Source organism: Pristiophorus japonicus, chromosome 16 (genome assembly GCF_044704955.1).
Source record: "Pristiophorus japonicus isolate sPriJap1 chromosome 16, sPriJap1.hap1, whole genome shotgun sequence".
Lineage (NCBI taxonomy): Eukaryota > Metazoa > Chordata > Chondrichthyes > Pristiophoridae > Pristiophorus > Pristiophorus japonicus.
In genome coordinates this window covers 73537266-73598213 of record NC_091992.1, presented here as the reverse complement: position 1 = coordinate 73598213, position 60948 = coordinate 73537266, and the positions used below count along the sequence as shown (strand labels likewise).

The 60948-nt window shown below is 49.7% G+C and overlaps 2 protein-coding genes across 2 annotated transcripts in view; both read left to right on the top strand.

Moving 5' to 3' along the window:
- Nucleotides 1–1754: 1754 nt before the first annotated feature.
- Nucleotides 1755–37610, top strand: otop2 (otopetrin 2). The gene is made up of 6 exons (XM_070856825.1): nt 1755–1860; nt 12264–12400; nt 14876–14934; nt 26229–26356; nt 28255–29183; nt 36678–37610. The coding sequence occupies exons 1-6, from the start codon at nt 1755–1757 to the stop codon at nt 36846–36848; spliced, it is 1530 nt and encodes a 509-aa protein (XP_070712926.1). The 3' UTR covers nt 36849–37610.
- Nucleotides 37611–60312: 22702 nt separating this feature from the next.
- The window catches only part of LOC139226193 (proton channel OTOP3-like), a 29476-nt gene continuing 28840 nt past the window's right edge, over nt 60313–60948 (top strand). Inside the window, exons 1-2 of the mRNA XM_070856824.1 lie at nt 60313–60423; nt 60852–60948. The exon at nt 60852–60948 is cut by the window's right edge and continues 297 nt beyond it. Of these exons, the coding sequence (XP_070712925.1) occupies nt 60313–60423; nt 60852–60948 (208 nt within the window). The remainder of the gene's footprint in view (nt 60424–60851) is intronic.

The window sequence follows — 60948 nt, the reverse complement described above, 5'->3', positions numbered from 1 at the left end:
GAGGGGGAGAGAGGATAGGGGAATGGGGATTGGGGAGAGGGGCAAGGGGGAGAGGGTATTGGGGAGAGGGGAAGAGGGGATTGGGGAGAGGGGATTGGGGGAGAGGGATTGAGGGGGAGGGGGATTGAGGATAGGGGAAGAGGGTATTGGGGAGAGGAGAAGAGGGGATTGGGGAGAGGGGATTGGGGGAGAGGGATTGAGGGGGAGGGGGATTGAGGATAGGGGAGGAGGGAGAGGGGGGAGTGTGAGAGGGGGAGAGGAGGAGAGGGAGAGGGGATTGGGGGAGAGGGGATTGGGGAGAGGAGGGGATTGGGGAGAGGGGATTGGGGAGAGGAGAGGATTGGGGAGAGGAGAGGATTGGGGGGATTGGGGAGAGGAGAGGATTGGGGAGAGGGGATTGGGGAGAGGAGGGGATTGGGGAGAGGGGAGAGGGGATTGGGGAGAGGGGAGAGGGGAGAGGAGGGGATTGGGGAGAGGGGATTGGGGGAGAGGGATTGAGGGGGAGGGGGATTGAGGATAGGGGAGGAGGGAGAGGGGGGAGTATGAGAGCGGGAGAGGAGGAGAGGGAGAGGGGATTGGGGGAGAGGGGAGAGGGGAAAGGAGGGGATTGGGGAGAGGGGGGATTGGGGAGAGGAGATTGGGGAGAGGGGATTGGGGAGAGGAGAGGATTGGGGAGAGGAGGGGATTGGGGAGAGGGGATTGGGGAGGGGAGAGAGGGGATTGGGGAGAGGAGAGGATTGGGGAGAGGGGATTGCGGAGAGGAGAGGATTGGGGAGAGGAGGGGATTGGGGAGAGGAGGGGATTGGAGAGAGGAGATTTGGGAGAGGGGAGAGGGGATTGGGGAGAGGGGAGAGGGGATTAGGGAGAGAGGATTGGGGAGAGGAGGGGATTGGGGAAAGGAGGGGATTGGGGAGAGGAGATTGGGGAGAGGGGATTGGGGAGAGGGGAGAGGAGGGGATTGGGGAGAGGGGAGAGGGGATTGGGGAGAGGGGAGAGGGGAGAGGAGGGGATTGGGGAGAGGGGAGAGGGGATTGGGGAGAGGGGATTGGGGAGTGGGGAGAGGGGAGAGGGGATTGGGGAGAGGGGAGTGGGGAGAGGGGAGAGGGGAGAGTGGAGAGGGGATTGGGGAGAGGGGAGAGGGGATTGGGGAGAGGAGGGGATTGGGGAGAGGGGATTGGGGAGAGGAGGGGATTGGGGAGAGGAGATTGGGGAGAGGGGAGAGGGGAGAGGGGAGAGGGGATTGGGAAGAGGGGAGAGGGGATTGGGGAGAGGGGATTGGGGAGAGGGGAGAGGGGATTGGGGAGAGGGATTGAGGATAGGGTTTATAAAGAATAGGTTCAGTATTTGTTACCTTCAGCATGCAGAGTTGAGTATCCCTTGTGTTGAGGAGTTGGTGTTGGTCTGTGAGAAAGGGTTGGGTTTGTTGGGCCTTCTCCAGGTGCTGAAAGCTTTTTATGTTCATCCACAGGTTTCCTAGAATGGCCGAAGAAATGATCAGAAGCACCGACGTCACGAGTGAGGCAGCACCATCACAACAGGAAGAGTTGGAGAATGAGCGGAGAGTTTGCAATGACCATACCTTGCCAACTTTACCACAAACCCAGCCCAGCAAGCCCCAAACCCAGGGAGGCAGGGTCCTGTCGGGGCTGCTCGCCATCAACATCTTCTTCCTGGGTGGAGCTCTGATCTGTGGGGGGGCTTTCAGTGAGGTGGCAGTGGGTGAAGAGGAGGTGCTGATATCGCTCACTGTCGTGATGGTCTTAACGCTCAGCTGGATGATATTCTATATTTTCTGCACGGCCCGGCAGAAGCATGCTATTCTTTACAAGGATACCCACGCAGGACCTGTGTGGCTGAGAGGTATGGAACTGTAGGATCTGCACTCTACAGTAAATAGCAGCGTATGAAGGATTTATTATAAAGAGTCTAACATATTTCATCCCACTGATACAATTGTCATCAGACACATTTCTCCCACAGCCCATGTACATTTTACCCTATCACGGACAGTACCCCACAAATTGAATCTCCTCCCACAGCCCATGTACTCTCTTCCCCTATCATGGACTCGACCCGCCCTTTCAATCCCCTCCCACAGCCCATGTACATGAACTCTGGCAATGAAATGTTGCTTGTAAGTCTGCCACTGCTCCCGCCTCCACCCCCCCACCCCCTCCACGTTCTGCCCTGAGTAAAGCAAATTATGCAGGAGAAGGAAGGGTGTTAAGGATATTGTTTTACGTCGCCCAAAAATCGGAAAATCAAAACATGAAGCCAATCACACATTCACTCTGCCCCAGGGGAGCAGGCTGCCAGATATTCCCGCCACATGTAATTACATCAGTGTGGCAGGGGTAGCTGCCTGATTTCTCTCCCCACTTACCCTTGCCAACCCCAGGGATGGCCAGCAGTGTACAGGATGGAGGGAGGCTCCCGGGAAAGTGATGGCCACTGCGCTCAGGATAATGCTGGCTGTAGGGTCCAGTAGTAGGCTCCTTTCCCTCTCTTAAAGCCCCGCCGCATCTTTCTCATCATCGGCAGTCCCTCGGAATCGAGGAAGACTTGCTTCCACTCTAAAAATGAGTCCTTAGGTGGCTGAACAGTCCAATCCGAGAACCACAGTCTCTGTCACAGGTGGGACAGACAGTGGTTGAAGGAAAGGGTGGGTGGGACAGGTTTGCCGCACACTCCTTCCGCTGCCTGCGCTTGGTTTCTGCATACTCTCGGCGACGATACTCGAGGTGCTCAGCACCCTCCCGGATGCACTTCCTCTGCTTAGAGCGATCTTTGGCCAGGGACTCCCAGGTGTCGGTGGGGATGTTGCACTTTATCAGGGAGGCTTTGAGGGTGTCCTTGTAACATTTCCGCTGCCCACCTTTGGCTCATTTGCCGCGAAGGTGTTCCGAGTAGAGCGTTTGCTTTAGGAGTCGAAAGGCCACTTAGCTCATGGAGAACCTTGTCAAATTTAAGAGCTCTTCTGCCCCTTTAACAGTCTTTCCTTCTCTGACTCACCTCTCGTTGGCAACGAAGGACACACCGTCTGGTGCTGGAGATCATGTCTGGAGCCCACCCTGGTCACAGTCTGCTCTTCCATCAGTGACAGACCTGGCGTGGAGGACATTCCAACCCAAAGTAAGTTTTCGATTTGGTGCCTCGCCTGCCGCACTGAACCTCATTGTTCCAGACGCAAAATGTCAGTGTTGGCCCCTTCAGCCGGGCTCTTTCAGCTCCCTGTCACAGCCCTGGACGGGCACTGCACTAACTCAGTGCCACACTCTCCTTTTCCCTCACCCACTCTCAGCTTGTCTTTGTGACATGTGCAGTTGGGCATTTCCGATTTCTAGCTTGTTATAAGAACATAAGAAATAGGAACAGGAGTAGGCCATACGGCCCCTCGAGCCTGCTCCACCATTTAATATTGTGATATCTTCAGGGATACACACAACACACAACCTGTAAGATGGCTGCCGGTCCGGAATCTTCTGACCTGCTGGTCAGGTGACTTGCTCTTTATTAAACAGCACTAGCTGCAGTAATACAGGTGTCCACAGTGTGGAGATACAGACATTACACTTCTCCCTCCTTAATGAAGAAGTTATTATAACAAACAATCATCAAACATAACTTGCATGGTTATACATAACAAGGATATGGACTTATTTTACTATATTTACAAATCAAGATTAACCACTTGTTTTCTGTTTTGAAGAGGATACCTTCGCTCTCGAACAGAAATTTCCAAACATGGTGTCGAATTTAAACTCATTCGAGGCTGATCCCGAGGAAAGTTTTCCTCCAAGGGATGCGCTTGATTTCCATTTGAACTCTCTCTAACTTCAGACTGTTTTTCTGCCTGACTCTGACTCAGACTTAAATTCTGATTTTCTCTTGGATTTGTTTCCAGTACATTGGATTTAGGATTTGCTACTGGTGTATCAAAACTATCTGATGAGTCAGAAATAATTGAATCACTCCCACCGTCAACGACTTCCATGTCTGTGGGTAAAATATGATCAATGTGAACAAACCCAACCTGTCCATTATCAAACATCTTGACCAAATATGTGCGAGGACCACATATCTTCACCACTCTTCCTGGTAACCACTTTAACCATTTATGGTGATGGTTCTTCACTCTCACCTTCTGGTTTAATTTTACACTACTCTCTTTTATTCTTCCTCTATCATGATTCTCTTTCTGTCTTAATTGTGTCTCTTCTACAGACTGTACCAAGTTTGGTTTTAACAATGAGAATCTGGTTCGTGGCTGTCGTTTGAGAAACAACTCTGCTGGTGTTCCACCAGTAGTTGTGTGAGGAGTATTACGTTACGTTATTAGAAAATTAGCCAATTTGTGGTCCAATGACAACTGTCGTTTTTTTGGATTTGGATCCAACATTTGTTTGATGAGAGCACGTTTTCCAATTTGTACAGTGCGCTCTGCTGCACCATCTGAAGCATGGTGGTATGGTGGAACCTTGGTATGTTTCACACCATTTTTGCTCGTGAACTATGCAAATTCTTCTGAACGAAATTGTGGTCCATTATCCGAAACAATTTCTTCTGGGTGGCCAAATGAAGAAAATAATCTTCGCAAAATGTCTAATGTTTTACTTGTTGTTATTTCCCACATTGGAAACACCTCGACCCACTTCGAATGGCTATCAATCACAATGAACAATTGTTGTCCTTCTAGCTCAGCAAAATCAATATGTAGTCTTTGCCACACCCTGGGAAGCCATTTCCATGGCTGTAATGGTACTGATGTTGGTTGGTTGCTTACCAATTGACATGTCGTACACTGACTTACGATGTACTCTGTATCTTTATCAAGACCTGGCCACCATAAGTAACTGCGTGCAAAACTCTTGGTCAAGCACTTCCCCAGGTGCTGGTCATGGAGGTCTCCTAATAATTTGGACCTGAATTTATTTGGTATAACCACTCTTGCACACCACATGATACAATCTTTATCGACTGATAATTCATTCCTACGAATGAAGAATGGATGAATATCTTTGTCTGTTACCTGGTTTGGCCAACCGTTTGCAATACACCTTTGACATAACTGGGTCACATTTGGTTGCTCTACCAATCTCTTCAGCTGTGACTGGCAGTTCATCAATGTATGAAAAATATAACACCTCTTCCCTATCGGGTGTAACTTGTGATGGGGAAGGCAATCTAGACACAGCATCAGTGTTACTGTGATCAGCTGATCGTCTGAATTCAATATCATATGTATATGCTGACAAAATCAAAGCCCATCTCTGCTTTCGGGCTGCAGCTAATGTTGGAACTGGGGACTTTGGATGGAGGATTACTGTCAGGGGCTTATGGTCCATAATGAAAGTAAACTTACGACCATACAAGTACTTGTGGAACTTCTTAACCCCAAAAATTAATGTCAAAGCTTCCCTTTCGATTTGCGCACAATTACGCTCACTGATACTGAGAGTGCGTGAAGCAAAAGCAATTGGTCTCTCCTCCTCTTTACGTAATACATGAGAGATGACTGCCCCAACTCCATATGGAGAGGCATCACATGCTAGCTTAATCTCCTTAGATATGTCATAGTGAACTAACATGGTGCTCTCTACCAAGTTGCTTTTACACTCCTGGAATGCTGTATCGTATTCTTTTGACCACTTCCAATGGACCTGTTTTTTCAATAGTTCATTCAGTGGATGTAATATTGTAGCCAAATTTGGTAGGAACTTCCCATAATAGTTCAAAAGACCCAAAAATAATCGAAGTTCAGTGACATTTTTGGGAGTGGGTGCATTTCTGATTACATTCAGTTTTTCCTTGGTAAACTATCTTTGTCTACTCTGTACCCTAAGTACTCCACTGAGTTTTTAAATAACTCACACTTATGAGCAGACACTAGTACTCTGTGCTTCTCTAGCCGTTTGAGGACTTCATTCAATATGTTATTATGAATTTGCCTATTTGGTGCTGAAATTAGTATGTAATCTAAATAAAATATTACCCCTTCAATACCTTACAAAATCTGGTTCATCACCCCTTGGAATATGGCAGGGGCAGAAGACATTCCAAATGGTAGCCTATTAAATTGATATAGGCCTATTTGGGCATTTATAGTCAAGCATGACTTGGACTCCTCATCTAGTTCAAGCTGTAAGTAGGCATTTGTAAGATCTAACTTTGAGAAACTCTGACCCCCTATCAGTGTTGTGAACAAATCTTCTACATCTGGCAATGTATTGGGGCATTACCCTCGAGAACCTGGTTTACAGTTACTTTATAATCACCATACAATCTTACCTTACCATCGGACTTAGGTACAACAACAATAAGTGTAGCCCAATTACATCGATCTATCTTACAAAGAATGTTCTAGTGGTCTTTTGAGTTCTTGCTCAACTTTCTCCTTGAGTGCATATGGTTGGGGATATGGCTTGCAGTAAACCAATCTAGCGTCCTTCTGTACCTTCTGTACACTCGCCTTGAAGCCTTGGATCGGACTGTCCGTTCCGCAGAACACCTTTGGATAATTCTTGATGACATCATCCTTTGACGCAAATCTTGTTTCAACACGGAAAATCTCACTCCAATCCAGCTTCAGTGATCCCAACCAATTTCTTCCTAGTAAGACAGGCTTGTCTCCTGCCACTACTAATAGAGGCAAGCTCTGAATTTGATCCTTGTATTTCACCAGTACGGTGATACAACCTACCACAGGAATGTTCTCTCCCGAGCAGCCTCGCAGCTCTACCTTGGATTTCTCCAAAGGGAAATCACGCAATTTGTCGCGGTACAGTGACTCCGGTACTACACTCACCGATGCACCAGTGTCGATTTCCATGGGTATCTTGGTTCCTGCAACATCTAGGTGGATGATGATTCTTTTTGAATCGCTGTCCATTAACCTCATGCTCCTGATGACGTTTAACTCTAACATCTCCTCGTTCTGTTGTTGTTCTTCCATGCTATGTAGTCTCTGGCGGTTTCTACTCATAGCTTTGAAAGCTGGTTTACCCTTCAGTTGGCATGCCTTCGCAAGATGTCCAGTTTTTCTGCAGATGAAACACTCTGCCTTCACATATGGACAACTTTGAGCATTGTGTTGTCCCAGGCATCGATAGCAGTACGTCAACGCTCCGTTCCCATTTCCAGTTTCTGAGACTTTGGGGCCCCACCGCCTTTTACTTTGAACCTATAGGCAATTCACCTCGGTTGTCTGATGACTGAAATTAGTGTGAAATTATTGGGAATATTGGTCGGCCATGCTCATCGACCTAGCTGTCTGACAAGCTAAATCAAAAGTCAAGTCAGGCGTTGTCAATAACTTCCTTCTGATCGCATTATTTTTCATCCCACAAACAAAACGGTCTTGCAATGCTCGGTTCTGAAAGTCTCCGAAATTACAGTGAATAGATAGCTTTTTTAATGCTACAATGTACTCACTGATATTTTCTTCGGCCTTCTGATTTCGTATTCCGAAACGATAACTTTCAGCAATTTCTAACAGAACGGGGCTGTAATGTTGTTCTAGCTTAGTTAGAATCTGTTTCAGCGATGTAACCTTTGGCTTGTCAGGCACAAGCAAATTTATCAGCACAACTAGGGCCCGGCCTCAGTTAAGAATATAGCTCTTTTTCGTTCCAACACTGCCCGGTTATTATCTTCATTATCGGGAATTTCGATTATATTATTTGCAGTGAAAAACATTTCTAGCCGATCCACATACGCTCTGTAGCTTTCACGGTCACGTTGAAATGCCCCCAAATGCCCTATAACTCCCATAGGGGCAGCCATTTTGACTCTGGCAGTTTAACCAAGTGTGCTTGTAATTTACCTCAGATTTGTAGCTGTTTCCAAAAACAGAGAAGCTCTCAAAGTCTCTTGTCGGCTGGCTGAATCCTTCACAACAAAAATTTTAACTTTGTATTATCCAATTACATCCCATTCCCGTCGCCAAATGTGATATCTTCAGGGAAGCACACAACACACAATCTGTAAGATGGCTGCCAGTCTGGAATCTTCTGACCTGCTGGTCAGGTGACCTGCTCTTTATTAAACAGCACTAGCTGCAGTAGCACAGGCGTCCACAGTGTGGAGCTACAGACATTACAAATATGATCATGGCTGATCCGATCATGGACTCAGGTCCACTTACCTACCTGCTCCCCATAACCCTTAATTCCCTTATTGGTTAAAAATCTATCTATCTGTGATTTGAATACATTCAATGAGCTAGCCTCAACTGCTTCCTTGGACAGAGAATTCCACAGATTCACAACCCTCTGGGAGAAGAAATTCCTTCTCAACTCGGTTTTAAATTGGCTCCTCCGTATTTTGAGGCTGTGCCCCCTAGTTCTAGTCTCCCCGACCAGTGGAAACAACCTCTCTGCCTCTATCTTGTCTATCCCTTTCATTATTTTAAATGTTTCTATAAGATCACCCCTCATCCTTCTGAACTCCAACAAGTAAAGACCCAGTCTACTCAATCTATCATCATAAGGTAATCCCCTCATCTCCGGAATCAGCCTAGTGAATCGTCTCTGTACTCCCTCCAAGGCTAGTATATCCTTCCTTAAGTAAGGTGACCAAAACTGCACGCAGTACTCCAGGTGCGGCCTCACCAATACCCTGTACAGTTGCAGCAAGACCTCCCTGCTTTTGTACTCCATCCCTCTCACAATGAAGGCCAACATTCCATTCGCCTTCCTGATTACCTGCTGCACCTGCAAACTAACGTTTTGGGATTCATGCACAAGGACCCCCAGGTCCCTCTGCACCTCAGCATGTTGCAATTTCTCCCCATTCAAATAATATTCCCTTTTACTGTTTTTTTTTCCCAGGTGGATGACCTCACATTTTCCAACATTGTATTCCATCTGCCAAACCTTAGCCCATTCGCTTAACCTACCTAAATCTCTTTGCAGCTTCTCTGTGTCCTCTACACAACCCGCTTTCCCACTAATCTTTGTGTCATCTGCAAATTTTGTTACATTACACTCTGTCCACTCTTCCAGGTCATCTATGTATATTGTAAACAGTTGTGGTCCCAGCACCGATCCCTGTGGCACACCAATAACCACCGATTTCCAACCCGAAAAGGACCCATTTATCCCGACTCTCTGCTTTCTGTTAGCCAGCCAATTTTCGATCCATGCTAATACATTTCCTCTGACTCCGCGTACCTTTATCTTCTGCAGTAACCTTTTGTGTGGCACCTTATTGAATGCCTTTTGGAAATCTAAATACACCACATCCATCGGTACACCTCTATCCACCATGCTCGTTATATCCTCAAAGAATTCCAGTAAATTAGTTAAGCATGATTTCCCCTTCATGAATCCATGTTGCGTCTGCTTGATTGCACTATTCCTATCTAGATGTCCCGCTATTTCTTCCTTAATGATAGCTTCAAGCATTTTCCCCACTACAGATGTTAAACTAACCGGCCTATAGTTACCTGCCTTTTGTCTGCCCCCTTTTTTAAACAGAGGCGTTACATTAGCTGCTTTCCAATCCGCTGGTACCTCCCCAGAGTCCAGAGAATTTTGGTAGATTATAACGAATGCATCTGCTATAACTTCCGCCATCCCTTTTAATACCCTGGGATACATTTCATCAGGACCAGGGGACTTGTCTACTTTCAGTCCCATTAGCCTGTCCAGTACTACCCCCCTAGTGATAGTGATTGTCTCAAGGTCCTCCCTTCCCTTCCCACATTCCCGTGACCAGCAATTTTCGTCATAAGTCAACCTCCTCATCCCCAGAATCAACCGAGTGAACCTTCTCTGAATTGCCTCCAAAGCAAATATATCCTTTCGTAAATATGGAAACCAAAACTGCACGCAGTATTCCAGGTGTGGCCTCACCAATACCCTGTTTTGCTGTAGCAAGACTTCCCTGTTTTTATACTCCATCCCCTTTGCAATAAAGACCAAGATTCCATTGGCATTCCCGATCACTTGCTGTACCTGCATATTATCCTTTTGTGTTTCATGCCTGGAGCCCCCCCAGGTTATTGGCCGGCTCCATCAGATAGTGCCGTCCAGCGGATGACCCTGGGGCGGAGATGCTGTCCAGTATTTGAGTCTTCCGCCTGTGGTCCGAGCATCAGATATATCAGCTCACCCTTTGCAATGGGTTCTGCAGAAAGACTTGCATTTCTACAGCGCACTTCACAGCCTCGAGACTTCCCAAAGTGCGACACAGCCAGCGAAGTACTTTTGAAATGTAGCCACTCGTGTAATGTAGGGCAGCCGATTTGCACATAGCAGGACCCCACAATCTGCATTTTAAAAATTCGTTCCGGGATGTGGGCATCACTGGCAAGACCAGCATTTATTGCCCATCCCTAATTGCCCCTTGAGAAGGTGGTGAGCCGCCGCCTTGAACTGCTGCAGTCCGTGTGGTGAAGGTGCTCCCACAGTGCTGTTCGGGAGGGAGTTCCAGGATTCTGACCCGGCGACGATGAAAGACCAGCCGATATATTTCCAAGTCAGGATGGTGTGTGACTCGGAGGGGAACGTGGAGGTGATGGTGTTCCCATGCTACTGCTGCCCTTGTCCCACTAGGTGGTAGAGGTCACGGGTTTGGGAGGTGCTGCCGAAGAAGCCTTGGTGAGTTGCTGCAGTGCATCTTGTAGATGGTGCACACTGCAGCCACGGTGCGCCGGTGAATGTTGAGTGAAGCAGCGGGGGGGGGGGGGGGGGGAGCGGCTCTGATCCAATGGACTGCGTTGTCCTGGATGGTGTTGAGTAGGTGGAATACCAGGGTGGTGCTGATGTTACAAATGATTATGGAATCATTCTTGAATAGCTAAAGGGATATATTGTTCTCCGGGGATTTACATGGGTGAATCAACACTGCCAAATATACTTCAGAAGAAGTTTCCGAGTGTAGATTGAAATCTCTGGCGTTACTTTGCCTTGGAGCACAGGTCTTCAGCACTGCAGCTGGATGCTGTCGGGACCAGTAGTCTTTGCTGTGTCCAGTGCACTCAGCCGTTTCTTACTATCATGGAATGAATCAAATTGGCTGAAGACTGGAATCTGTGATAGGGGGGGGGGGCATCAGGAGGAGGCTGAGATGGATCATCCACTCGGCATTTCTGGCTGAAGATGGTTGCCTCGTATTTTGCACTGATTTAATTTCCTGCAGTAAATTTCCGCGACACCTTTTGCTGATCCCTAAAGACAATTCCGAATATCTCTCTGTCTCCACATTGCTATTGAACTGTGTGCAGCAGTCTCCACAGCGAGGAACCCCACTGTTCCAGTGGAGCAGGTCGCCCCGTGGAGTGTCAGCTTGCCTCCAATTAAAAGAGGAATGGGGGCTAGCAGTGATGAAGGGAACTCAGTAAATCGGAACTTTTTCACTGGAACAGAGAGGGTTTGGGCCCCGCCTTCCCCCAATCATTCATATTCACTGACGGCCCGGGAGCTTTCCTGCCGGTCCCCAACTGCGGCCTCCTGCTGCCAAATTCCCGCTCCGGCCCACTGGGCTGTGGATGAGACTGGGTGGCAGGCGCAATTCCAGGGGCATTTCTATTGATGAGGCCAGTCGTTCAGATGGGGAATCACTGGACTCGCCGGTTCGTCTCCCCCTCAGGGGCTGCGCGTACTGTACACACCTCCCTGTGGAGGTCAACCGTGGCTTAGTGGGCAGCGCACTCGCCTCTGAATCAGACGGTTGTGGGTTCAAGTCCCACTCCAGGGACTTGAGCCCATAATCCAGGCTGGTACTCCCAGCGCAGTGTTGGAGGTGCTGTCTTTCGGATGAGACGTTAAACCAAGGCCCCGCCTGCTCTCTCAGGTGGATGTAAAAGATCCTACGGCACTATTTTGAAGAAGAGCAGGGGAGTTAGCCCCGGTGTCCTGGCCAATACTTATCCCTCAATCATTATAACAAAGATTATCAGGTCATTATCACACTGCTGTTTGTGGGAGCTTGCTGTGCGCAAATTGGCTGCTGCGTTGTCTACAATACGGTAGTGACTTCATTGGCTGTAAAGTGCTTTGAGACGTCCGGTGGTCGTGAAAGGTGCTATATAAATGCAAGTCTTTCTTTTCTTTCTTTTACCCCCACGAGCCCGCATTCTCTGGACTCGGTTGAGGCTCAGTCAGTGACCCCGGGCTGTGTTGTGATTGGCAGTCAGTGACCCCGGGCTGTGTTGTGATTGGCAGTCAGTGACCCCGGGCTGTGTTGTGATTGGCAGTCAGTGACCCTGGGCTGTGTTGTGATTGGCAGTCAGTGATCCCGGGCTGTGTTGTGATTGGCAGGAGGGCTCCTGCTGTTTGGAACATGCAGTTTACTGCTCGACATCCTCAAGATTGTCCCTGCCGCCGGATTCGCAGGTTGCGAGCACCCGATTAAGTTCCTGTTCCCCAGCATTCAGATCGTATTTATTTTCACGCAGGTAAGTGAGGTGCGGACATGTGGATTGAGAACTGGTTGTCAGACAGGAAGCAGAGAGTGGGGGTGGGCGGGTGCTTTTCGGAATGGCAGGCAGTGACTAGTGGGGTGCCGCAGGGTTCTGTGCTGGGGCCCCAGCTGTTTACATTGTACATCAATGATTTGGACGAGGGGATTAAATGCGGTATCTCCAAATTTGCGGATGACACTAAGTTGGGTGGCAGTGTGAGCTGCAGGGAGGATGCTATTGGGCTGCAGAGTGACTTGGATAGGTTGGGTGAGTGGGCAGATGCGTGGCAGATGGAGTATAATGTGGATAGATGTGAGATTATCCACTTTGGTGGTAAAAACAGAGAGACAGACTGAATGGTGACAGATTAGGAAAAGGGAAGGTGCAACGAGACCTGGGTGTCATGGTACATCGGTCGTTGAAGGTTGGCATGCAGGTACAGCAGGCGGTTAAGAAAGCAAATGGCATGTTGGCCTTCATAGTGAGGGGATTTGAGTACAGGGGCAGGGAGGTGTTGCTACAGTTGTACAGGGCCTTGGTGAGGCCACACCTGGAGTATTGTGTACAGTTTTGGTCTCCTAACTTGAGGAAGGACATTCTTGCTATTGAGGGAGTGCAGCGAAGATTCACCAGACTGATTCCCGGGATGGTGGGATTGACCTATCAAGAAAGACTGGATCAACTGGGCTTGTATTCACTGGAGTTCAGAAGAATGAGAGGGGACCTCATGGAAACGTTTAAAATTCTGACGGGTTTAGACAGGTTAGATGCAGGAAGAATGTTCCCAATGTTGGGGAAGTCCAGAACCAGGGGTCACAGTCTGAGGATAAGGGGTAAGCCATTTAGGACCGAGATGAGGAGAAACTTCTTCACCCAGAGAGTGGTGAACCTGTGGAATTCTCTACCACAGAAAGTAGTTGAGGCCAATTCACTAAATATATTCAAAAGGGAGTTAGATGAAGTCCTTCCTACTCGGGGGATCAAGGGTTATGGCGAGAAAGCAGGAAGTGGGTACTGAAGTTTCATGTTCAGCCATGAACTCATTGAATGGTGGTGCAGGCTAGAAGGGCTGAATGGCCTGCTCCTGCACCTATTTTCTATGTTTCTATGTTTCTATGTGAACGGGCCATGATTTACTGTGCGGTGAGTTCATCGCCATGTGCCTCTGGGAGGGAGGGAGTCACACTGGGAGACAGAGCGGGCTGTTGGCGGGGGAATGTGGTAGCCCCATCCCCCGATCGGCACTCCCTTCAAAAGGGCTCCCCAGGAGAGCATGATCGGTGAATTTATCCTCTGCATCTGCCCTGTAGATCATGGGATTGAGGGTAATCTAGTAGCATGGATAGAGGATTGGTCGACGGACACAAAACAGAGGGTTGGGATAAACGGATCTTTTTCCGGTTGGCAAACTGTAACTAGTGGGGTGCTGGGATCAGTGCTGGGGCCTCAGCTATTTACAATCTATATTAACAAGCTAAATGAAGGGACTGTGTGTAATGTATCCAAGTTTGCTGATGATACAAAGCTCGGTGGGACAGTAAGCTGTGAGGAGAACACAAAGCGTCTGCAAAGGGATATAGATAGACTGAGTGAGCGGGCAGTAAGATGGCAGATGGAGTATAATGTGGGGAAATGCGAGGTTATTTACTCTGGTAGGAAGAATAGAAAAACAGAATATCTTTTATATGGTGAGAGACTTTTAAATGTTGGTGTTCGGAGAGATTTGGGTGTCCTTGTGCAAGAAACACAGAAAGTTAGCATGCAGGTACAGCAAGCAATAAGGAAGGCAAATGGGATGTTGTCCTTTATTGCAAGGGGGTTGGTGTACAAGAGTAAGGAAGTCCTGCTACAATTGTACAGGGCCTTGGTGAGACCACACCTGGAGTACTGCGCACAGTTTTGGTCTCCTTATCTGAGGAAGGATATACATGTCTTGGAGGTGGTACAACGGAGGTTCACTAGATTGATTCCTGGGATGAGAGATTGTGTAGAATGGGCCGATACTCTCTGAAGTTTAGATGAATGAGAGGTGATCTCATTGAAACATAGAAGATTCTGAGGAGGATTGACAGGGTAGATGCTGGGAGGATGTTTCCCCCGGGCTGGAGAGTCTAGAACCAGGGGTCACAGTCTCAGGATAAGGGGTCGGCCATTTAAGACAGAGATGAGGAGGAATTTCTTCACTCAGTGGATTGTGAATCTTTGGAATTCTCTGCCCCAGAGGGCTGTGGATGCTGAGTCTCTGAATATATTCAAGGCTGAGATCGATAGATTTTTGGAGTCGAGGGGAATCAAGGGATATGGAGATCGGGCGGGAAAGTGGAGTTGAGGTCGAAGATCGGCCATGATCTTATTGAATGACGGAGCAGGCTCGGGGGGCCATAGGGCCTCCTGCTCCTAATTCTTATGTTCTTATGTTTATCGGGACAGTATTATCAATGACTCTCTGTGCTTTGTTCCCTAATCCAGTCGTACTTTCTATGGTTTCATTCCAAAGACTGTGTTCAGGTACATCAGGACGTCACAAGGTGAGCTTGCTTGTCTTCTTTAACTTTGGTTCCTCCCCCAGCTTGTGAGGAAGGCGATGCTGGTCAGGGAAAGGGCATCCGGTGGTTGGTGCTTTGGGTACAATGGAGCCAGCTTTACCAGGCCCTTGGTGTTGACCTGCATCTCTCAAATGCTTGCCTCTCAGATTTTGGAATCTCTTGCCTTCATGAGCATGGAGAGTCACCAAACGAATTCCTCTGGTGGGGGAATCCAGAACAAGGGGCCATCAGCCTAAAATTCGAGCCAGGCCGTTCAGGAGCGAAGTCAGGAAGCAGTTTTCACACAAAGGGCAGTGGGAATCTGGAACTCTCTCCCCAAAAAGGCTGTGGATGCTGGGGGTCAATTGGAGCTTTCAAGACTGAGATCGACAGATTTTTGGTGTGTCAGGGTATCAAGAGTTATGGAGCAAAGGCGGGTAAATGGAGCTGTAGTACGGATTAGCCATGATCTAATTGAATGTGGGAACACGTTTGAGGGGCCGAATGGCCTCCTCTTCCCAAGTAACACAAAAACAGGGGTAGTAGAGAAGGAAAGTTGTATTATATTAAGCTGGTACCATGAGTGGCTTATGGGATTAATAAGTCAAGTCCCATAATTGGCCTGGGTCATCTGGGTAACTAGGGGGACAAAATTGGGTTCTTGTACGTCTGTTGTTAACGCTTCCGGGGTGCGAATAGATTTTCGCCAGGGCGCGGCAACATCAGGCCCCCTGCGAATTTGGGCGGGGGTTTTGCGGAGGCGCTAAGCGGTAGCGCACTGCTCGGCTGTGCCTGGTGATGGTGACGACAGCTTCAGCTGTCAAGCTGCAGTCGAGAGTCGGCTGGAGGGATGCTATTTAAAGGAGCTATTTAAAGGAGCTATTTATGGCAAGCGAGCCCCAGGTGGGCAGAGGAAACGTTACAAGGACACCCTCAAAGTCTCCCTGATAAAGTGCAACATCCCCACCAGCACCTCGAAGTCCTTGGCCAAAGACCGCCCTAAGTGGAGGAAGAGCATCCGGGAGAGCGCTGAGCACCTCGAGTCTCATCACCGAGAGCATGCAGAAATCAAGCGCAGGCAGCGGAAGGAGCGTGCGGCAAACCAGTCCCACCCACCCCTTCCCTCAACCATTGTCTGTCCCACCTGTGACAGAAACTGTGGCTCTTGTATTGGACTGTTCAGCCACTTAAGGGCTAATGTTAAGATTGGAAGCAAGTCTTCCTCGATTCCGAGGGACTGCCTATGATGATGATGATTGAAAGCGCTATTTAAACGTCTACCACAGTGATGGCCGACATCTCCTCGGCCACATCTTGTCACATGGCCCTGAATACCTGTGGCAATGGCCTCCTTCCAGATGCAGGGAGCAGTGATTTCCTCCTTCTCTCCATTGCCCCCACCATTGGCCCAGAAATTGTGGTCGGAGGCTTCTTTCGGACGAACGCCTCCGATCGGAGAATTGTTACAGAGTACCTGGTGGTCCGGGAAGAGCGTGGGATTCTGGTGGGGAGGCCTTCTCTTCCCACGCTGCGAAGCGCGCTCCCATCCTTCAGGAGACGGTGCAGTCACGTGTGACTGCTCAGCCAATCAGGTACAGTATTCCACAGCTTTCCCATTAATACCAAAGGGAACTCCGTATCTACCAGTTCCCATTGCTATTAATGAGAAAAAATCCAAACACACTAAACACCGTAATAAAAAATAAAAAACACAGCTTACATAATTAAAATTAATTCAAATTAAAATTAATAACTATCTTAGAAAAAAAAATTACTTTTTTAAAAAAAGTTTTTTAAATTATGGTTTAAAATAAACTTACCACAGTGGGCAGAGTTTTTAACAATAACGTGTTTTTCTAATGTTATTTTATTATATTCTTGTGTGTTTTAAAACTCTTATGCCTGTAAAAGTAAGCTATGCGCCTGCTTTTATCAGGCACAAATGTTTTGAGGACATTTGCCGGGCAAGATATGAATAAATCCCGCAATCTTGCCCATGCAAATGTCCTTGCTCCCGAGATGCGGAGGATCTGTCAAACTCCAGCTTGACAGATTGGAAAAGCCGGTTTTCAGCGCCTGCACATTGTGCGTTGAAAACCGGCTTTTGCAATGCCTTCCCCAGTCCATACACACTCCGTACAGACCCCGGGGAGGCTGGGATTTCTGGGCCAGTGCTTCCAACGCCACAGTATTAAACCCCATGGCCCTCTCCCTTGCAGCACGATTCGCACCAGAAATCGCACAAAGGTGCTTCAGTTGCTGAGAGGTCTGACTCCAGTGCAGCAATGCTGGAAATGAGCAGCAGCAGTTCGAAATTACCTCCACTTTAAGAGCTAGATTGAGCTGGTGGCGAGGATTGAAGGCTGGTTGCTGAATGCAACTCCGCTGAAATTGGGCAACTCTCTGTCAATAACATCCCCACAGCGCCCCACTGAGGCCATTAACGCCTCATTTACCACCCCCCCCCCCCCACCCCTCCCCCTTCACTCCTGGGGCAAAAACGCCCAATTTCCCACAATGTTGCAAACTATTTCACCAGGAGCTAACTTTTCAAAAAGTTCAAAGTTAGCGCCCAAACGAATTTTGCCCATTTGGGGCGCTAACTTCGAAAAGTTTGAAAAGTTAGCACCAGGCACTAATGGTTTCAAACTTTTAAAAGATTCGGCGGTTGCACTCGAAGAAGGGAGTGGAGCGCAAATCAGGCACTCCATTTCCTTCCTGGAGCACGATCAGCAGCAGGAGGGGCAGTGGGTTCAGAGCACTGCTGTGTCGGAAGGCTCCTCCCTCCCTTAAAGAGGCGGGCCATTGCTGCCGACTCTGCAAAGGCAGACAGAGTGCCGGGCTGATCGATGGTGGGCAAGAACCCGAGAAAAAACCAGCAGGAAAGAAGGTATCTTTCCTTTTACTTACCTCGCCCACCTCGCCTTCAAGCATCGATCGATCCACGCCTCCTGCAGCTGTTGGTATTCTCACCCGCCGATGCTGCATGGGGGCGGAACGCAATTTCTGGTCCGGGGCGCTACCGGGGTGATTAGGTCACAATCATCGCCCGGAGATTGGGGAGCAACGGCGTACCACTGCCGCAAAACTCGCTGATCTCGCCACACCCGGTCACAAAAACCATTCGCGCCTCATTATCGCCCCCTCCCCGGAGCTGCCAGCGGGAGGCGCAAAGGAGCATAATTTCACCCCCTTGGACTTTATGGCGAGTTAAGAGTTGTCGAGGAGAAAAAAATGGTCGGCACGAAAGTGGAAACCGAGCTTCTTTGGGAAAGAATTGGCAGCGCATACCACGCAGGAATTCCATCTGAGGTCAGAGGTGATAGTGAGATCAGTAACTGAAGGAATTTGAATGGGATAACTGGCAAAACGTTATATGGGTAAGGTCTAGTGGAGGAGGTCATTGGCATCGAGAAAGATCAGAGTGGGTGAGTGATATCCTGGAGAACCCCTGATTTGGAAAGGAGTCAGAGGATAAGCCATCAAATGCAGCACAAGATGGGCAAGAACAGAGACTGATGGATGACTATGTGATGACAACCAGTTTGCCCAGAAGAGCAATGTCCGACTGTGGAGATATTCACGACAATGACCAAATAAATCATCCACATGTTCAAGGGTAGAGCGCCAGAGGTGTGTAATAAACACAGGAATATCACCAGTGAATGGCCATGCCAAAAGATGAGGTTTGAGGTACTGAGGCTGAGTGAGGTCAATACAGACATCAGATCAATGACCAAGTATGGATCACAGGGAGATTAGCCTAACAAATACAATGAGGACACTGGAGCTGGTTCTGGAGGGCAGGTTTGGTTGGTAAATGGCAGGTTGGTCACTGTAATGTATGCACCTGTGAGTATGCTCACAGGTTTGTAGAGCTGTTGAAACCAAATTTTAATTTGATTTAAGTTTACTGTCAAAAGTTTAATTTGTTTAATGTGTCGGTTTTAGTGCCCCCCTTTAATCAGGGGGCACTTGATTTATGGTTTCAACTTAAAATAAAATAGTTGTAGAGCTGTTGAGTTGGGAGTGGCTTAGCCAATCATGTGATGTTCACAAGACTCAATAAAACCCCAGCTAGTTGGGTTCGGGGGATCCACGATGAGGCAGGTGGTTGTGAGCCTGGTGAATGAACTGGTAATGTGTCGTGTGATTGTTAAACCTTTTGCTCATAAACCAACTAGTGCTTAATAGCAATGTGTTGCTATGAATTCTGAAGCAAAGAACCCATGAAGCAAATACATTCCAGGCGGGTTTGTTTAGCAGTGAGTGTGAGGTGATTCGAAGTCAGTAGCAAGGTTGAATTTGGGTAGGCTTGATTCTCCTCTGCATGGGGCGGGCCATTGAACACATTTTACAGATCAACCTTTAAACCTAGCACACAGATTTGTGTCCACACGAACCTGATGCCTCACAGTGCATTCTTTTACTTTTGCCAATGCCTCCCTCTCTTTCTCTTCCTCTTCTTCCGACGATGTTAAGACTTGCAGGGATACAATTCGCAGAGCTCAGCCTTCCCCTCTGTCAATCAAGCAGCCATCCTTCTTGTGGAAGCCGAGAACGTGAGTGGCAGTATTGTCGAGAAATCTTCTTTTCTCCCGAGCGGACCGACTGAAATAGAGGATGACAGATTCCAGAGATAGGTTCGAAACGATCTTTATTCAAGCATATGCAGGGGAAGAATCCTTCTCGATCACTCCCGAAAGGGATTTCATCGATCCACAAATCAACAACGTTTATATATAGTATTATTTGGTAATCTTACAATATTTCATATGCAGCTGTCTATGTTGCCAGACAGCTTGCTCCCTACTGTCCATGGAGGTTTTATTAGTAGGTGCTGTCAACTCCCTTGAGTTCTGCCCTTCGTTCCCTTATCAGCCAAAACTGTCCCTTTCCCATGAGCTCAGCTGTTGCTACAATTTAGCTGTTTATTATTTTTAACCCTTACAGTCAGCAAGGCATTTGTCCGGGCATTTCCCAGCTGGTTCTGCCCTCACCCACCATCCTCACACGCACTTTCCTGCAGGAAGGCCAGGACCTGCTGGTCTGCAGACACCAGGCAGGACCCTTACTCACTGGGCCGGTGGGGAGCGGCACTTTACTCTCAGCAGATGCATAGTGTCTTTCATTCTGTTGATTAATAGCAGATCAGTCACTCACCGCGGAAGATCCTGAATTCTCCAATCGGATCCATCCGATTTACCAGCATTAATCAGGTGGAAAGCTGGACGGAGTTCAAGCCAAGCCGTTGTCTGCTGAGCGGGAGGCCATGGTGGCGGGTGGTGACCATGCTCCTTGCTGGTGCAGACAGCTCTTGGGTTGAGAAAGAGCCCAAAGGATTCCTCAACGCTCATCAATATCTAATGTGAGTCAAGGACATCTTTATACATATTGAGGTGGTATTCAGAAACCATGAAGTGAGAATCAGTAATTTAACCCATCCAGCTGGTTCCTCCCACAATCTGGACTAAATGGCCCTCCTTATCTATGGAGCCGAAATTCATCGCTCACCCCCCTCTGCCACCCAGATTGGCGGCGTACATCGTCCATTTGCCGCCCGCCGACCTTCGAGGGACCTCGGCGATGAATATCCCACCCAAAGTGCCGTCCGGTACCTCGGCGGCCATCGGCGGCACTTTGGGCGGGCGGGGGCCTTGATGAAAATCGGCCCCCATATCATTCTACTCATTTTATCGTCTCTGCACCGCTCCATCTCATCTTCAGTCCCATTCCCACCAGGCAATTCACTCCGCCCTTTTCAAATGTTCGAAATGCCATCCGGCATGCCCTCTCTGCAGCCTATAACATTGCTGAGCACACCTGGCTCCTCCATCGCCTCCCCTGCATTCAAAAGCAAGGTACCGCGGATGCTGGAAACCCGAAATTAAAACAGAAAATGCTGGAATTACTCAGCGGGTCAGGCAGCATCTGTAGACAGAGAAACAGAGTTAACGTTTCAGCCTCTCCTGCGTTGGCTGTCTCAGTGGAATGGTCCCCACCTAGTTCCAGTCGTAGCCATCCGACTGTAGCCAGAGGATCTGTATCAATGATTTCTCTTCGCACCCCCACATCATCACCTCTAGAGCCCCCCAGGATCTGTCATTGGTCCCTTCTCTTCCTCTTCCACACGCTGTGCCTTGGCAACATCATTCGTCAACATGGGGTCAGCTTCCACACGTACCGTGATGGTTCGAAGATCAGGCCCTCAAATCTGGCACGGAGCGGGTGCAGGACATTCTAAAAAGGGAGGGAGAACAGCCAGTTGTCGTGGTGCACGTTGGTACCAATGACATAGGTAAAAAAAGGGATGAGTTCCTACGAAATGAAATTAAGGAGCTAGGAGCTAAATTAAAAAGTAGGACCTCAAAAGTAGTAATCTCGGGATTGCTACCAGTGCCACGTGCTAGTCAGAGTAGGAATCGCAGGATAGCTCAGATGAATACGTGGCTTGAGCAATGGTGCAGCAGGGAGGGATTCAAATTCCTGGGGCATTGGAACCGGTTCTGGGGGAGGTGTAACCAGTACAATCCGGACGGTCTGCACCTGGGCAGAATCGGAACCAATGTCCTCGGGGGAGTGTTTGCTAGTGCTGTTGGGGAGGAGTTAAACTAATATGGCAGGGGGATGGGAACCAATGCAGGGAGATAGAGGGAAACAAAAAGGAGGCAAAAACAAAAGACAGAAAGGAGATGAGGAAAAGTGGAGGGCAGAGAAACCCAAGGCAAAGAACAAAAAGGGCCATTGTACAGCAAAATTCTAAAAGGACAGAGGGTGTTAAAAAAACAAGCCTAAAGGCTTTGTGTCTTAATGCAAGGAGTATCCGCAATAAGGTGGATGAATTAACTGTGCAAATAGATGTTAACAAATATGATGTGATTGGGATTACGGAGACGTGGCTCCAGGATGATCAGGGCTGGGAACTCAACATCCAGGGGTATTCAACATTCAGGAAGGATAGAATAAAAGCAAAAGGAGGTGGGGTAGCATTGCTGGTTAAGGAGGAGATTAAGGCAATAGTTAGGAAGGACATTAGCTTGGATGATGTGGAATCTATATGGGTAGAGCTGCAGAACACCAAAGGGCAAAAAACGTTAGTGGGAGTTGTGTACAGACCTCCAAACAGTAGTAGTGATGTTGGGGAGGGCATCAAACATGAAATTAGGGGTGCGTGCAATAAAGGTGCAGCAGTTATAATGGGTGACTTTAATATGCACATAGATTGGGCTAACCAAACTGGAAGCAATACGGTGGAGGAGGATTTTCTGGAGTGCATAAGGGATGGTTTTCTAGACCAATATGTCGAGGAACCAACTAGGGGGGAGGCCATCTTAGACTGGGTGTTATGTAATGAGAGAGGATTAATTAGCAATCTCGTTGTGCGAGGCCCCTTGGGGAAGAGTGACCATAATATGGTGGAATTCTGCATTGGGATGGAGAATGAAACAGTTAATTCAGAGACCATGGTCCAGAACTTAAAGAAGGCTAACTTTGAAGGTATGAGGCGTGAATTGGCTGGGATGGATTGGCGAATGATACTTAAGGGGTTGACTGTGGATGGGCAATGGCAGACATTTAGAGACCGCATGGATGAACTACAACAATTGTACATTCCTGTCTGGCATAAAAATAAAAAAGGGAAGGTGGCTCAACCGTGGCTATCAAGGGAAATCAGGGATAGTATTAAAGCCAAGGAAGTGGCATACAAATTGGCCAGAAATAGCAGCGAACCTGGGGACTGGGAGAAATTTAGAACTCAGCAGAGGAGGACAAAGGGTTTGATTAGGGCAGGGAAAATGGAGTATGAGAAGAAGCTTGCAGGGAACATTAAGACGGATTGCAAAAGTTTCTATAGATATGTAAAGAGAAAAAGGTTAGTAAAGACAAACGTAGGTCCCCTGCAGTCAGAATCAGGGGAAGTCATAACGGGGAACAAAGAAATGGCGGACCAATTGAACAAGTACTTTGGTTCGGTATTCACGAAGGAGGACATGAACAACCTTCCGGTTATAAAAGGGGTCGGGGGGTCTAGTAAGGAGGAGGAACTGAGGGAAATCCTTATTAGCCGGGAAATTGTGTTGGGGAAATTGATGGGATTGAAGGCCGATAAATCCCCAGGGCCTGATGGACTGCATCTCAGAGTACTTAAGGAGGTGTCCTTGGAAATAGTGGATGCGTTGACAGTCATTTTCCAACATTCCATTGACTCTGGATCAGTTCCTATGGAGTGGAGGGTAGCCAATGTAACCCCACTTTTTAAAAAAGGAGGGAGAGAGAAAACAGGGAATTATAGACCGGTCAGCCTGACATCGGTAGTGGGTAAAATGATGGAATCAATTATTAAGGATGTCATAGCAGTGCATTTGGAAAGAGGTGACATGATAGGTCCAAGTCAGCATGGATTTGTGAAAGGGAAATCATGCTTGAGAAATCTTCTGGAATTTTTTGAGGATGTTTCCAGTAGAGTGGATAAGGGAGAACCAGTTGATGTGGTATATTTGGACTTTCAGAAGGCGTTCGACAAGGTCCCACACAAGAGATTGATGTGCAAAGTTAGAGCACATGGGATTGGGGGTAGTGTACTGACATGGATTGAGAACTGGTTGTCAGACAGGAAGCAAAGAGTAGGAGTAAATGGATACTTTTCAGAATGGCAGGCAGTGACTAGTGGGGTACCGCAAGGTTCTGTGCTGGGGCCCCAGCTGTTTACACTGTACATTAATGATTTAGATGAGGGGATTAAATGTAGTATCTCCAAATTTGCGGATGACACTAAGTTAGGTGGCAGTGTGAGCTGCGAGGAGATGCTGTGAGGCTGCAGAGCGACTTGGATAGGTTAGGTGAGTGGGCAAATGCATGGCAGATGAAGTATAATGTGGATAAATGTGAGGTTATCCACTTTGGTGGTAAAAACAGAGAGACAGACTATTATCTGAATGGTGACAGATTAGGAAAAGGGGAGGTGCAAAGAGACCTGGGTGTCATGGTACATCAGTCATTGAAGGTTGGCATGCAGGTGCAGCAGGCGGTTAAGAAAGCAAATGGCATGTTGGCCTTCATAGCAAGGGGATTTGAGTACAGGGGCAGGGAGGTGTTGCTACAGTTGTACAGGGCATTGGTGAGGCCACACCTGGAGTATTGTGTACAGTTTTGGTTTCCTAACCTGAGGAAGGACATTCTTGCTATTGAGGGAGTGCAGCGAAGGTTCACCAGACTGATTCCCGGGATGGCGGGACTGACCTATCAAGAAAGACTGGATCAACTGGGCTTGTATTCACTGGAGTTCAGAAGAATGAGAGGGGACCTCATAGAAACATTTAAAATTCTGACGGGGTTAGACAGGTTAGATGCAGGAAGAATGTTCCCAATGTTGGGGAAGTCCAGAACCAGAGGTCACAGTCTAAGGATAAGGGGTAAGCCATTTAGGACCGAGATGCGGAGGAACTTCTTCACCCAGAGAGTGGTGAACCTTTGGAATTCTCTACCACAGAAAGTTGTTGAGGCCAATTCACTAAATATATTCAAAAAGGAGTTAGATGTAGTCCTTACTACTAGGGGGATCAAGGGGTATGGCGAGAAAGCAGGAATGGGGTACTGAAGTTGAATGTTCAGCCATGAACTCATTGAATGGCGGTGCAGGCTAGAAGGGCCGAATGGCCTACTCCTGCACCTGTTTTCTATGTTTCTATGTTTCTATGTCTCAGGCTGTATATATGGCTCAGAGACATGGACCATATACAGCAGACACCACAAATCACTGAGGAAATACCACCAACGATGCATCCGCAAGATCCTGCAAATCCCCTAGGAGGACAGATGCACCAATGTCAGTGTTCTCGATCAGGCCAACATCCCCAGCATCGAAGCACTGACCACACTCGACCAATTTCGCTGGGCGGGCCACATTGTCTGCATGCCCGACACAAGACTCCCAAAGCAAGCGGTCTACTTGGAACTCCTACACGGCAAGTGATCTCCAAATGGGTAGAGGAAACGCTTCAAGGACAACCTCAAAGCCTCCCTGATAAAATGCAACATCCCCACTGACACCTGGGAATCCTGGGCAAAGACCGCCCTAATTGGAGGAAGAGCATCCGGGAGGACGCTGAGCACCTTGAGTCCCATCGCCGAGAGCATGCAGAAATCAAGCGCAGGCAGCGGAAGGAGCGTGCGGCAAACCAGATTCCCCACCCACCCTTTCCCTCAACCACTGTCTGTCCCACCTGTGATAGAGACTGTAATTCCTATATTGGACTGTACAGCCACCTGAGAACTCAGTTTTAGAGTGGAAGCAAGTCTTCCTCGATTCTGAGGGACTGCCTATGATGATGCTATACCTCTCGATCACCTCCCTCGACTCTGCTTTTCTAACATGCAGCACATCCGAGATTGTAATTTTATCCAGCTAACAATTGGGAAGACCGAAGCCATGGTCTTCAATCCCCGCCATATATTCTTCACTCTCCTCACCAGCCCCCTCTTTGTTCACTCTCTCAGGCTCAACCAGACTCTTCGTAAACTTGCTGTCCCACTTGACACAAGCTGAGGTTCCAACCGCATAACCTCACCATCACTAAGACCGCCTACTTCCACCTCTGTAACATCGCCCGTCGCCTCCCCTGCCTCAGCTCATCTGCTGCTGAAACCGTCATCCATGGCTTTGTCACCTCTAGACTTGACTAGCCTCCCTCATTAAGCTTCAGCTCCTCCAAAACTCCGCTGCCCGTATCCTATTCCACACTTCCCATCTATCACTCCTGCCTTTGCTGACCTACGCTGAATCCTGGTCTTGCAAGACCTCAAATTTAAAAAATTCTCATCCTTGGTGTTTATATCCTTTCATGGCCGTGAATCACCCAGTAAACTCCTCCAGCCCAACAACCTTCCCCTGAACTCTTCGCTCCTCTGACTCTGACTTCTTGTTCATCCCCACTCCCTTCACCCCACCATCGTGGTGATATCTTCAGATGCCGAGAACTCACAGTATGGAATTCCCTCCTCAAACCCCTCCACCTCTCCACTTTCTCTGCCCTTTTAAGATCCTCTTTAAAACTTAAAATATTGATCAAGGTTTCCTTTAGTGATCTTCATATATCCTTCGTTGCTGAAGTGCCCATTATTTTCTTCCTGCACTGTGAAGCCCCATGGGATCTTTCTCTGCGTTAAAGGCGTGGTGTAAATGTTACTGTTAATTTATTCAGACCATTTGTCGAGCATCCCGGCGAAAGTGTACGGTTTAATCCTGGCCCAGCTTGTTGTGTTCCACAGACTGATTCCTTGCGCGGTGTTGTTTACAGGTGTGGGTTGGCCATTTCCTTGGTCACTAACTTGATGCTGTGGATGTCGGCTGTGGCAGATGAGTCCATCCATCAGACTGGGGGAGAAGGGGGAAAACTCCCAGACAACCAAAGCCAAATCCCCGCAGGTAAAGTCCCGTACTCCGTGCACACCTGTCTCATCTCTTCATGTCCCCTGATAATGTTTACTGTTCATCCAGAGGAATGAAGCACATTCCAACTCAGGCACCCAATCACACCAGACACAAAGTAACCCTCCCCCTCCACTGTCCCATCAAACACTCCCAGGGCAGGTACAGCACGGGGTTAGATACAGAGTAAAGCTCCCCCTCCACTGTCCCATCAAACACTCCCAGAGCAGGTACGGCACGGGGTTAGATACAGAGTAAAGCTCCCTCTACACTGTCCCGTCAAACACTCCCAGGGCAGGTACAGCACGGGTTAGATACAGAGTAAAGCTCCCTCTGCACTGTCCCATCAAACACTCCCAGAGCAGGTACAGCACGGGTTAGATAGAGTCATGTGGGACACGGCAGTGATGCACCCTACAGTACATAAACCTATCAACTCATTATGGTTATACAAGAAGAATAGACAGTTGGTGACAGACCTGTACCCACCAGTACTATACCCCAGTGTTATACAGTGACAGACCTGTCCCCACCAGTACTATACCCCAGTGTTATACAGTGACAGACCAGTACCCACCAGTACTGTATCCCAGTGTTATATAGTGACAGATCTGTACCCACCAGTACTGTACCCCAGTGTTATACAGTGACAGACCAGTACCCACCAGTACTGTACCCCGGTGTTATACAGTGACAGACCTGTACTCACCCGTACTGTACCCCAGTGTTATACAGTGACAGATCTGTACCCACCAGTACTGTATCCCTGTGTTATAAAGTGACTGACCTGTAGCCACCAGTAATGTACCCAGTCTTATACAGTGACATACCTGTACCCACCAGTACTGTACCCCAGTGTTATACAGTGACAGACCTGTACCCACCAGTACTGTACCCCAGTGTTATACAGTGACAGACCGTACCCACCAGTACTGTACCCCAGTGTTATACAGTGACAGACCTGTACCCACCAGTACTGTATCCCAGTGTTATACAGTGACAGACCTGTACCCACCAGTACTGTACCCCGGTGTTATACAGTGACAGACCTGTACCCACCAGTACTGTACCCCAGTGTTATAAAGTGACTGACCTGTACCCACCAGTACTGTACCCCAGTGTTATACAGTGACAGACCTGTACCCACCAGTACTGTACCCCAGTGTTATAAAGTGACTGACCTGTACCCACCAGTACTGTATCCCAGTGTTATAAAGTGACTGACCTGTACCCACCAGTACTGTACTCCAGTGTTATAAAGTGACAGACCTGTACCCACCAGTACTGTACCACAGTGTTATACAGTGACAGACCTGTACCCACCAGTACTGTATCCCAGTGTTATAAAGTGACTGACCTGTACCCACCAGTACTGTACCCCAGTGTTATACAGTGACAGACCTGTACCCACCAGTACTGTACCCCAGTGTTATAAAGTGACTGACCTGTATCCACCAGTACTGTATCCCAGTGTTATAAAGTGACTGACCTGTATCCACCAGTACTGTACTCCAGTGTTATAAAGTGACAGACCTGTACCCACCAGTACTGTATCCCAGTGTTATAAAGTGACTGACCTGTATCCACCAGTACTGTATCCCAGTGTTATAAAGTGACTGACCTGTACCCACCAGTACTGTACTCCAGTGTTATAAAGTGACAGACCTGTACCCACCAGTACTGTACCACAGTGTTATACAGTGACAGACCTGTACCCACCAGTACTGTACCTCAGTGTTATTGGCACTGCACGAAGCCCTGAGTGAATATTGAAGTTGAGTGAGGTCCGGTTGAGTAGGATCGATGCCATTGCAATTTCCTGCAGCTCAGACGTGGGCCTCCCGCAGGAACCGAGTAACTCCGTGCTCAAACTGCTTTCTTGTTTTGCTCTTTAGCTGGTGAGCATGGCGGATGTAGGTGCTCCTCGAATGTCTGCCACATCTTCCAGACTGGTTATTACTACCTGTACCCGTTCAACATCGAATACAGTCTGTTTGCTGCCGCAATGTGTTACGTGATGTGGAAGAACGTAGGCAGAATGATAGATGACCACGGACAACATGGCAAGCTCAAATTCTGCTTCCGTGGCACCATCGTGGGCCCTATGCTGGGGGTTGCGGTGCTGCTGATAGGACTGGGGGTCTTCATTATCTATGAGGTTGAAGTGGCCGAGGAAGGGACAAAGACACGTGCTTTGACTGCCTACTACATCTTTAACATTGTGGCTCTCACCCTGATGTCCCTCAGTTCCCTGGTTGGCTCGATCGTCTACAGGTTTGATAAAAGGAGCGAGTCCAGTCACAAAAACCCAACCAGACGTCTAGACGTGTGCCTACTGTTAGGGGCAGCTTTGGGTCAGTTTCTCATCTCGTACTTCAGTGTTGTAGCTACCGTGGCTGACCAACCCCACGAGCTGCTGAATGTCCTGAACCTTCTCTTCTCCCTACTGACCCTCGCTCAGCACATCCTGCAAAATGTCTTCATCGCTGAAGGTTTGTTCAGGCAGCCGTTTGTCGAGGAGAGCCACCCGGGGGCTAGGAATTCCCATTCGAGAGTCAGGGATTCCACCAGCGAGGTGTACGTCAATGTGAACATCTCCCACCGATCCCCGGAGGATGCCATGGAACGACCTTTCCAGAGGAACCCTTCCCAAACTAGCTCCAACTCAACCAGCATTGCCAATGGTCAAGGGACCGTTCCAAGCGGTGTGGAGGCTGCACACAATACCCGTGAAGATCCACTCTCTCCCCCATCCAACAGGCTCGGCTGGAAGCGGAGGATTCTGAAGGAGAGCTCCTTATTTCTTCTCTTGTGCAATGTGATTGTAAGTTTGAGAATGTGAGCCCTCCACATGCACAGTCCGCTCAATGAATTACTTCTCGAAGTACGATCGCTTTATATAAGAACATAAGAAATAGGAACAGGAGTAGGCCTTTTGACCCCTCGAACCTGTTCCGCCATTCAATAAGATCATGGTTGATCTGATCCTGGCCTCAACTCCACTTCCCTGCCCGCTCCCCATAACCCTTGACTCCCTTGACTCCCTTATCTTCAAAAATCTGTCTATCTCCACCTTAAATACAGTCAATGGTATATATTCAATATAAGCGACTGTGGTCACCAATTTGTGCCCAGCAAGGTCCAGCAAACAGCAAATGAGATAAAAGACCAGTTCATCAGTTTTAGGTAATGGCAAAGCACATTAGCCTGAGCAAACCTATTCAGCCTATTTCAGTTCTTCGTCCCTCGTCCCACCGTGGATTTATAGGAACAGGAGGAGGCCACTCAGCCCCTCGGACCTGCTCCACCATTTAATTAGATCATGGCTGATCTGTACCTCAACTCCATTTGCCTGCCTGTGCTCCATATCCCTTAATACCCTTACTCAACAAATATCTATTGATTTTGGTTTTGAAGTTTTCAATTGACCCTCAGCATCCACAGCTATTCGGGAAGGAGAGTTCCAGATTTATTTCAGAAGCCTACCCTTTGTGTGAACAGGTGCTCCCTGATTTCACTCCTGAACAGCCGAGCTCTAATTTCCAGGTTATGTCCCCTTGTTCTAGATTCTCTCAACAGATATCGCTATCTGTATAGGTCACCTATCAAATCTCTTCATCATTTTAAACACTTCAATTTGCCGTTAATGCGCTGACTGTATTAAATCGGAGATTACCTGTTCCGGAATGTGTGGAGCAACCAATCAGAGGAGGTTTGCGCCATTGGTACTGGATCACCCAATCATCACCATCATCGGCAGTCCCTCGGAATCGAGGAAGACTTGCTTCCACTCTAAGAGTGAGTTCTCAGGTGGCTGAACAGTCCAATATGGGAATTACAGTCTCTGTCACAGGTGGGACAGATAGTGGTTGAGGGAAGGGGTGGGTGGGACTGGTTTGCCGCACACTCCTTCCGCTGCCTGCGCTTGGTTTCTGCATGCTCTTGGCGATAAGACTCGAGGTGCTCAGCGCCCTCCCGGATGCACTTCCTCCACTTAGGATGGTCTTTGGCCAGGGACTCCCAGGTGTCAGTGGGGATGTTGCACTTTATCAAGGAGGCTTTGAGGGTGTCCTTGAAACGTTTCCTCTGCTCACCTGAGGTTCATTTGCCGTGTAGGAGTTCCGAGTGGAGCATTTGCTTTGGAGTCTCGTGTCCGGCATGCGGACAATGTGGCCCGCCCAGCGGAGCTGATCGAGTGTGGTCAGTGCTTCGATGCTGGGGATGTTGGCCTGATCGAGAACACTGACGTTGGTGCGTCCGTCCTCCCAGGGGATTTGCAGGATCTTGCGGAGACATCGTTGGTGGTACTTCTCTAACCATTTAATGGACACATCCGCGTTATAATCACTGTTCAGTGCAGCAATCCAACTGTGGAGAGGGCACATTGGAGATATGGTCAGGGGAGTGACGGGTAGAATGATCCACTGATCTGATCACACCTCCGGGTTATCCAGCAAGAGTGAGGAGACGGAGAAAGGTTCTCTACAGCTGAAAGGGCATCTGACCCACTCAGAAGAGGGCAGAGTTGGAATGAGTGGGAATCAGAAGGAGAGGCAATGCAGCCTCCACATCACCCTGTACACGGAGGATGTGAGCAATAGAGTGCTCACTTCAAGGGAATCACTGCCAATGACGTGACACTAATCTAGGGGCATTGACTGTGGTGTGACACTATTCTATGTGACATTGACTGTGGTGTGACACTATTCTATGTGACAACGATTGTAGTGTGACACTGTGGTGGAGGCCTATAAAGGCCCATCAGTCATCAGAGAGGCGGGAGTTCGGAGCAGCGCGAGTCCGGGGAGTTCGGGAGGCCTATAAAGGCCCATCAGTCGTCAGAGAGGCGGGAGTTCGGAGCAGCGCGAGTCCGGGGAGTTCAGGAGGCCCACCGGTGCAGCTGCAGCAGGGAGCGAAGACAAAAAAGAAGTAGAAAGAAATCCAAAGGTGACATCACAGCCAAGGGGGTAAGTGATTGGCTGGTGATTGGTGAGTAGTTTTTCTTTTTCTTTTCTTTATCAGTAAGTAACCTTTAGCATTATTGTTGCCAAATTAAGTTAATCTAGGGGTTAAGTCATGGCAGGAGAGCTCAGACACGTGTTATGCTCCTCCTGTACTATGTGGGAAGTCAGGGACACTTCCAGTGTCTCTGATGACTACATATGCGGGAAGTGTATCCGGCTGCAGCTCCTGACAGACCGCATTAGAGCACTGGAGCTGTGGGTGGATTCACTCTGGAGCATCCACGATGGAGAGAATGGTGCGAATAGCACGTTTAGTGAGTTGGTCTTACCGCAGGTAAAGGATACATAGCCAGATAGGGGACGAGTGACCAACAGGAAGAGCAGTGCAAGGAAGGTAGTGCAGGGGTCCCCTGCGGTCATCCCCCTGCAAAACAGATACACCGCTTTGGGTACTGTTGAGGGGGATGACTCATCAGGGGAGGGCAGCAGCCAAGTTCATGGCACCATGGGTGGCTCTGCTGCACAGGAGGGCAGGAAAAATAGTGGGAGAGCTATAGTGATAGGGATTCTATTGTAAGGGGAATAGATAGATGTTTCTGCGGCCGCTACCTAAACTCCAGGATGGTATGTTGCCTCCCTGGTGCAAGGGTCAAGGATGTCTCGGAGCGGGTGCAGGGCATTTTGAAGGGGGAGGGTAAACAGCTATTTGTCGTGGTGCATATAGGTACCAACGATATAGTAAAAAAAACGGGATGAGGTCCTACAAGACGAATTTAGGGAGCTAGGAGCTAAATTACAAAGCAGGACCTCAAAAGTAGTAATCTCAGGATTGCTACCAGTGCCACGTGCTAGTCAGAGTATGAATTGCAGGATAGCTTAGATGAATGCGTGGCTTGAGGAGTGGTGCAGAAGGGAGGGATTCAAGTTCCTGGGACATTGGAACCAGTTCTGGGGGAGGTGGGACCAGTACAAACCGGACGGTCTGCACCTGGGCAGGACCGGAACCAATGTACTAGAGGGAGTGTTTGCTAGTGCTGTTGGGGAGGGGTTAAACTAATATGGGAGGGGGTTGGGAACCTATGCAGGGAGACAGAGGGAAGTAGAATGGGGGCAGAAGCAAAAGATAGAAAAAAGAAAAGTAAAGGTGGAAAGCAGAGAAACCCAAGGCAAAAACCAAAAGGGCCACATTGCAGCAAAATTCTAAAGAGGCAAAGTGTGTTAAAAAGACAAGCCTGAAGGCTCTGTACCTCAATGCGAGGAGTATTCGGAATAAGGTGGACGAATTAACTGCGCAGATAGCAGTTAACAGATATGATGTAATTGGCATCACGGAGATATGGCTCCAGGGTGACCAAGGCTGGGCACTCAACATCCAGGGGTATTCAACATTTAGGAAGGATAGACAGAAAGGAAAAGGAGGTGGGGTGGCGTTGCTGGTTAAAGAGGAAATTAATGCAATAGTAAGGAGGGACATTAGCTTGGATGATGTGGAATCAGTATGGGTGGAGCTGCGGAATACCAAAGGGCAGAAAACGCTAGTGGGAGTTGTGTACAGACCACCAAACAGTAATCGTGAAGTTGGGGACAGCATCAAACAAGAAATTAGGGATGCGTGCAATAAAGGTGCAGCAGTTATCATGGACGACTTTAATCTACATATTGATTGGGCTAACCAAACTTGTAGCAATACGGTGGAGGAGGATTTCCTGGAGTGTAATAGGGATGGTTTTCTAGACCAATATGTTGAAGAATCAACGAGAGGGCTGGCCATCGTAGACTGGGTGATGTATAATGAGAAAGGACTAATTAGCAATCTTGTTGTGCGAGGCCCCTTGGGGAAGAGTGGCCATAATATGGTAGAATTCTTTATTAAGATAGAGAGTGACACAGTTAATTCAGAGATTAAGGTCCTGAACTTAAGGAAAGGTAACTTCGATGGTCTACGACATGAATTGGCTTGAGTAGACTGGCGAGTGATACTTAAAGGGTTGATGGTGGATAGGCAATGGCAAACATTTAAAGATCACATGGATGAACTTCAACAATTGTACATCCCTGTCCAGAGTAAAAATAAAACGGGGAAGTTGGCTCAACCGTGGCTAACAAGGGAAATTAAGGATAGTGTTAGTTCCAAGGAAGAGGCGTATAAATTGGCCAGAAAAAGCAGCAAACCTGAGGACTGGGAGAATTTTATAATACAGCAGAAGAGGACAAAGGGTTTAATTAGGAGGGAGATAATAGAGTATGAGAGGAAGCTTGCTGGGAACATAAAAACTGACTGCAAAAGCTTCTGTAGATATGTGAAGAGAAAAAGATTAGTGAAGACAAATATAGGTCCCTTGCAGTCAGAATCAGATGAATTTATAATGGGGAACAAAGAAATGGTGGACCAGTCAAATAAATACTTTGGTTCTGTCTTCACGAAGGAAGACACAAATAACCTTCCGGAAATGCTAAGGGACCGAGGGTCTAGTGAGAAGGAGGAACTGAAGGAAATCCTTATTAGGCGGGAAATTGTGTTAGGGAAATTGATGGGATTGAAGGCTGATAAATCCCCGTGGCCTGATAGTCTGCATCCCAGAGTACTTAAGGAAGTAGCCCTAGAAATAGTGGATGCATTGGTGATCATTTTCCAACAGTCTATTGGCTCTGGATTGGTTCCTATGGACTGGAGGGTAGCTAATGTAACACCACTTTTTAAGAAGGAAGGGAGAGAGAAGGCAGGTAATTATAGACCGGTTAGCCTGACATCAGGGGAAAATGTTGGAATCAATTATTAAAGATGAAATAGCAGCACATTTGGAAAGTAGTGACGGGATCGGTCCAAGTCAGCATGGATTTATGAAAGGGAAATCTTGCTTGACAAATCTTCTAGAATTTTTTGAGGATGTAACTGGTAGAGTGGACAAGGGAGAACCAGTGGATGTGGTGTATTTGGACTTCCAAAAGGCTTTTGACAAGGTCCTACACAAGAGACTGGTGTGCAAAATTAAAGCACATGGTATTGGGGGTAACGTGCTGACATGGATAGAGAACTGGTTGGCAGACAGAAAGCAGAGAGTCGGGATAAATGGGTCCTTTTCAGAATGGCAGGCAGTGACTAGTGGGGTGCTGCAGGGCTCAGTGCTGGGACCCCAGCTATTTACAATATACATTAATGATTTTGATGAGGGAATTGAGTGTAATATCTTCAAGTTTGCAGATGACACTAAGCTGGGTGGCGGTGTGAGCTGTGAGGAGGATGCTAAAAGGCCGCAGGCTGACTTGGACAGGTTAGGTGAGTGGGCAAATGAGTGGCAGATGCAGTATAATGTGGATAAATGTGAGGTTACCCACTTCGGTGGCAAAAATACGAAGGCAGAATATTATCTGAATGGCGGCAGTTTAGGAAAAGGGGAGGTGCAATGAGACCTGGGTGTCATGGTACATCAGTCATTGAAAGTTGGCATGCAAGTACAGCAGGCGGTGAAGAAGGCAAATGGTATGTAGGCCTTCATAGCTAGGGGATTTGAGTATAGGAGCAGGGAGGTCTTACTGCAGTTGTACAGGGCCTTAGTGAGACCTCACCTGGAATATTGTGTTCAGTTTTGGTCTCCTAATCTGAGGAAGGACGTTCTTGCTATTGCGGGAGTGCAGCGAAGGTTCACCAGACTGATTCCTGGGATGGGAGGACTGACATATGAGGAGAGACTGGATCGACTGGGCCTGTATTCACTGGAATTTAGAAGGATGAGAGGGGATCTCATAGAAACATATAAAATTCTGATGGGACTGGACAGGTTAGATGCAGGTAGAATATTCCCGATGTTGGGGAAGTCCAGAACCGGGGCACATAGTCTAAGGATAAGAGGTAAGCCATTTAGGACTGAGATGAGGAGAAACTTCTTCACTCAGAGAGTTGTTAACCTGTGGGATTCTCTCCCGCAGGGAGTTGTTGATGCCAGTTCATTGGATATATTCAAGAGGGAGTTGGATATTGCTCTTACGGCTAAAGAGATCAAACGGTATGGAGAGAAAGCAGGAAAGGGGTACTGAGGGAATGATCAGCCATGGTCTTATTGAATGGCGGTGCAGGCTCGAAAGACCGAATGGCCTACTCCTGCATCTATTTTCTATGTTTCTAAGTTTCTATTCTATGTGACATTGACTGTGGTGTGACACTATCCTTTGTGACACTGACTGTGGTGTGACACTATTCTCCGTGACATTGACTGTGGTGTGACACTATTCTATGTGACACTGACTGTGGTGTGACACTATTCTCTGTGACATTGACTGTGGTGTGACGCTATTCTACGTGACACTGACTGTGGTGTGACACTGACTGTGATGTGACACTATTCTATGTGACACTGACTGTGGTGTGACACTATTCTAGGGGCATTGACTGTGGTGTGACACTATTCTATGTGACACTGACTGTGATGTGACACTATTCTATGTGACACTGACTGTGGTGTGACACTATTCTAGGGGCATTGACTGTGGTGTGACACTATTCTATGTGACACTGACTGTGGTGTGACACTATTCTATGTGACACTGACTGTGATGTGACACTATTCTATGTGACACTGACTGTGGTGTGACACTATTCTATGTGACACTGACTGTGGTGTGACACTATTCTATGTGACACTGACTGTGGTGTGACACTATTCTATGTGACACTGACTGTGGTGTGACACTATTCTAGGGGCATTGACTGTGGTATGAGGACCAATTATCTCATACTGAAATGTCTATCCAAGGAGGCTGCAAGTGTGCCTTTACCTAAGTAGTTTCACAGAAGAGTATTCTTAACCCAGTTGTATCCAGTAACGTGCTACAAACAATGCACACGTAAGAAGTAAGAAGTATATTTCAGGAATATAAAAGTCCAGAAACACTCAGCGGGTGAATCAGCTTTGGGAAGACTGAAGCCATCGTCTATATTCTCTGCCACAAACTCCGTTCCCTAGTCACTGACTCCACGAGGCAATGTGTTGTACTCAAACTGTAATAACCTTGGTCCTTTATTCGTAACTCCAGAGTGAGGCTACCCTTTTATACTACCCCTGCCACCAGGGCAAGAAACCCCGGTCTCCACCAGTTACACCCTCTAGTGGTGCCAACATAGTATATACACAGTGTAAACCTTATTGATAGTACATCAGGTAACAAGTCTCCATCTTATGCAACTATACAGTGACTACACAGAGAGTATATCTATAGTCTGCATATATAACAATTTGAGTGTGGGCCGTGGTGGTACCAGTGCGTTGGAAAGTAGCATAACAGTGGTCTTAGCTTTTAACTGAATTGATTTCCCATGAAGTTAACAGAAGTTTGAGATGTTGACTTTCTTCCCATAGTTTTGGATTATGCCTGCCTTTGGAGCTCGGCCCCATTTTGCTAACGGTCTGGAGGAACGGTTTTATGGGTTCCAAATGTGGGAGGCCATCGTCAACGTTGGCCTCCCGATGGGAATATTCTACAGGATGCACTCAGCCGCATGCCTCCTGGAAATTTACCTCACATCCTGAAACTGAAACGACAGACTCAGCAAAGATCAGCTTTAGCTCGCAGTCAAACCTATTGGTCAATAAGACATTTTGCCCACCAACGGATTGTCAAAACCTTGTCAACAGCATGTTTCTTGTAGGCAGAACTCCATCAGCCAGCTCCCCGAGACAGCGCTCCCCATACTCCACGCGGACTGCATCAACTGGAGCAAGAGTCAGTTGCTAGGCCATGGTGGAGGCAGTGTAACCGGCCTCAGCTTGTGTGGGCATGGGAGGGAGTGAATCGCCCTGGTGTCCTGCTCGGCAATCCTCGCTGGTCACCCTCGCTGCGGGTGTGAATGTCAGGGGAAGACAGGATGGGGCTTGGCACCAATTCCCCCCATGGTTTAATAGCGCGTCAATACTCACTGTCCAGAGTCACAGATGCAGAATGGTCACCTGGACTGGATAGCAGAGGGCATCCAACAGCAGTGCGGCCAAACCTGGACAAGGGTTCGTGAGAACCGGGGAGCAAACTGCTGAGAGGAATTACAACGGTTTCCAGTTTCTCGCGCTGTTTATCCGGTTAGAGCAGATCCTCTGCGTTGCCCCCCCTCACCCCTTCCCTGCGTATCACCCACCCCCCCATCCACCTGCCCCCCCGCTCCCCACCCACACCCACCTGTCCCCACCCATCCTCACCCACCTGTCCCCACCCCCATCCTCACCCTCACCCTCACCCACCTGTCCCACCCACCCATCCCACCTGTCCCCCACCCCCAGCCTCACCCTCACCCACCTGTCCCCCCCTCACCTCATGCCTGCACATCACCCCACCCACCTGTCCCTCCCCGAACACAGAGTGAACAGTTGCACAGTCCCACCCCACGATTTCCCCGGCGACTAACTCTCCCCTCCAGTGCCAATTTAAGGCAGAGACTGTGTGGGGGGGGGGGGGGGGTAGTATTTCACACTGAAAGTGCTGCGTGCTAAGTCTATGTCTCCTTGGTTATTGATGTCCCGATAGCAGGGCAGAGGGTTAAATGGTGCAGCGTACACTCTGCCAACTGTCTCGTTACAAACTGCAATACAAAATCGAGTGTAAACGTTGGATGGCAAATTCTAATGAGATCACCTTCAGTGCTTTAATCAGAATATGCAAAGTAATGCAAAGGGCTTTTAATTGTGACAAGATTTGTTTTGTGGAATAAAACCTTTGTTGAAAATGCTCTGTTACAATGACTCTGTGATGTTGGACGTTGGTCAGGAACAAGACAGGCTCTGGTTTATGAACACTGTTATCGATGGTGAGGGTCACCGGCCAATCACATGCAGAGGGAGATGCTGAGCTCCCAGTGCGTGCGGTGAGCATTAAAAATCCCCACTCTGTGCTGGACATTTTCTCCTGTTCAGCGTCGATCCTGTAAATGGACCCTGCACTCCTGATAATCAAGAGTTTATCATTACTGCCCAATATCTGGTCACGTGACTAAGGATCGCAGCAATGACACCCCACATTGGCTGACTGATGAACACTCTAGTGAGACGAGGCCAATTATAAACCAACAAAAGAAAGACTTGCATTTATATAGCACCCTTCACAACCTCAGCACGTTCCAAAGTGCTTTACAGCCAATGAAATACTTTTGAAGTGTAGTCGCTGTTGTAATATAAGAAATGCGGCAGCCAATTTGCTCCCACAAACAGCAATGTGATAATGTCCAGATAATCCTTTTTAGTGATGTTGGTTGAGGGATAAATATTAGCCCAGGGGAGAACTCCCCTGCTCTAGTGCCACGGGATCTTTTACGTTCACCTGAGAGGGCAGACGGAGCCTCGATTTAACGTCTCATCTGAAAGACGTCACCTCCGACAGTGCGGCACTCCCTCAGCGCTGCACTGGGAGTGTCAGCCTGGCTTATGTGCTCAAATCTCGAGAGTGTGAATGGAATCCACAACTTCCTGACTCAGAGACGAGAGGGAAACGCACTTTTTCTTCTGAGGCAGTCCCCCGGAGTCGGGGATGACTTGCTTCCACACTAAACTAAATTTCAAGGTGACTGATGAGACCAATGCGGGCCAGGTCCTGAACTTCATTTTATAGGGTGGAAGATGTCTGTGCGTGAATTCTTTTAACGTAGGGTGGGCATTGCACACTAGCCACCACACGAACTTGACAGAGCTAGGTCTTGGTCCAATGGTAAGGGGGTCCAAGGCGACTGGAGACCAGGCTGCACGGGCCACAGCAGACACTGAACGTCGGGAGCTTTCGAAACGTGAACCAAAATAAATGCTAAACAAACATTAAGCTTATCAGTACAGAGGAATAAATGCTGCTAAAACTTCATGCAAGGGGCATGTCGCTGATATTTTATACAAACTACTCACACCGACTACAGAAACGTTAATGGTTAGGGTCAAAGGTTAGTTGCATGGTTTTAGACCCTAGCTCGCGCTGTGTAAAATGAGCTGCAGAAGTATGTTTGATATCGATCCATGTGCTGTGTTGAAGTCCGTAGATAATTTAAATGATTTTATGGCCCCTCCTTTCAAATGGACTCAGATATTAAAAATTAATTTGTAAACAAAGAACTCCAACTAATTGTTCTCAAACTGCTCCCATCAGCCCCAAGGCCACACATTACACTCGGGGTTTTCTCATTAACGCTTCACCTCTGCTTTGCATTTTCTTTTTAAACTTATCTCACACGTGTGTTGGGTTGCTGTGAATGCAGCCTGAAACGGGTAGTAAACTCCATCGAAACTCAAATACTGGCACCAGGCCGATAGCCAACCGGCACCGCAAGGGAAAGTGGGGAAAACTTTTCAGAGAGAGTTCAAGAGGGCGTGAATCATACAGCTTCACTGGGACCGAAAGGTGCTCTGCTCCGGGAGTGTTTGATGGGGGCAGTGTAGAGAGAGCTTTACTCTGTATCTAACCCCCTGTACCTGCCCTGGGAGTGTTTGATGGGGCAGTGTAGAGGGAGCTTTACTCTGTATCTAACCCCGTGCTGTACCTGCCCTGGGAGTGTTTGATGGGACAGTGTAGAGGGAGCTTTACTCTGTATCTAACCCGTGCTGTACCTGCCCTGGGAGTGTTTGATGGGGCAGTGTAGAGGGAGCTTTACTCTGTATCTAACCCCCTGTACCTGCCCTGGGAGTGTTTGATGGGACAGTGTAGAGGGAGCTTTACTCTGTATCTAACCTGTCATGTATTTCACCATCTTGCAATGACTATAAGTATGTAACTGTAACTCATGCATACTGTACCTGTACCCTTGTAATGCACACCCTGACCACAGGGAGTGAGCTCCTCACCTGGGCTTCCAGGTATAAAAGGGGAGGTCTCACCCAGGATCAGCACTCTTTAGTCCTGGGTATAAAGTGAAGGTCACAGAGTGACCGAGTCTGATATATCCATGCCTTGTGTGAGTTTGTAACAAGGTGCAGAGATACAACATCTGGCGACGAGAAACGGGAATCACCAATCCACGAGGATGGCCACCGGCAGCACAGAGGAACACTACTGTTTGGGTGAGCACTGGGACAACTTTGTGGAAAAACTCCAGCAGAGCTTTGTCACAAAGGACTGGCTGGAAGAGGCAGCGGCTGACAAGCGGAGGGCGCATCTACTGACCAGCTGTGGTCCACAGATGTATGCGCTAATGAAAGACTTGTTCGCACCCCAAAAGCCAGCGGACAAGTCCTTTGAAGAGTTCAGCCAGCTGATCAGCGAGCATCTCAAGCCGACAAGTAGCGTACACATGGCCCGGCACCGGTTCTACTCTCATCGGCGTCGGGAGAGTCAAAACATCTCGGACTTTGTGGCGGAGCTGCGGCGTTTGGCCAGTCACTAAGTTCTCCGATGCCTGCAGGGGGGAGATGTTAAGGAACTTTTTCATCGAGGGCATTAATCATGCCGGCATTTTCAGGAAGCTCATAAAGACTAAGGATTTGACTTTAGAAGGGGCGCCGTTGATAGCAGGGGAAGAGGAGACCAAGCTAATCTACGCACACACCCCTGATTTTAAAGTTGCGTTGAACCAGGGAATCAATGTTATAAAAATGACACAGAACCCCACAGGCAGGCAAGGGCAATTCGACACCGTCCAGGCAGGCAGGCAAGGGCAATTCGACACCACCCAGGTAGCAACAAGCTTCTGGCAACAGGGACAATGGAAAGGGGATCAGCAATTCACGCCATCACGAGGAACAATACATCCTGTGATGGGACAATTAACATCCCCCATCAGAGTGCTTAGAAACAGCCAAAAGGGCCATCAGAGAGGAATGCCTGGGAATCGTCCTTTAATTAACAGCAATCTCAGCTCATGTTGGAGATGTGGGGGCAGACACACTGCAAAAATCTGCAGGTTCCAACTTTACACCTGTAGGATTTGTAATGCCAAGGGACACCTGGCCAGGATGTGCAAAAAAGCAGTAGCGAGGCTAGTCTGCGAGACAGACGAACCAGTCGAGGGGTCTGAAATGCAGGATGAGGCCTGGGGAACAACCATGGATGCTGAAGTTCAGAGAGTTATGTGGCTGACGTCCACAGCTCATACACCAAAACGCCACCCATGATGATGAAAGTCTTACTGAATGACATCCCGGTGCACATGGAGCTGGATACGGGAGCTAGCCAATCACTCATGAGCGCCCAACAATTTGAGAGACTATGGCCACACAGCTAGTAGGCCCAAATTGGAATGCATTGAGTCGCAGCTACGTACGTACACCAAAGAGATCATCCCAGTGCTAGGCAGTGCAAACTTGGTGGTAACACATAATGGATCACAGAACCGGCTGCCACTCTGGACCGTCCCGGGAAATGGCCCTGCGCTCTTGGGGAGGAGTTGGCTAGCTGAGATGAATTGGAAATGGGGGGATTTGCACGCCATTTCATCTGTGGAGCAAAGTTCATGCTCGCAGTTATTGCAAAAATTCGAGTCACTCTTTCAACCCGGTGAAAATTGAAAGTGAATTGGACAGGCTGCTCAGAGATGGCATAATTTCGGCCGTTGAATTCAGCAACTGGACAAGTCCCATTGTTCCTGTCCTTAAAGCAGATGGCTCGGTTAGAATTTGTGGCGACTACAAAGCCACCATCAACCGAGTGTCGCTGCAAGATCAATACCCGCTCCCGAGAACAGAGGACCTTTTTGCCACGCTGGCAGGTGGTAAGCTGTTCACGAAGCTGGACCTCACCTCGGCCTACATGACTCAGGAACTGGCTGAAGAATCCAAGTTTCTGACCACCATCACGACACATAAAGGATTAGTTGTTTACAATAGGTGCCCGTTTGGCATTCGTTCAGCAGCGGCTATCTTTCAGCGAAACATGGAAAGCTTGCTCAAGTCCATCCCTGGAACTCTCGTGTTCCAAGATGACATCCTTATAATGGGTCGAGACACTGAGGAACACCTCCGCAACCTGGAGGAGGTGCTACGCCAATTGGAACGGGTAGGCCAGCGGCTGAAAAAGGCCAAGTGCGTGTTTTTGGCCCCCAGGAGGGTTGCTGCAGATGGGATCCGGCCCACTGAATCAAAAACTGAGGCGATTCACCGGGCGCCCAGGCCCGGCAACACGTCGGAGTTGCGATCATTCCTGGGACTCTTGAACTATTTTGGGAACTTCCTGCTGAACTTCAGCACATTGTTGGAGCCGTTACACATGCTTCTCCGTAAAGATTGTGAATGGTCTTGGGGGGATTGTCAAGAACAGGCTTTCAATAAGGCGAGGAACCTGCGTGTTCCAACAAACTGTTGACTTTGTATGACCCCTGTAAAAAACTGGTTTTAACATGCGATGCGTCATCCTTCGGGGTTGGGTGTGTGTTGCAGCAGGGTAACAATGACGGCCGACTCCAACCAGTGGCTTACGCCTCCAGGTCACTCTCCCAGGCAGAGCGTGGATACGGCATGGTCGAGAAGGAGGCACTCGCGTCTATATACGGTGTGAAAAAGATGCACCAGTACCTTTTCGGTAGGCGGTTCGAGCTAGAGACGGACCACAAGCCATTAACATCCCTGTTGTCCGACAGCAAGGCTGCCAACACTAATGTGTCAGTTCGCATACAGCAATGGGCCCTCACACTGGCTGCGTATGATTACACCATACGGCACCGGCCAGGCACCGAAAATTGCGCTGATGCGCGAAGCAGGCTCCGACTGGCCACCACCGAGGGGGCGTCGGAGCAGAGCACCGAGATGGTCATAGCCGTTGAGGCTTTTGACACCACAGGCTCCCCCATCACAGCCCGCCAGATCAAACTCTGGACCAACAGAGACCCCCTCCTATCCATGATAAAAAAATGTGTCCTGACTGGGGACTGGGCGCCCGCTCACAGGGCATGTCTCGAGGAAGTCAGACCGTTTCAGAGACGGATGGATGAGCTCTCCATCCAAGCCGACTGCCTGCTATGGGGCAGCCGAGTGGTCATGCCCCAGAAAGGAAGGGAAGCGTTCATCAGGGAACTCCACAGCGAGCACCCTGGCATCGTGTTAATGAAGGCCATTGCCCGGTCACACGTGTGGTGGCCGGGGATTGACTCAGACCTGGAACACTGGGTTCGCAGGTGCACGACGTGTGCCCAGCTGGGCAATGCCCAGGGAGGCCCCACTCAGTCCGTGGCCCTGGCCCACCAGGCCATGGTCACGTATTTACGTAGAATATGCGGGCCCGTTCATGGGGAAAATGTTCCTGATCGTTGTCGATGCATACTTGAAGTGGATCGAGTGCATCATATTAAACTCGTGCACGACATCCATCACCGTGGAGAGTCTGCGTACGGTTTTTGCGACCCATGGCTTGCCAGACATCCTGGTCAGCGACAATGGCCCGTGTTTTACCAGCCATGAATTCCAGGAGTTTATGTCGGGCAATGGGATCAAGCAAGTCCGGACAGCGCCATTCAAGCCGGCCTCCAATGGCCAGGCGGAATGGGCGGTCCAAGTCATAAAGCAGGGCATGCTACGCATCAAAGGACCCTCCCTTCTGTACCCCTATCGCGCCTCCTGCTGGCCTACAGGTCCCGGCCGCACTCGCTCACAGGAGTCCCACCAGCGGAACTCCTCATGAAACGCACGCTCAAGACGCGGCTGTTCCTCATTCACCCAGCCCTGACAGACATTGTTGAGGGCAAGCGCCAGTCCCAAACCGAGCTCCATGATCAAGGCTCAATGGGGAGGTGTATAGAAATAGACGACCCGGTATTTGTTCTTAACCATGCTTTGGGACCCAAATGGCTTGAGGGCACTGTAATTGGCAAAGAAGGAAACAGGATCATGGTGGTCAGACTAAACAATGGGCAGATATGCCGCAAACACTTGGACCAAGTAAAGACAAGGTTCAATGCAGACACGGAGGAACCGGAAGAAGAGCATGAGATGTCACCCACACCACTGCCAGCACACGAGCAACAAAGACTGCCCTCAGCAAGCACAGTCCCTGCGGCCAGCCCGGACAGGCCGGAATCACCTCAAGTGACAGAGACGCGTGCTGAGGCTCAGCCACCAGAGCCACAACTGCGGCGCTCCATGAGAGAGCGCTGACCACCCGATAGACTTAACCTCTGAAACTAAAAGACCTAAGGGGGGAGGTGATGTCATGTATTTCACCATCTTGCAATGGCTATCAGTATGTAACTGTAACTCATGCATACTGTACCTGTACCCTTGTAATGCACACCCTGACCACAGGGAGTGAGCTCCTCACCTGGGCTTCCAGGTATAAAAGGGGAAGTCCCACCCAGGATCAGCACTCTTTAGTCCTGGGAATAAAGTGAAGGTCACAGAGTGACCGTGTCTGATATATCCATGCCTCGTGTGAGTTTGTAACAAGGTGCAGAGATACAACATAACCCGTGCTGTACATGTTTGATGAGACAGTGTAGAGGGAGCTTTACTATGTATCTAACCCCCTGTACCTGCCCTGGGAGTGTTTGATGGGACAGTGTAGAGGGAGGTTTACTCTGTATCTAACCCGTGCTGTACCTGCCCTGGGAGTGTTTGATGGGACAGTGTAGAGGGAGCTTTACTCTGTATCTAATCCGTGCTGTACCTGCCCTGGGAGTGTTTGATGGGACAGTGTAGAGGGAGCTTTACTCTGTATCTAATCCGTGCTGTACCTGCCCTGGGAGTGTTTGATGGGACAGTGTAGAGGGAGTTTTAATCTGTATCTAACATGTGTTGTACCTGCCCTGGGAGTATTTGATGGGACAGTGTAGAGGGAACTTTACTCTGTATTAATTAACCTCAATCAGATCTCCCGTAAGTCGTCGCTGATCTAACGTATAGAGTCCCAAGTCTTTTAGCCTATCTTGATAACTAAGATGCTTTAGACTTGGAATTAGTCTAGTGTGCCTCCTCTGCACTCTTTTCAAAGTCTCAATATCACCCATTGTCATGTATGTAGACCATGTATACTGACTGTATAGTCACATAAGGTGTGCCACCAGAGGGCACTGCGGTGGGAGACCTGAGGGTCACCTGCATAGATGTGCAGGGCCCAGTATAAAAGGCTGCCCACCATGCTTGTGCCTCACTCTGGAGTTACAATAAATGGGACTAAGGTCACAACAGCTCAAGTACAATACCAGACCTCGTGGCGTCATTCATAAGAGTATTAAAGACATAACAACTGGCGATGAGATTACGAACTTTCACGCAAAAGTGACTAAAGTTCTCAGAGGGTGAAGATTGGGAAGCCTTTATTGAGCGGCTCAACCAATAATTCATAGCAAACGACCTGGCAGGTGATGATCCGGCCACGCTGGCAGACAAGCACAGAGCTATCCTGTTGACCAGTTGTGGGCCCGCGGTCTACGGTCTCATCAGGGACTTGCTTGCACCAGAGAAAACAACGACCAAGTGATACGAGGAGCTGAAAGTGCTAATTCTGGACTAACTCAAACCGAAGGAGAGCATCCTCACGGCCAGGCATCGATTTTATACACACCACCGCCCCGAGGACCAGGAAATCGCGAAGTACACTGCCGATCTCAGGAGGCTGGCAGGACCGTGTGAATTCGGCGCATCCCTCGCCGATGCTTGGCAGGACATCTTCGTAATTGGCATCGGTCATGAGGCCCTTCTTTCTAGGTTACTGTCTGCCGAAACAACCGTCACCCTGCAGAAGGCCATCAGCATCAGCCAGGCGTTCATGACCTCAAGTTACAGCTCCAAGCAGATGATGACTCACTCTCAGGACTCAAACCCGGCAAGTACTGTAAATAGTATAGCGTCTTTCACAGGCAGAACTATTGAACATGAATCTGCCCAGGGCAGAGCGTACAGGCCCCTGAGTCCTTTAACTCAGAGCCTGCCGCGGGGTGCAAACGTAAGTCGAGTAGCACCATGCTGGCGTTGCGGAGGTAATCACAGGGCTCATCAGTGTTGGTTCAGAGACTGTGTGTGCAAAGGCTGCAGCACAAAGGGCCACCTCCAGCGAATGTGCAAAAGAGCTGTGACTCACCACGTGGAAGAGGAGTCAGCAGATGGCTGTAAATCCAGCGCAGATTACGAGGAGATGGCTAGAGAGGCAGCTCAGTCCCAGGACGAAGTGTATGGAGTATATACCTGCACTACAGATTGTCCTCCAGTGATAATGGAAGTCGAGATAAATGGTGTTCCAGTCTTCAGGGAAGTGGACACGGGGGCGAGTCAGTCAGTAATGAGCCAGGAAGCCTTTGAGAGGCTATGGGACGATCAAGCTGAACGACCCAAGCTGGTCCCGGTTCAGGCAAAGCTGCGCACCTACACCAAGGAACTGATATCAGTTGTTGGTAGTGCGGATGTAAATATATCCCATGATGGCGCTGTGCACAATTTACCACTGTGGATTGTTTCAGGTGATGCACCAACGCTACTTGGAAGAAGATGGATGGGGAAGATTCATTGAAACTGGGAAGACTTCATCCCTCCAACGATCGACGTCCCCCATGCTCAGAGGCAGAGCAAGCCCCCACCTTCGGTTGGACCAGGCACCGGAGAGCAGATCCGCGCAGCCCCCGAGGCACAGACCGCTCATCACGACTGCGTGGCGATGGTCCGGCCGAGACGACCTGAACGCAACTTCCCGGTTTCAGTGACAGGGCACCTGGGGAGGAAGATTGGCTCCGAGGGCGCCTTCCCAGCTTCAGTGGCAGAATCCCTGGGAAAGAAGATTACGGCAGTCGACATCATGGACAGAGAAAAGATAGTGTCCAAACCACGAGGTGCAGCGCTAATGGAACAACAACACATGATTCCACACAAGGAAGACGATTGGGGTAAAAGTAGTAAGGCCATTTTAAAGGAGGCCAGCAACCCGCCATTTTTGAATGAACTGCTTGAAATTGGTAACCAATGTAAAAGTCCAGCTGTAATGAGCAAAATGTTGCTGAGCGATGTCGGGTGCAAATTGCAATCAGCCAATGTAGCGGGCAAACGCCTAATGGTCGTATACAGGTCCAGCGGACTACCCAATGCTATAGCCTGCGTCCCCGGGACCAGAACTATGTATCATAAAGTGTCCCCACAGCTGACAGAAGTAGACAAGCCGCAGAGTAAACAATCCCCGGAGAGCAGAGGCACCGGTAGCAATACCCTGCCTCAGATCGGTTTCACATTGCAGGCACCTGATGGCATGAACCGCCACAGGCGAGGAACAGTAAACTGCGGCCTATGCTCGCAGTCGGCTACCGTCGCCCACCATCCGGGTGGAAAAGGCGCAGCCCACAAACCCACTCACCACCACGGCAATGTCACCCGCAAAGGCTCCTCTGAATGGGACCTGGACCAGCCAGGATCCCAATCCAGAGAGTGCCTACAACGGTGTCCTCAAGGAAAGCGAGTCAGCAGTCCCCTGCGAACTGCTAGACAAGACGAGGCAGCCCCACCGTCGCTTAGACAAAACGCTCACTCGCTCAGACCGCTTCCCAGGGAGCAGCAGCGACACTGTGCAAACAAAAAGGACAGGGAGGTCACAGACACATCAGCTGTCTTTGGGCCTGCCCGACACTAGGAGTAACGGCAAGAGCCCTGAGCTCCGGCAACTCAGCAAAATGAGCTCACCTCGCCCACAGACCCACTAGCATGGGGCACTGCGCCACCACCAGACGACCCGGATCTCATCCGGCCGTGCTGGAACTAGACTGTCCTTGTGTACCTATACTGATAGACCTGTACTGATCATGTAAATGTACCACACAAAAAGAAACGCAACTGTAATCCACCCAACAAATGTACCAAGATGTAAATGTAAAACCCATGTGATGAACTTGAATACAACTTGCGTGTAACGGGCCATTAGCCTGATCTCAGTCTTGGGGGGGAGAATGGAGTAGTAATGGACTCACAACCAGAAACCACTGGGACCTCCACTGGCAACAAATCTCACTACCAACCCACCCAAGCTAGAAGCAACCCTCCAATGGTCAACCAGGAAGAGCAAAGCCCAGGTCACCGTCAATGTACGAGTCAATTTGCATTAAAGACTTGGGGGGAAATGATGTCATGTATGTAGACCATGTATACTAACTGTATAGTCACATTAGGTGTGCCACCAGAGGGCACTGTGGTGGGAGACCTGAAGGTCACCTGCATAGGTGTGCAGGGCCCAGTATAAAATGCTTGTGCCTCATTCTGGAGTTACAATAAATGGGGCGAAGGTCACAACAGCTCAAATACAATACTAGACCTCGTGGAGCCATTCATAAGAGTATTAAAGACATATCACCCACCCTGTGAGGAGACCAAAACTGGACACAGTATTCCAAGTGCGGCCTGACTAAGGTCCTGTACAAGGACAAAACAGTACGCCTCGTCTTGTACTCAGTTGTCCTATGGATACACCCCAACACCCTATTTGCTCTAGTTATCGCTGCTCGACATTGCCTGTGTACCTTTAAGTATGCATGCACTACAAAGCCCAAATCTCTTTCTATCTTCACCATCTTTAATGTCTTTCCCTGGAGAGTGTATGAATGTTGAGCATTTGCCCTACCCACATGCATAACACTGCACTTATCCAAGTTATACACCATTTTCCAATCATGAGCCCAATCTCCCAACATATTAAGATCTGCCTGAATCAGATGAGCCTCTTCCACAGTTCTAGCACTCGCACAGATCTTGGTGTCATCTGCACATTTTCAAAATTTACCCCCAACCCCACAATCTGGATCCTTAATCCAGGTCCCAGCACTGATCCAAATCCATCTATAACTGCTCTTTGCCTGCATCCTGCCAGCCAGTTCTGAATCCACGCAATATATTTCCACTAATACCAGAAGCTCCGATCTTATAGAGAAGTCTCTTATGTGGTACATTGACAAAAGTTTTTGGGGAAATCTAAGCAGACAATGTTTACTGGGCTTCCCTCATCCTCCAACTTTGTAATTTCTTCAAAAAATGCAATTAGATTTGTGAGACATGACCTCTTTTTATGAAGCCATGTTGGGTGTCCATAAATATGTCCCTCAATATCCAAGTATTCATATATTGCATCCCTTATGATGCCTTCAAGCATCTTCCCTATTACTGATGTTAAACTGATGGTGCCTATAGTTACCCAGTTCTGCCTTGTCACCTTTTTAAAAAATGGGGACTACATTAGCCTCCTTCCATTCCAGTGAGCTGTTAAACATACAGGCCAGGGGCTCGCACAGCACATATCCCATCTCCCGGAGGGGCTCACTCAGCACATGTCTAATCTCCCAGAGGACCCTCACACAGCACATGTCCCATCTCCCGGAGGGGCTCACACAGCACATGTTCCATCTCCCGGAGGACCCTCACACAGCACATGTCCCATCTCCCGGAGGAGCTCACACAGCACATGTCCCATCTCCCGGAGAACCCTCACACAGCACATGTCCCATCTCCCGGAGGGGCTCACACAGCACATGTCCCATCTCCCGGAGGGGCTCACACAGTACATGTCCCATCTCCCGGAGGGGCTCACACAGCACATGTCCCATCTCCCGGAGGGGCTCACTCAGCACATGTCTAATCTCCCAGAGGACCCTCACACAGCACATGTCCCATCTCCCGGAGGGGCTCACACAGCACATGTTCCATCTCCCGGAGGACCCTCACACAGCACATGTCCCATCTCCCGGAGGAGCTCACACAGCACATGTCCCATCTCCCGGAGAACCCTCACACAGCACATGTCCCATCTCCCGGAGGGGCTCACACAGCACATGTCCCATCTCAAAGAGGACCCTCACTCAGCACATGTCCCATCTCCCGGAGGACCCTCACACAGCACATGTCCCATCTCCCAGAGGGGCTCGCTCAGCACATGTCCCATCTCCCGGAGGGGCTCACACAGCACATGTCCCATCTCCCAGAGGGGCTCACACAGCACATGTCCCATCTCCCGGAGGACCCTCACACAGCACATGTCCCATCTCCCGGAGCGGCTCACACAGCACATGTCCCATCTCAAAGAGGACCCTCACTCAGCACATGTCCCATCTCCCGGAGGACCCTCACACAGCACATGTCCCATCTCCCAGAGGGGCTCGCTCAGCACATGTCCCATCTCCCGGAGGGGCTCACACAGCACATGTCCCATCTCCCAGAGGGGCTCACACAGCACATGTCCCATCTCCCGGAGGACCTTCACACAGCACATGTCCCATCTCTCGGAGGGGCTCACACAGCACATGTCCCATCTCCCGGAGGGGCTCACACAGCACATGTCCCATCTCCCGGAGGACCTTCACACAGCACATGTCCCATCTCTCGGAGGGGCTCACACAGCACATGTCCCATCTCCCGGAGGGGCTCACACAGCACATGTCCCATCTCCCAGAGGACCCTCACACAGCACATGTCCCATCTCCCGGAGGGGCTCACACAGCACATGTCCCATCTCCCGGAGGACCCTCTCACAGCACATGTCCCATCTCCCGGAGGGGCTCACACAGTACATGTCCCATCTCCCGGAGGGGCTCACACAGCACATGTCCCATCTCCCGGAGGACCCTCACACAGTACATGTCCCATCTCCCGGAGGGGCTCACACAGCACATGTCCCATCTCCCGGAGGGGCTCACTCAGCACATGTCTAATCTCCCAGAGGACCCTCACACAGCACATGTCCCATCTCCTGGAGGGGCTCACACAGCACATGTTCCATCTCCCGGAGGACCCTCACACAGCACATGTCCCATCTCCCGGAGGAGCTCACACAGCACATGTCCCATCTCCCGGAGAACCCTCACACAGCACATGTCCCATCTCCCGGAGGGGCTCACACAGCACATGTCCCATCTCCCAGAGGGGCTCACACAGCACATGTCCCATCTCCCGGAGGACCCTCACACAGCACATGTCCCATCTCTCGGAGGGGCTCACACAGCACATGTCCCATCTCCCGGAGAGGCTCACACAGCACATGTCCCATCTCCCAGAGGGGCTCACACAGCACATGTCCCATCTCCCGGAGGACCCTCACACAGCACATGTCCCATCTCTCGGAGGGGCTCACACAGCACATGTCCCATCTCCCGGAGGGGCTCACACAGCACATGTCCCATCTCTCGGAGGACCCTCACACAGCACATGTCCCATCTCCCGGAGGGGCTCACACAGCACATGTCCCATCTCCCGGAGGACCCTCACACAGCACATGCCCCATCTCCCGGAGGGGCTCACACAGCACATGTCCCATCTCCCAGAGGACCCTCACACAGCACATGTCCCATCCCCCGGAGGACCCTCACACAGCACATGTCCCATCTCCCGGAGGGGCTCACACAGTACATGTCCCATCTCCCGGAGGGGCTCACACAGCACATGTCCCATCTCCCGGAGGGGCTCACACAGCACATGTCCCATCTCCCGGAGGGGCTCACACAGCACATGTCCCATCTCCCGGAGGACCCTCACACAGCACATGTCCCATCTCCCGGAGGACCCTCACACAGCACATGTCCCATCTCTCGGAGGGGCTCACACAGCACATGTCCCATCTCCCGGAGGACCCTCACACAGCACATGTCCCATCTCTCGGAGGACCCTCACACAGCACATGTCCCATCTCCCGGAGGGGCTCACACAGCACATGTCCCATCTCCCGGAGGACCCTCACACAGCACATGTCCCATCTCCCGGAGGACCCTCACACAGCACATGTCCCATCTCCCGGAGGACCCTCACACAGCACATGTCCCATCTCCCGGAGGGGCTCACACAGTACATGTCCCATCTCCCGGAGGATCCTAACACAGCACATATCCCATCTTCCGGAGGAACCTCATACAGCACATATCCCATCTCCCGGAGGGGCTCACACAGCACATGTCCCATCTCCCGGAGGGGCTCACACAGCACATGTCCCATCTCCCGGAGGGGCTCACACAGTACATGTCCCATCTCCCGGAGGATCCTAACACAGCACATATCCCATCTTCCGGAGGACCCTCACACAGCACATGTCCCATCTCCCGGAGGGGCTCACACAGCACATGTCCCATCTCCCGGAGGGGCTCACACAGCACATGCCCCATCTCCCGGAGGACCCTCACACAGCACATGTCCCATCTCCCGGAGGACCCTCACACAGCACATGTCCCATCTCTCGGAGGGGCTCACACAGCACATGTCCCATCTCCCGGAGGACCCTCACACAGCACATGTCCCATCTCTCGGAGGACCCTCACACAGCACATGTCCCATCTCCCGGAGGGGCTCACACAGCACATGTCCCATCTCCCGGAGGACCCTCACACAGCACATGTCCCATCTCCCGGAGGACCGTCAGACAGCACATGCCCCATCTCCCGGAGGGGCTCACACAGCACATGTCCCATCTCCCGGAGGACCCTCACACAGCACATGTCCCATCTCCCGGAGGACCCTCACACAGCACATGTCCCATCTCCCGGAGGGGCTCACACAGTACATGTCCCATCTCCCGGAGGATCCTAACACAGCACATATCCCATCTTCCGGAGGAACCTCATACAGCACATATCCCATCTCCCGGAGGGGCTCACACAGCACATGTCCCATCTCCCGGAGGGGCTCACACAGCACATGTCCCATCTCCCGAAGGGGCTCACACAGTACATGTCCCATCTCCCGGAGGATCCTAACACAGCACATATCCCATCTTCCGGAGGACCCTCACACAGCACATGTCCCATCTCCCGGAGGGGCTCACACAGCACATGTCCCATCTCCCGGAGCGGCTCACACAGCACATGTCCCATCTCCCGGAGGACCCTCACACAGCACATGTCCCATCTCCCGGAGGGGCTCACACAGCACATGTCCCATCTCCCGGAGGGGCTCACACAGCACATGCCCCATCTCCCGGAGGACCCTCACACAGCACATGTCCCATCTCCCGGAGGACCCTCACACAGCACATGTCCCATCTCTCGGAGGGGCTCACACAGCACATGTCCCATCTCCCGGAGGACCCTCACACAGCACATGTCCCATCTCTCGGAGGACCCTCACACAGCACATGTCCCATCTCCCGGAGGGGCTCACACAGCACATGTCCCATCTCCCGGAGGACCCTCACACAGCACATGTCCCATCTCCCGGAGGACCGTCAGACAGCACATGCCCCATCTCCCGGAGGGGCTCACACAGCACATGTCCCATCTCCCGGAGGACCCTCACACAGCACATGTCCCATCTCCCGGAGGACCCTCACACAGCACATGTCCCATCTCCCGGAGGGGCTCACACAGTACATGTCCCATCTCCCGGAGGATCCTAACACAGCACATATCCCATCTTCCGGAGGAACCTCATACAGCACATATCCCATCTCCCGGAGGGGCTCACACAGCACATGTCCCATCTCCCGGAGGGGCTCACACAGTACATGTCCCATCTCCCGAAGGGGCTCACACAGTACATGTCCCATCTCCCGGAGGATCCTAACACAGCACATATCCCATCTTCCGGAGGACCCTCACACAGCACATGTCCCATCTCCCGGAGGGGCTCACACAGCACATGTCCCATCTCCCGGAGCGGCTCACACAGCACATGTCCCATCTCCCGGAGGACCCTCACACAGCACATGTCCCATCTCCCGGAGGGGCTCACACAGCACATGTCCCATCTCCCGGAGGGGCTCACACAACACATGTCCCATCTCCCGGAGGGGCTCACACAGCACATGTCCCATCTCCCGGAGGGGCTCACACAGCACATGCCCCATCTCCCGGAGGGGCTCACACATCACATGTCCCATCTCCCGGAGGGGCTCACACAGCACATGTCCCATCTCCCGGAGGACCCTCACACAGCACATGTCCCATCTCCCGGAGGACCCTCACACAGCACATGCCCCATCTCCCGGAGGGGCTCGCTCAGCACATGTCCCATCTCCCAGAGGACCCTCACACAGCACATGCCCCATCTCCCGGAGGGGCTCACACAGCACAAGTCCCATCTCCCGGAGGGGCTCACACAGCACATGCCCCATCTCCCGGAGGACCCTCACACAGCACATATCCCATCTTCCGGAGGACCCTCATACAGCACATGTCCCATCTCCCGGAGGACCCTCGGGGGGATATCATCCGGCCCGGCTGCTCGATCTATTTACAAGTTCTTAATTCTTTCTAAAATAATATGTTTATGTTAATGTTAATGTTACTAACAAAACTAGCATGATTAAATTCTAATATTTGAGCCTGATCTTCACGGGTGAAGACTGATGCCAAATACTCATTTAATATTTCCGCCATAGTTAGTGAGTCCTTCGTAACCTGTCCTTGAACACCCTTCAGTGGCCCAGTACAGTCTTTGATAGTTCTCTGACTCTTCACGTAACTTAAAAAGCTCTCACCATTACTGCCACTGTTGTCTACAATCCTTTTTCCTTTTACCATTAGCCTTTTTGTTGATCTAATAGCAGCCTTCGTTTTCTTTAGTTGTTCCTTGTACTCAACCAAGTTTATTTGAGTGTTAAATGTTTATAATTTATAGAAACATTTCTCTGTACATTTTATTTGTCTTTGTACAGAGCTAGTCAGCCACCATGGCTTTTTCTTACCACCTATCCTTCTTTTGATTTTGGCTACGTTTGTTTTCCACATTTTTTATCTTGTTCTTAAAAACTTTCCATTTATATTCAACATCGGTCGCATCACCACTGAGGAGGGTTAGCTCATTTACCCATTCCAAGACATCTGACATTTTGGAGAAGTTTCTGAAATCTGGTACGAGTTGCAGTTCTCAGTACCTTTAGTTCTACTAGCCAATTGGAACCGTATAATGTTGTAGTCACTGTTGCCCAGATGTTTCCCCCACTGATCATATCCGCTGACACCACTCCTCCATCCAAAGTCTCCAGTTCCAAACTTAGCTGCAGCCCGAATGCAGAGATGGGCTTTGATTTTGTCCGCATATACGTATGATATGAGTGGTCACAGTGATGCTGATGCTATGTCCAGGTTGCCATCCCCATCACAAGTTACCAATAAGTTAAGAAGTGTTCTATTTCTCATATATTGATGAGCTGCCAGTCACAGCTGAAGAGATTGGTAGGGCAACCAAACGTGACCCAGTTATATCAAAGGCGTATGATCATGGAAAGGTTAGGTTTGTTCACATTGATCATACAGATGTGGAAGGAGTTGAAAGTTGGGATGATTCAATTTATTCTGATGTCAGATAGTCTTGTTACAAGTAGAGTAGCAAATCCTACATCAGATGTACTAGAAATAAGCCCAAGAGGAAGTCAGAATTTAAGTCCGAGTCCAGCTCAGGCAGACAAACAGTCTGAAGTTGTAGAGAGTCCAAATGTAGATCAAGGGTTGCCCTTGGAGAAAAACTCTCCTCAGGCTCAGCCTAGAAGTTCAACAACAAGATCTGAAGGTTCTTTTCAAGAAAGCAGGTATCTTCTTTGAAACAGAAAACTAATAGTTAAGTTTCATTTGTAAATATGGAAAAATAAATTCAACTCTTTTCATAGAATCATAGAAATTTACAGCACGGAGGTTGGCCATTTTGATCCATCATGTCCACGCTGACCGACAAGAGCTATCCAGCCTAATCCCACTTTCCAGCTCTTGGTCCATAGTCCTGTAGGTTACGGCACTTCAGGTGCACACCCAAGTATTTTTTAGATGTAGTGAGGGTTTCTGCCTCTACCACCCTTTCAGGCAGTGAGTTCCAGACCCCCACCACCCTCTGGGTGAAGAAATTTCCCCTCAAATCACCTCCACCCAATTACTTTAAAGGCTCGTGCCCATATATCATTCAAAAAGGCAGGCTATCGCCCATTTTGATTAAAAAGTGGAAAGTTGGGCCGGAACATTGCCGGAAAATTGCCAGCACAACTTTCGTGTCACATCACCCGCGCAACTTTCGGCAAATTGCCCATACATCACTGGGCTATCGCTGAGCCGAAAGTCCCGATCCCAAAAATGGGCGATGTTTCAGTGATCATGAAAGCTGAAACCGCGCCCATTTTTTGGGCACTAGCCATCCAAGTGCAAAGTCCAGCCCATATATAAATCTATCCCCCTGGTTGTTGACCCCTCTGCCAAGGGAAACAGTTCCTTCCTATCCAGGCCCCTCATAATTTTATACACCTCAATCAGGTCTCCCCTCAGCCTCCTCTGTTCCAAGGAAAATAGACCCAACATCTCCAATCTTTCCTCATAGCCAAAATTCTCCAGTCCAGTCAATATTCTTGTAAATCTCCTCTGTACCCTCTCCAGTGCAATCTCGTATTTCCTGTAATGTGGTAACCAGGGGCTAGAACCTCCACTTTTGTGGTTATCACCCAAAAATTGCCGATATTTCCAGCGTGGGCAGTAAAAAAGGGTCTTCAGATCGCTGGCTTCTCGCCCATTCTGAAAGCACCTAACCTCCACTTTTGAAAATGGGCGTTACCGCGAGCGATATCAAATGGGCGGCAGCATTCCATTTTTTTGATCTTCTACCGTAAAGCATGGCCGTCCTTAGCAACGGCGTGACAACGCTCGATTCCCATGATTCAGGAGGTCAAGGGTCATCATGACATGCACAGAAGAGGAGAGAGAGAGAGAGGGAGCGCAGAGGGACTGAAGGCGTGTCTGGGTGCGATGTGGCAGCTTTGGGAGGAAGGAAGGTGACTTTAAAGCTTCACAGTAAGTAGGCAAACAAAAAGTAGGTGTTACCAGCCACATATTTGACCGAATTTGGCCTATAATAGAGAGAGAGGAAGAGGCATCACAACACGCTGTGGAGACTGATGCTGGAAAGAGCAGTGAGGTGGGAGAGGAGCATATAGGAGGGCGCAAAAGAGCCAGGAGGTTCTCGGACGGGGCAAGTGCCTCCCTCCTGCAGGAGGGTGAGTTACGCTGGGGTGATTTGACACAGGGAGGGCGTGGGAAGCCCACCCCAAAGGCCTACCAGAAGATATGGACCGAGATAGCAGAGGTGGTCTCGTCAGCGACCAACAAGGTGCGTGAGGGCAACCAATGCCGCAAACGATGGAACGACCTTGTGGGATCCACAAGAGTAAGTATTACATTTATTTACATATAGTGATGTATTTATATAATTTGATTTGATGAGTGACTATCATCAGATGTGAGGTCTTGCACTGTTACCGGGAATGTTTTACTCAAAGCCTGCGGTCATGGTGCACGTCTTCAGGTAAAGAATGATAATTATCATAATAATGATGATTACATCTGTTGATTATGCGTTGTATCAGTGTCTGTGACAGTACTTAGCAATGATATCACGCATTGTTCTCATGCCATGTCATCCTGTCACCTTTTACAGAAGAAGCTATCGACGATGAGGTCCGTGCAGAAGCGAACGGGTGGGGGGCCACCAGTCCCCAGCGACATCACTGAGATAGAGGAGCGTGCACTCGCACTGTGGGGAAGCACCCCCGGACAGCCACGGACGCATCTGCAGACCCTGAAGTGATGCCACATGAGTGAAGCTTACACCATTGCGTGATGTAAAGTCAATAGATGCCACACCCACTCATATCCGAACAATCATATATGATAGATGATTTCTAAAATTGTCATAGAAATAATGCTGGACTAATGAAAATCATTGCAATGCACAATGTGTTGATGGTCATGAAATGTGATGTCTGCGATGATTTTGATAGCGGTGGTGCTTTTGTCGTGCATATGCTGTGTGTAGCGCTGGACTCACCTTGTGACCCAAGCACCCACTTCTCCTCTAATAACCTGATTTGTGTTTTGCAGCTCAGCCAGCAGCGCCAGAAGGCTGGGGCGCGGGGCAGGAGTCAATGGACGATCCTACATCTGGTGCTGAGGAGCTCCGATTCTCACCAGTCAATCCGCTGGGTCTGTTCTCTACGGATGAGAGCGTGGACTTCGAGGAACCTGCATCGCCACGCTCCAGAAACTATTCCACCCCAAGGCCATCTTGTGATCCTCCGGTCATTCCCGCCTCCACTCTGGAGGTACCGGCCCCAAGCACCTCGCCACAGGGCACCCCATTTGTCCCCAGGACGGCGCCAACCCGCGGAGGCCTCGTGGACGCAGCAGGTCTGTTCCACGAGCGCGACATGACAGTGGAGAGATGGTACAGTTGTCCAGGAGGACTGTAGACATTGGTGACCACCTCATCGAAGCATTGGGGGGCATATCCCGACAACTGGCCACCATGACCGAGTACATTCCGCGCATGGTGGAGTCCCTGGATGCGATAGCCAGGAACACTGCTGCACAGGCCTCCCAGTACCCATCCAACCAACGCCTCTGCCTTCATCCCCCCCAATAAGGCACCACCTGAGGAGCTGAATGGCTTCCTTCTGCGCTGTACCATTCTATGAAGGGGTTGTGGGGGGCACGGGGGGTGGGGGGTGGGGGGCAGGAGGTGAAGAGAGGCCGAGTGGCCTGGGAATTCTTAATCAAGCTGTGGCTGGGACTTTGGTGTCGAGGGAGGGTTGCTGACTCAGGTTGTTCACGCTGCGACTGTTAATTGAGTCGTTAATTCATTAGCCAATAACTCCTGCACAGCACTCCTTTTATGTGAGCATAGTTAAGGTGCACTCTCTCGCGGCACGCCCAGGCTAAGTCCTCTGCAGAAACACCACTGCAATCTGCTTGAGGCCGGTCGGAACTTTGATTCGCATGTATCGGGACAAGTGGACTTTACTTTCCAATCTGCAGGTAAATGTCTGCTCCCTTCATGCTCACAGGATGACAGCAACACAACTGCTTGGCTGGGCGATCGGAGGGTAGAGTTTAACACACGTTGTGCTTATCGGGAGTGAGGGCTGTGGATGTACCTTTGATCCAGTGTTGCATTGACTTGGTGAGTTTTCTCTCGGGTCAGTGCCACAGGGAACGATTCATTTATTGTTGTAGAACTGTGGGGATTGCGAGATTTAAATCTCCCCTCCCCTTGTCAGCAGCCATGTTTCCCAACTCGCCAGGCACGGACTCCAGTAGAAGCTGGATCTAAGCGCAGTCAACGCGAAGGGCCTCCGTCCTCGGTGCAGGTCCACAAACAGCAGCAGAGATGAGTCAGGAAGCGGCGATTGGCGGGGTTTTAAACGGGTGCAGATTGTAGGATGATGGGCAGCTGGAGTGAGTTGGTGCCCATGGACATGGTTTCACACACAGTGCCGCGACAAATCTAGAATTCTCACTGCGGATGCTGGGTGCAATTGACATTTTCAACACTGATAATGTTAGATTATTGTTCGGTAAGGGGATCAAGGGATGTGGAACGTGGGGTTAAGGTACAGATCGGGCAAGATCTAATTGAATTGTGGAACAACTTGAAGGGCTGAATGGCCTCCTCCTTTTCCTATGTTCTCCCTCCTCTCCTCTCCCTCCTCTCCTCTCCCTCCTATTCTCTCTCTCCTCTCCCTCCTCTTCTCTCTCTCTTATTCTCTCTCTCCTCTCCCTCCTATTCTCTCTCTCCTCTCCCTCCTATTCCCTCCCTCCTCTTCTCTCTTTCCTGCCCTCTCTCCCGCTTTCCCCATTCCAGTAAGAGCCACCGGACAGTGATCAGGAGTGGGACTGCTGGCTGATGTTCCCTCTTGCCCAGGGGCACTGACGCTTTGTCGGCTGACTCAGAACAGGCTGCACACACTTAGCTTGTGTCCCCTTGAGTTTGGAGGTTTTCGGGGTGATGAAGGGTGATCTGATCGAGGTGTTTAAAATGTTAAAGGGATTTGATAGGACAGATAGAGAGAAATACAATTTCCTCTGATGGGGGAATCCAGGACCAGGAGACATAACCCTAAAATTCGAGCTAGGAATGGTTCACGGATGAAGCCAGGAAGCACTTTTCACACAAAGGGTGGTGGAAATCTGGAACACTCTTCCTCAAAGGGTTGTGGGTGCTGGGGGTGATTGGAGCTTTCAAGACTGAGATCGATAGATTTTGTTGCGTTCGGGTATCGAGGGATATGGAGCAAGGGCGGGTAAGGGAGTTTGAGGTACAGACCAGCCATGATCAAACTGTACAGCAGAACAGGCTCGAGGGGCTGAATGGCCCAAACCCATTCTCAGGTTCCTGTGACTCAGCACCACCCTGCGATCAAATGCCGGGGACCTGGAGAGATCTGAGCTGGTCAGGCGGGCAGCAAATGATTCCTGAACCTACGGCTGGTACCAGCAATCCCTGCTGCTGTGACAAGCGCCTCTCGCCCCCAGTATGTGACAGGTGGCTCATCCCCACTTGGCCTTTGTAAGCAACGCCTCGATTTTAAAATTCTCATCCTTGTTTTCAAATCCCTCCATGGCCTCGCCCCTCCCTATCTCTGTAATCTCCTCCAGCCCCACAGCCCCTGGAGATCTCTGCACTCCTCTAATTCTGCCATCCTGAGCATCCCTGATTATAATCGCTCAACCATCGCTGGCCGTGCCTTCTGTTGCCTGGGCCCCAAGCTCTGGAACTCCCTGCCTAAACCTCTCCACCTCTCTTTCCTCCTTCAAGATGCTCCTTAAAACCGACCTCTTTCCTGCCCTAATTTCTCCTCATGCGGCTTGGTGTCAAATCTTTAGCGCATAATAGTAACGTTTCACTACGTTACAGGCACTATATAAATACAAGTTGTTGTTGTACTTTCTCACTCTCCAGCCACAGCCTCAGAATCTGATCTCGGAGAGTTTGAGTATGGTGGGGAAAGAGGAAACAGCCACAACCACCGTTGGGGTTGGAGCAAGCCTGCCCGAAA

Excerpts from the sequence above, each read along its gene's own strand:
- otop2 (XM_070856825.1), top strand. The coding sequence starts at position 1,755 with ATGGTCTTAACGCTCAGCTGGATGATATTCTATATTTTCTGCACGGCC. Across the intron at positions 12,401-14,875 it reads TCGTATTTATTTTCACGCAG|TCGTACTTTCTATGGTTTCA; the intron begins GTAAGTGAGGTG and ends TCCCTAATCCAG. Across the intron at positions 29,184-36,677 it reads TTCTCTTGTGCAATGTGATT|TTTTGGATTATGCCTGCCTT; the intron begins GTAAGTTTGAGA and ends TTCTTCCCATAG.